We start from the raw sequence: 72,089 nt of genomic DNA, 5'->3' as shown, positions 1-72,089 counted from the left end.
AACACATCCGGACTGGAGTGTTCATTTAATATCTCTTCATCTAATAATGCCTGGCTCAGAAACCAATCAGAACACCAGGCCACAGCCTAGCAACTGCCTAGAACTCAGAAACAGCCTATAGATCCCCTGAGCAACTACCTAGAACACCATAGCAACCAAGCCTAGCAAACTATACAGACTCCTAACAACCACTCAGAAATTTAAATAAAACTATAAATAAAGATCTCCTAGAAACCACTCAGAACATCATAGCACAGCCTAAACTATCTAGAACTCAGAAGCTTCTCACCCAGATCCCCTGAGCAACCACCTAACAGCCACCCAGAACACCATAACTGCCTAGCAACCATACAGATCTCCCTAACAACCTACTCAGAAATAAAATTAAAAAAACTAAATAAAGATCTCCCTTAGTAAACCACCAAGAACATCATAGCAACTGCCTAGCAACCATCTAGAACTCTCAGAGGCCACCCAGATCCCCTGAGCAACCACCTAACAGCTTACCCAGAACACCACAGCAACTGCCTAGCAACCATACAGATCTCCCCTAACAACCACTCCAGAGAAATAAAATAAAAAATAACTATAATAAAAGATGCTCATAGGTAACCACTCAGAACATCATAGCAACTGCCTAGCAACCATCTAGAACTTTCCGAAGCCACCCAGATCCCCTGAGCAAGCCACCTAACAACCACCCAAGAACACCATAGCAACTGCCTGCTGCCCAACCATACAAGATCTCCCCTAACAACCACTCCAGAAATAAAATAAAAAAAACTATAAATGAGAAGTCTCACTTAGTAACCACCGCAGAACATCACTTAGCAACTGCCTAGCAACCATCTAGAACTCAGAAGCCACCCCAGATCCCCACAGGCAACCACCTGCAACCACCCAGAACACCACCGCATAGCAACTTTGCCTGGCAACCATCCAGAACTCCCGAGAGCGGCCCAGATCCCTGAGCAGCAGCTACCTAACAGCCACCCAGAACACCGCTAGCAACTTTGCTGCGCAACTGCGCTAGAGATCTCAGGAAACAGCCGCTCCAGAAATAAAAAATGAGCAACCTATAAATAAAGATCTCATAGTAACCACTCCAGAACACCATAGCAGCAACTGCCTAGCTTAGCCATCTGGGAACTCAAGAGAGCCCACACAGGAATCCCCTGAGGCAGCCACCTAACAACCACCCAAGTTACCGCTAGCAACTGCCCCACCAGCAGCCATACAGAATCTCCTAACAACCCACTCAGAAATAAAATTAAAAAAAACTATAAATGAAAGATCTCACTTGGCCAACCCACTCCAGAACATCATAGCAACTGCCACAGCAATACATCACAGGGCTCCAGAAGCCACCCAGATCCCCTGAGGCAACCACCTAACAGCCACCCAGAACACCATAGCAACTGCCTACAACAACCATACAGATCACCCCTAACAACCACTCAGAAATAAAATAACAAAAACTATCAATGAATGACTTTCCCCTACCTAGTAACCACTTCATCAACAATCATACGCAACTTGCCCTAGCAACCATACTATAACTCAGAAATACACCCAGATCCCCTGAGCAACCACACTAACCACTCCAAATCACCACCCAGACCACCACCTATTCTCCACTGTCCTCCCTTTACTAGCAAACCATTACACATCACAACACATACTCCCTACACCACATTTCATAAAATAAAATAAAACAACAAACACAATAAAAGAAAGCTCATCCTTATAAACCACCGAACAAACCAAAAGCAGCTGCCTAGCAACCATAAACCGATCTCTCCCCCCTAACAAACAACCACATTTAGAAATAAAATAAAAAACACTATAAGAGACTTCTTAGCTTAGAAATCACCTCAGAACAAGCTAGCAAGCTTTGCCCCTAGCAAAAATCCACCATCTGGGAATCTCACTTCAAGCCCACCCAGATCCCCTGAGCAACCCACCTAACCAACAACCAACCCAAAACACCATAGCAGCAACAGCCTAGCAAAACCAGCTACATATCTTCCTAGATCAGCACCACCCAAAATACTAAAAAAAAAACACCCAGATTCCCATAAAAACCACCCAGAACATTGTACCGTCTGCCTAGCGACCACCCATTCCCCCCTAGCAACCGTTATACAAAAAACACCTTAACAACCACCTAACAACTGTATTCCCTCTTTTTATTTCTCTTTTCTGTCCTGTCCTGATGTTATCGTTTCCCTTATCACTCGTTCCACGGTGTTCACTGTGATTTTTTGTATCATGTTCACATTCCTCGAACAGAACAACGAACACTTTGTGCTGCGAAATAGAGAAGGCAAAAGGTGGCTGTTGAAGGTATTTTTAACAGGAGGAGACATCCGGCTTACCCAAGCTTTCAAGCCTCCGGTGCCATTGCTGGCTTCAGTGATAAGCACAAGAGTGGAGGGGACAGTTCTGCAAGCTCCGATGATCCTCATCGAGGTCAGAGGTTAAACACACTGTATGGTGCTGTGAATGACACTCAACAATGAGCTGCTGTTCAGAAGAAGAACTGATGCCGTTCTGAATAAGAAAAAAAGAAGCTTCTTTGTGTTCATTAAGACCTGAATAAAGCAGAAACAGAATTTGGGAGACATGAAATGACTTTCTCAAGTGAGAACACTGTTGATGTGCTTCACTTTTCGCAAGCATGTTGTGTGGGAACCCCAAACGGCTGTTTGTTTGGCTTCAAAACGCTGTGCTGGTTGGCAGTAAACATTTCTGCTTCGTGTGTGAGCAGTTTCAAACTCAAATGAAGAAACAAATTATGAAAGTCATTAAGAATAATCCCAGACCTGCTGATTGAAGATTGTAATAAACAAAGTCTCCTGCAGTAAAGCGGCAGTAAACCCGAAAGAAGAGATCCCCTCTCAGGACCGGCTGACTGAGTGAACTCCACCCTCAGAGACTCCATGCTAACTCTGGCTGTGCTGCCTTAGCAACCGACCGCGCTGTGCTTTTAAAGACTATAGATACAGACATTTTTGGGTTTGGTTTTTTTGTTTTTGGGGAAGTTTAGGAAAGGCTTGTTTTGGGTTTGTTTTAAATTCATAGTGCTGAAAGGTTGTTTGTTGATTTTATTTCCCAAAATTGGGGAAAAATTTTTCTCTCTTCTATTATATCTTCTTTTATCTATTATCTTTTATCTCTATCTCTTCTACTATCTACTATATTCTACTTCTATTATCTTCTATCTATTATCATTTCTACATTATCTATTTCTATCTTCATCTTCTCTATCTATCTATCTATCTATCTATCTATCTTTATATCTATCTATCATCTATCATCTATTATCATCTATCATCATCTATCTTTACTACATTATCTATCATCTATCTATCTATCTATTTCACTATCAAAATCTATTATATCTATCTATCTACATCTATCTATCTATATCTATCATCTTCTTATCTATCATTATCTATTATCTTCACTATTTCTCTATATTTCTATCATTATCTATCATTATCTTCATATCATTTCTTCATCTATCTATCTATCTATCATCTTCATCTATCTATCATCATCACTACTATATCTATCTATCACTATCACAAAATTCTATCTATCTACTATCATCTATCTATCTATCCATCATTATTTTTCATCAAAACCCATCTTTTATCATCTATCTATTTTTATCATCTACCCCCATCTACTACATCATCATTACTATTATCTTCTATTGTCTTCTGTCTATCTATCGGTATGTGTGTGGTTTTGTGTGTGGTGGGGTTTGTGTTTCCATAATGAAAAAAAAAAAATTAATTTAAATAAAAATAAATTATTCTGTTGTGATGTTACTGTATTTTTTAAAAAAAAAAATTTTTTTTAAATTTTCTGTTATTGAAAATCCTTTTTATTAGGGAAAATTTGGAAGATTAAAGAAAGTCTAATTTAAAAATACTAATTAAAGTAATTAAATATTCAGTTTTATTTTTAAAAAATCTCACCCCTTTCCCCTAAAAAAAAATATATTTTAAGGTTTGTCAACTTCACTTTTAGTGAACCGCCCTTTTTTAAATACTTATTATTTTTGTATACAGGGGGTATACCCCAAAAAAAAATTTTTTTTTTGTGATATTTTTTCTTTTCAATAAAAAAATTTTTTTTTATTAAAAATTTAATCCCCATATTTTTAAATTTTTTTTTTATTTTTATGTATTTTTTTAGATTATTTAAACCTTCCCGTTCATCAATATACATTTTAATATTTTAAAATATTTTTCCAAATTTTACATTTTTTTTCAAGTAAGTCCCCAACCCTTTGTAAATGATAAAAAATGTAATGGGTTTATTTTATTAAAAATCAGAAAAAAAATTTTAAATTTTTTTTTTTTTTTTTTCATTTTTTTTTGCCTTTGGATTTAAAAAAAAAAAATATTTTTTTTTACGTTTTCTGAAACAAAAGAAAATGTACATTAGTCGGTTGTTTGTTTTTATTGTGGTATACATTTTCAGACCGATCTCTGATTTTCCTGTTCCTCGGTGCAACAAAAATTAAAGTTTGGGAAGGGGTATCTTCCCCGAAAAAGAGCCCGCTGCAGAGGAAAACCCCATGACCGTTCAGGAAGCAAGAACCTGATTTAGCTCTGCTCCCCCAGTCCCCATCCCCACCTCCTACTTCTTTCATCCCTCTGTTCCCCGTTCGGACGGTACGGGCCGCCGGAAACCCCCACACTGTTGGCCCGGGAAAAAGGGCCCGCCGCTTGGGGGCTCTTGTTTTTTTGGTTTTTTATCAAAAATTTTTTTTGGTTTTTTTATCAAGGAAAAGTGACATTTTTGTTTTTAATTTAAGTGCCATGTTTATTTTTTATCATAAAAACACAGAGCAGCTAACATGCAGCTTTGTGTTTTTTTTTTTTTATTATTAGCATATTTATGTTTACATAAACTGAAATGTAAGGCTTTTTTTTTTTTTTTTAATGGATCGTGTTTATTGAATGTATTATACTTTTTTATATTTTTATATTTATGTTGTTCATATGAAAAAAATTGAATGTGTAATCCTAAACTATCATTTTGACATTCAAATGCCTTGGTGGAAATAAATGTGCTTTCACAAGCATCGTGTAATGTTGAAAAACTAACCAAACTATTAAAGGAAGCTCCATTACTCAGTGGTTTCCTTGCTGTCACTTCCTGTTTACCCTCTTCTTCACCCAACTAACTAACCAATGAGATTCCCTCACTCACCGATTTAACCAATGAGCTGTGGCGGGGGGGGGAGCATGGACAGGCGGTGTGTTGTATTTGTCGGTCCGGCTGCTGGATGGGGGAGGTCGCTGCGGTTCTTGTTCGTCGTGGGTGTAGTGTTGACTGTTGGTTGGGGTCCTACGGGTGCAGGTAAGGCCTTCAGCCTCACGCAGCGCTCGAATTTCTACTAACATCTGCTGCATGTGTGGTCGACTCTCTGATCCATGCTGAAATGATCAGCCTCACGCCTTTCCATGTTACTTCAACTGCTGTGCCCAACCTAATCAGAAACCAAAAAAATCCGGTGTGTGTGTGTTTAGTGTTTTGTGAATGGAAGTGCAGGATGACCGCTTTCGCTCTTCCTGATAAGGAAATGTGTGTCATGTGAGGGGCGGTGGGAGACTCGCCTAGTGACAGTGCCAACTCTCTACGTGCAGGGCAACGACAGAGTCACACCTGCGGTCGTTCAGTGTTATTTCCCTAGTGGATGTGAAATAATGGGCCTCGATAGCATGTGATCTTAAGGGTCTTTAAATAGGGCTCCTAGTCTCTTGTAGTTTTAGTGACATTTTATTAATTTTTTTGTATTTTTTTTGGTGTTTCTGCTTTTATTTAAGGGTGGAGGGGCTGTCTGTTAAATTATAAATTGTAATTCCAATTTAATAATTTTTTTAAATTTAATTTTTTAACAAATAACATTACTACTATTTATATATATATATATATATATATATATATATATATATATAATAATATTAAAAAATTTATATTATTATATTTCTTTATTTTTATTTCCTATTATTTTTTATTTTTTCTAAAATTTATAAAATTTTTATAATTTTATATATTTTCATTCACTATATTAACTAATTTTTCACTTACTATTATTAATACTTTTTAACATTATTATTTAAATTTTCTATTTATTATTTTGAGTACCTGGCTTTATACTGTTTTTTATTATTAAACAAAAAAAAAAAATTCTGTCCTACTATATTATCTTAATTTATTATCCCTACATATCTCTCCACAAATATATTACATTTTTATTTAATTTTCTTTGTTTTTTATAATTTATTTCTTTGTTTAATAGCTTTCTACATCATTGTATTCCCTCAGTGCTGACACAAAAAATCACACCTGGTTAGTACACAGTGTGGGTGACAGCAGTGAATGTAAACTGTCAAAAATTTAATGAAAAAAACATTTAATGAAAGAATAATTCTTTAACATTTTGACATTTTAGTTAGTTTTTTGCTTTTATTTCAGTTAGTTTACACTCTGTCATCTAGACATTTGTTATGCTTACATGTGAGCAAGCTTGGGAAACTTGAGTCTGTAGAAGGCTTGTGCAAAGCTAGCCTTGCAGTCTCTTTCAGTCTCCTCACTGTAAATCTGCACAACGCCCCCACCATAAGGTCATCATATAACTGGAAGTGTCTATGTGTCCCTGCAGAGAGAGTAGAAAAACTGGCGTTGCATGAGGCCAGCATGTGCGCCCGGGAGCAGGAGAATGATGATCTCACTTCATGAACTGGTGGACCAGTAAGAGATAGCACTGAGGGGAGCTTCTACCTGGACCAGGTATTTCTACACTAGTTAACACACTTCGCTTTTGTTTAAATCTTGTGTTAATACGTGTTAGCGTTTTTCAGGTGAGGGACAAAGCCGCTGTTTTTAACAAAGCACACTGTGAAACACTAAACAACGCCTGTAGGGTGACCGAGGAGGAGAAGAGAAGGCAAGGCGGAGGAGACGGCCGGTTAAGAGGGAATGAGGGACTCAAATGTCTCTGACACTTTGGAAGTATTTCAATTTCACCGCTACGGACGGAAGTACGATAAGTTTTTGCTTTTAGCTGAAGGAACGTGTCAGAAGAGAGCTGGAGAAAAGCGGAGATTTAGAGATCAAGAGACCCAGCCATCATAGCAGGCGTATAACAAGTAGTCGCGTGTCCCGTTTAAATCTAGAAATCCCTAATGCTCAACATTCAACCACATATTCACTTCAGGACAAGATTATTTATGCTGTTAAAATTGAAACTTAGGGAGGTGATTACCAAAAGATTATTTGGAATATGTCTTTCAAAAAAAGTTTTTCTAAATTTCACGTTTAATTCAATGTATTACGAATTGTGTATTTTTATTTATTTGTGGAATTTATGAGTGAAAATAGTTAAATCCCATGTTAAGTTTTTGGTAATGTATTACTTATTTAATTTAGATGTTATTTGTGCACCTAAACTCTCATAGTTATGACCTTTTTTTGACATGCAAAGTTTGCTTTAATCTGCATAATGTGGGAATTAAAAGCTCAGTAATTATAAACGAAAATGTTTTTAATAAAAAAACGTAAAATTATTTGATTTTAAATCGTTTCCAAGGAACCATTTCTCATTTTCATTTAGTTTAAATTAAACAAATACTAAAATAACTAAAATAAAAACTGAAAAATGACGAAAGACGAAAGACTATATAAAAAAAATTAAACAAATTTATTAAAACAAACAAAAAATATTAAACTAATTTGCTTGGCAATATATTAATCACATCCGAAATGAAAAGTTTGTGGTTACCATAATATATGGGTGTGCACTGTGTATATATAAATACACACACACACACACACACACACACACACACATATGTATATATATTCAAGAAATATTTGTGTGTGTGTGTGTATAGATAGATAGATAGATAGATGCTTTTTATTTAATATAAATATATATTACATATATTTCTTAAATATATACTGTACATGTATGGGATTTATATATAAAATACACCATACACACCCATATATTATATAAAAACAAACTTTTATTTTGGATGTGATTAATGGTGATTAATCGATGTGGCAGTCCTAATTCAAACTATTATAAAATCTATAAAGAGTATCTAAATTCTACTAAAATAACTGCTTCAGGAATTTACACCAACCCTTATTTACATTCGTTTGAGTAATTTATTGTGAAGGATAGAGTATAATAAGGTCTGAAATGTTTTTTTTCTGTTTGCATTAGATATGTTCCCCGTTTAAGTGACGAGGTGGAGAAACAGCAGGCGTCCACAAAAGAGGGAACTGGATATAGTTTAAAGTAAGTAAAATCATCTATGCATACTCTTATAGGGCACATGGAGCAGTGACAATCAGTAGATGTTGTTCTTCCAGGCTAAAGTGATGGGCATGTGAGCGCTGTAGGGAAGTGTTCAGCAAAGACGGACCCATGCCGATCCAGCATGTGAGTCAGGAGCACACAACGGGACACGGACCTGGACGAGGAGAAGGACTCGCTCTGAAGGCCCAGCTCAGAGAGCTAGAACTAGAGCTGGCACAAACCAAACTCCAGCTGGTGGAGGCAAAGTGCAAGATCCAGGTCAGACGTCACGGCATATAAAACAAACATAGTGCTGGAGTTTTATGGCTGTATAGATTTATAGACGCTATTCAGCTACTAATCAACTCAGCAGCAGCAGGTAGAAATTTGAAATCAGTGTTTTATAGATAGTTTGGTATCTTACTACAATTTAGTGCTACATTGACATTATAAGAATACACATCGTAACATGAAGAGAGTAGTTCTAACTATTTGAAACATTTTGGGAAATAATGTCTGTGTGTTCCAGTATGCTGCTTGATATTGCTTTTCTTTATGACTTCTCATAATATTCAGAATTTTATAATTCTTTGACTTTGTTCGAAATTGTAGATTTTCATTTGCCAAAATATTACTATTGTAATCTTGCAGTGTTACGAGTTTATAAATTTGTACTTTTCTTGTAATGTGCTAAAACTTTGTTAAAATAAATTGATTTAAATCACGTTAGGACTTTGTTTTTTTGTTTTCATACTTTTTGCCATAATCCCATAATGTTTACTTTATTTATGCAATTGAGATATAAATTTCAATGTTATGACTGTTCACGTTATTTTGCTTTATTACCATTTTTTTTTTACTTTATTTAGACTTAAATCTCATGTTTTGACTTTTGAATTTTGCTTTAATCTCATAATTTTTTACTTTATTTGCTTTCATTTTTTTTGTTTTTTGTTAAGATTTCATTCTTGCAATGATTTTAATTTCCTAATGTTATGACTTCATTCTCATAATGTTACGCCTTTGTTGTTGCAATTTTGAGTTTAATCTTGTAATGTCAACTTTGATTCTTGTAGTTTGGGACTTTTTTTCAAGTATAATAATTTAAATCCTTGTACTGTTTTCCTTAAGGGATACTCCACACCTCCAAAATGAAAACTTTTGTCATTAATATTTTGGATGAAAAACCGGGAGGCTTGTTACTGTCCCATAGACTGCCAAGTACATAACAGTGTCACAGGTCCATAAAAGTATGAAAGACGTCGTCAGAATACTCCATCTGCCATCAGTGATTCAACGTAACATTATGAAGCAACGAGAATACTTTACTTAATCCAACAAAACAAATAATCACTCAATTCAAAAAATCCTATCCCCTTTTCACTACAAACCAACCAGTACGCAGGCATGGAGGAATCGAGCAGTCAAATCGCAGGCGCAGGCGGCTGCGCTCTTCTGTGTCAGCCGACTCCACAAGGATACATTTTCAACATATATTTACGCTTTGATTTGAAAGAAAAACAGCGCATCATCAGTGCAGCGCCGCGGCACAGAAAGACAAAGTCGTTATTTTTTTTATTTTATTTGCTTACAAAAAGTATTCTTGTCTTCATCTAACGTTAGGGTTGAACCACTGATGGTAAGATGGAGTATTCTGATGATGCTTTTCATACTTTCTGGAGCTAGACAGTGTAATTTACTTGGCAGTCTATGGGACAGTCACAAGCCTCCCGGTTTTCATCCAAAATATCTTAAATTGTGTTCCGAAGATGAACGAAAAGTTTTTACGGGTTTTGGAAACAACATGGGGGGTAAGTGATTAATGACAAAAAATTTAATTTTGGTGTGGAGTATCCCTTAAAGACTTTATTCTCAAAACCTTTACTTTATTCCTGTAAATGACCCCTACTTCTTTCTTTTGTTTTATGTCACACTAAAATGCTGTTTGTCGTGTCTTACCAACAATCTTGGTAAGCAAATAAGTTATTTAATAAGCAGTTTGCAGCGATGCCACAGTTTACAGTTACTTTAATGTTGTTTATTCATGTACGTAACAGGAGCTGGAGGCATCAGAGAGGTGTTTTAATGATGAGGTCCAAGCTGCCAAAAAACTCCTGGTTCAGTAAACACTGGGCATCCCTCAAGAATTCAGCAGTAACCAGGGCGCCCTTCCTCACCCAAAGAGGGCCAGTTTTTTTTTTTTTTTAGGACTCGCCAAGGGTCTTAAACCAAAGGGTAGAGGAGCGTGACCCTTCCACTTAGCCCATCGGAGTAGAAAACAAGCTCGCTATATGAACACTACTAGCAACACAACATGGCAATGCAGTGTTCCCTCACATGGACTAATGGAACGACTTCCGCATACACGTTTCAGTCTGTTATGATTCCTTAGCTTGTGGTGCCACCGACTGGACAGTAACAGTACTACAGTGATTATTATGTCCATCCAGTTATCCTCTTCTGCAGATGGACTTTTTATTAGCAAATCAGTTCTTAAGTTTCTAACACGCAGTACATAAACTATGACCTTAAGATGACAATTCAAAGGATTTTTTTTTCTCTCTCAGAGGGAATACTGCATTCTGCTAACTATTAAAAGTAAAAAAAATGTTTTCTATTTTTCTATATAGAAATAATAAAATGTACCAGTTGTCATAAATGTGTATACACTAATGTGATTTTTTTTTTAATCTTGTACAGTTCTGAAAAAAAAGTGTTGCATTATTTTTTACGATTTTGAATATAAATGTGCTCTTTTATAAATGTCAAATATGAAACACACAGGTGAATTTGACCATGGGTTCCCATGACATTCCCTCCGTCCTGTAGACTGTTTGAGGATCCGTTTCGCAGGTGAGCAGATCACGTGACTTATCAGACACGACACAATGGCCACACAATTAGTGACCTGCCAAGTCACACACAGTGCTTATTTTATGTTATTTAACAGGTAACATGAGCCATTCGGTGACGGATGCCATGTAAAAATCATGAACGTGTCAAGATGTCTCATTTTTTTAAGGACAGAAGTAAACCAGGTCGCGCAGCGCAAGATGTATCATTTAGGTCCGGGTGACTTCAAAGCCATATGAAGTCAGTCTTTGCTCATTTTCTTCTGCTATTATTGTTAGAATATCCCATATGAATAACTTCACTCTACGTAGGAAAGGGAAATATTCTGCATGGCTCTTATTCACACTAACAAGTCACCATATGTGAAACATGCTTTATTTACACTAATGTAAGAGAAAAAAAAATTATTGTCTCCTATTTGTTGTTTTTTAACTGTAATTTAAAGATGCCAAAAATCATTATACAAATTAAGAAAGAGATGTCAGTTGAATATAAACTAATAGTGCTGTCCTGTGGGTTTCTACAGATGGTTACAGGTGTTTTTATATATACTGTAATCTACAGGACAGAAGACATTGCTTCTGTGCGTCTGGTTTATTGTCGGTTCATCCGTTTCATTGTTCCAGCCTGCTGATGTCTGTCTAATTACTATCTGACAGTAAATATCTGGTTCTTGATCCCATGTTTGACTACGAGTCTGCTTTATTTGATTCACATCTTTAATTCAATAAACAGTAACGTAATTCATTTCTTGGACTGCATATTATCATTTCTTTGTTGTTTTGCTAGTTCCATTATTAACAGCATATATATATTTATATAATATTACATTTTAAACTAATAGACTTCATTTTATAGGACAGTACAAGGGTAGACACTAGACAGAAATAGGACCTCGAATCGGGACTCAAACTCGATGCAGCTATATAGTAGCACTTTACTAAACAGTAGCACTTTATTTGGGTTTGTCCTCCATGGAACAGACATCATCCAGATAGTCGTCTGCAAAGTTGAGCATCTGCTGTAGAGCGGTGAGAAGCAGGACGTCACAGTTGAGCTCCAGCTCCAGCTCCTGACTGTAGTTCTTCACCGGTAACACACAAGACACCGGCACACCCAAACCAAGAGCTCACCTCCTGCACCTGCACACACACAACAACATCTCCCTCACTCTGAGTCCTGTAGGAACAGACCATGTGATCATCTGACGCCTCTCACCTTTGACTTGATGCAGGAACTGAGATAAAGGCTTTGAAGATTTTCCCTCCTACCTTGAGGACATGCTTCGTCTACTTTTGTCATCAAGACAATCTGAGCAATGCCTGAAATTACACATTTTTACGTACGTTTATCAGGTAGATCAATGTATAACCTACTTTGTATTAGTCACAAGGTGCAAATATGTTCTCTTACCCAGTGAGTTCACTTTTCTTCTGCGTACGGAAGCAATTTTTTTTCCTGGAGTTTGTCGGACATGAGGGAGATTTTGGTGGGCGTCTATCCGTACACCACCACAGTGGATCTTCTCCTTTAGAGATGCAGGTCTGGAGGCCTTTTGCTCCTCGGGTTGAAACACTGATGTTGGGTTGAACTGAATCAAGAGGATTTGGCATGAAACAAACATCATTCCCATTCAACCTTCATTCATTTTGGAGATGAGTGCACTTACTTTATAGCGGTCTGGGACGTGACCTTGAAGAATGCTGCTGATGTCCTCAATATCCAGTCCTGCACCTGTTTGCTCCTCGAGTCCCATGGTGTCACACAACACAAACGGCAATGGCTTTCCCTCACGGCCGTCTTTCACTGGATATGTGCGGAACTAAAAGAGATAACTGTTACGAATGAAGACAGGTTTTGTCATCCCAGAGAAAAACTGTTAGTCCTTTTAAATCTGTACCTGTGTGGGTGAGACTAGTGCCTGCAGATCCTGACATGGCTTTGCTGTAATGCGGCCCCATGAAGATGGAGTTGATGGAGTTGAAGAAACTGGATTTCCCAGCACCCTACAGGACCGATCATCAGGATTCTGACCCGACTCACAGACGTCACCAGGGGTTTTATAATGCCTGATCAATCCCATGAGCTGTGCTCTTCGACTACAACATAGAGCGCAACAAATTTGTCAGATCATCCTATGAAATCAGCAACACTATTAAAGTTGCAACATACTTAGCTGTCCACAGAACATTCCTCCATTGCTTATGTATGGCACTGATCTGAGGCACTGGAAATCGAAATTAATATAAATACAACGTATATTAGATCATATAAATCACATGAATAACACACTTTATCTGATGACTGACTTACTCTGCTTCACTTTGTACACCTCACATTCAGTCAGTCGAGAGTCGTTCCCATACATTGTTGTCGTATTAACACTGAATGCATTCCCTCTTTGATTTAACACAAACTGGTTGATTGTTGTAGCAGAAGTACAAAACTGTTGGCCAAAGTTGGGCATTCCAGCATCATCAACACGTGCATAATGTCCACTGTTAACTTTAATGCACACAGGGATCTTGCCTTGAAAGCTGAAACAGGAAAGTGCTCTCATCTGTAATATACTGACCACTTTGAGTATAATCTACACTAGTGTATGCACCAAAGATGTAGCCTGTACGGTTGTAGGCTACAAGTAAGGTGGGACCCTGACTGTTCGCACATCGCTGATGGAAGGCAGAAGCTTGATATCCATGAACTGAAGCTTTGTAGAGAAGAGACAGTTTTCACATTCCCCAGCAGGTCACAGAGCTGCTTTCTTTTCTCTTCTGTTAAACCAGAAGTGAGTGAAGCGTTGAGAGCGCTGGAATTCATCTAAACAAGAAAAAGGATCTTTATGTTTTGAATTCTGCGTAACAGACACACATAGACACGAGCATTCATATGACTTGTTTCCTGAAAGCCCTTCATGACCCGAAGCTGATCAGCCGGAATCGAAACTGAAACTAAAGCAATCTGCTCGAATAAAATACAGTCTTATTTATTATTTATTAACATTGCGTATTTCTGCACTATATTTTTTACTTTTATGCATTTCATATTGACTATATATCTTACCTTTACCTTGCTCTATGAAGAAATACTGAAACGCTGCTTTAGTGTCTTAGGTCCTAAGCAGAATGCGTCACGACAATCAAACAGCCGACGCTCTAGTCCAGGCGATAATATTGTGTTGTCGCTGTATGAAGCTTGTCGTTGAGCTGTAGATGTTACAGTTTTTAAACTGCGAGAAGAAAAATGAATAGCAGGATAAGTTACGGGCTGTACACCTAAAGTGACATAACAGGAAGCGGATGACACCGGAGGCTTCGCACATTTAATTTAAAAATAGCGCACACACTTCTAGGCTATATTAAAATTAAAGCGGGTAGCAGATTTTCAGTCACCCTGGGAAATATTTCGACTCTTTTGTTAATTTGATGTTTAGCAAATTAGATTTTTAACTGCGTTAACTTGTCTATTAAACAGAATCCGTGCTACATTTTTGTCTCGAAACATCTATGTTTGCATACATAATTAACAAAAACATTTTACAAAAGTAGTCGAACATAGCATAAAGTGACAGTAGCCTGAAAATCACAACAAAAGTGAAAAAATCATAATCCTTTAATATACATTAGGATAGAAGCAGGTGTAAGAAGTACAGGGAAATTACACAAACGTGTAGGCTACTCACTTATCTGTATGCTTAATATTTAAAAATAAGAAGTGAACTTCTTCAGAAGTAAACTGAACTCGTTCAGTGAAATTATAGACCAAAATGATAAAAGTACTGAATATTTCTGCATAAATGCAAATGACAGAGAATGACCACTGTGTGATTGAGTTCTATAAATGACTCAAAGAGCTTTTGATTTGGCTTTTTCGGAAGCTGTCCTCAGCCACAAGAACCGAGAAAAAAAAAAGAAAAAAAAAACTTTATTCAGGGTTCCTCAGGATGAATGTCATCAAAACAGTCATCTGCAAAGCTAGGCATCTGCTGTAAGGCAGCAAGAAGCAGGACGTCACAGTTAACAATCATTAAGATTCTGATTTGAGTCACAGACGTCATCAGGGGTTTTTAACTTCCGGTCATTTCCATGAGCTCTGCTCTTCGTCTGCAATATAGATCAGTTTTATTATTTCAGATTAGTACAGGGAATTAGCAAAAGAGAGATAAAGAAGAAACATACTCAGCTGTCCACAGAACATTTCTCCATGGTTTCCTCTCAACGCTGACCTGAGGCTCTAAGAAGTGTATTCAAAAAAGAATAACATTTACTATATTGTTTGATTATTGTGTTTGCCAAGTTACTTTCTCCTTTAACAGCACTGCTCTCATTGAAAGTGACTCACAGCCAGTATATTTCCTTTGACTTGTAATCTGAGATAACATTATAAAAGCGTTCAGCCTTTTTAAAGGGATACTCTACACCAAAATGAAAATTTTGTCATTAATCACTTACCCCCATGTCGTTCCAAACCTGTAAAAGCTTCATTCGTCTTCGGAACACAATTTAAGATATTTTCGATGAAAACCGGGAGGCTTGTGACTGTCCCATAGACTGCCAAAGAAATAACATTGTCAAGGTCCATAAAAGTATGAAAGTCATCGTCAGAATACTCCATCTGCCATCAGACGTGCAATCTGGGTTATATAAAGCGACGGGAACATATCACGTATGCTCTTCTGTATCATCCGCGCCACAAGGATGCACTTTGAAATCAAAGCTAAATACACGTAGAAACAGCGCATCCTTGTGGCGCGGGTGACACAGAAGAGCAAACGCAGCATACGGTGATATGGAGAGACACAGAGGAGACTGTTGACAAAGTAATTATTGAAAAAAAAATCGTTATTTTTGTTTTCTTCGCTTACAAAAAGTGTTCCCGTCGCTTCATATAACCCAGATTGCGATTGCACGTCTGATGGCAGATGGAGTATTCTGATGATGACTTTCATACTTCTTCTGGACCTTGACACTGTTATTTACTTGGCAGTCTATGGGACAGTCTCAAGCCTCCCGATTTTCATTCAAAATATCTTAAATTGTGTTCCGAAGACGAACTGAGCTTTTACAGGTTTGGAACGACATGGGGGTAAGTGATTAATGACAAAATTTTCATTTTGGGGTGGAGTATCCCTTTAAGTCTGGTTTACAACAGCAATGTTGAACCACAATGTATTTAAAGGCACATCCAGTAATTTTTCCTTCAAAAAATGTTCTACACAAAGGAATAGGAGACGTTTTTGCTTTAACATGTGCTCTTTTTAATAACTCATATCTTTCTGTAACATAACAATTATATTTTACAAAATGTCCAAACTTGTTCGCATAGAAGCAAAGAAATATACTACAACAGAGCATCATACATGCAATCATCCATTAGCGTTCAGTTAACAAAAAAAACATTCGTGTTAACAGCCTCAAAAGAAAACTTTCTGCCAGCAGCTATTTATAGGAAGTTGTACTCCACTCGATCAGCATCATCCAGATAGTCGTCTGCAAAGTTGAGCATCTGCTGTAGAGCGGTGAGAAGCAGGACGTCACAGTTGAGCTCCAGCTCCAGCTCCTGACTGTAGTTCTTCACCGGTAACACACAAGACACCGGCACACCCAACCAAGAGCTCACCTCCTGCACCTGCACACACACAACAAACATCTCCCTCACTCTGAGTCCTGTAGGAACAGACCATGTGATCATCTGACGCCTCTCACCTTTGACTTGATGTAGGAACTGAGATAAAGGCTTTGAAGGTCCTTCTCCACTAGAGGACATGCTTCGTCTACTTTTGTCATCAAGACAATCTGTGGAATGCCTACCAGACGCAACATTTTACAATCATTTAGCAGATAGCGTTATTCAAATTTGATCAGATTATAGATCAGTTGTAGTATGACGTTAGTTTACTTTGTGAGTTTACTCTTCGGTGTATGGAAGCAAGTTTTTCCTCTACTTTGCTGGACATGAGGGAGATTTTGGTGGTGTCTATCACGTACACCACACAGTGGATCTTCTCCTGTAGAGATGCTGGTCTGTAGACCCTTTGCTCATTGTGTTGAAACGGTGCCATGGGGTTGAATTAAATTAAGAGAAATGTCAAGAAGAACAGATATACATTAAACCAATCATCATCATACTCAATGCCATTTAAAAAAAAATACATGAACCATCTTTATGCACTTACTTTATAGCGGTCTGGGACGTGACCTTGAAGAATGCTGCTGATGTCCTCAATATCCAGTCCTGCACCTGTTTGCTCCTCGAGTCCCATGGTGTCACACAACACAAACGGCAATGGCTTTCCCTCACGACCGTCTTTCACTGGATATGTGCGAAACTAAAAGAGATAACTGTTACGAATGAAGACAGGTTTTGTCATCCCAGAGAAAAACTGTTAGTCCTTTTAAATCTGTACCTGTGTGGTGAGACTAGTGCCTGCAGATCCTGACATGGCTTTGCTGGTAATGCGGCCCATGAAGATGGAGTTGATGGAGTTGAAGAAACTGGATTTCCCAGCACCTACAGGACCGATCATTAGGATTCTGACCCGACTCACAGACGTCACCAGGGGTTTATAATTCCTGATCAATCCCATGAGCTGTGCTCTTCGACTACAACATAGAGCGCAACAAATTTGTCAGATCATCCTATGAAATCAGCAACACTATTAAAGTTGCAACATACTTAGCTGTCCACAGAACATTCCTCCATTGCTTATGTATGGCACTGATCTGAGGCACTGGAAATCGAAATTAATATAAATACAACGTATATTAGATCATATAAATCACATGAATAACACACTTTATCTGATGACTGACTTACTCTGCTTCACTTTGTACACCTCACATTCAGTCAGTCGAGAGTCGTTCCCATACATTGTTGTCGTATTAACACTGAATGCATTCCCTCTTTGATTTAACACAACTGGTTGATTGTTGTAGCAGAAGTACAACTGTTGGCCAAAGTTGGGCATTCCAGCATCATCAACACGTGCATAATGTCCACTGTTAACTTTAATGCACACAGGGATCTTGCCTTGAAAGCTGAACAGGAAAGTGCTCTCATCTGTAATATACTGACCACTTTGAGTATAATCTACACTAGTGTATCCACCAAAGATGTAGCCTGTACGGTTGTAGGCTACAAGTAAGGTGGGACCCTGACTGTCACATCGCTGATGGAAGGCAGAAGCTTGATATCCATGAACTGAAGCTTTGTAGAGAAGAGACAGTTTCACATTCCCCAGCAAGGCACAAAGCCGCTTACTTTTCCCATCTGTTAATTTACAAGTGAACGGAGCAACCATGGACACTTGCGATCCAAATCCAAAAGACTGATCCATCTGCGAAAGATAAAAATAAAATCATTTATTACATTGTGCTCACATCTTGTGGCGTGAATATGAAAATCATTCACAGGTTTTCACTTACTGATGACATCGGAAAATGCTTGTCTCAGATAACCATGCTAAATGTAACCCCTAAAAAAAAAGAGGAGTCAAATAACGAGTTATAAATAGTAAAGTGTGTAGTATTTGTCTGGCCATGTGATATCAACATGGCGGTTCGAGTGAGGCGACCCGCTTCATGTAAATATAAAAGTAACTTGTAACTAGGAGTAAATTGTTACATGTAACAGAATAACGTAATTTAATTACAAAATAAATGTAACTTATCCGTTACAGTTACTGAGAAAAAAAAATGTGTAGGCTAATGAAATCACAGTTAATTGGGAAAACTTTAACAATTACAAAAGAGGCTACAACTGAATATTTTTAGAAAAAGCTAGGAAACGTTGATTAATATTAATTTGCTGCTTTGCCTGTTTTTGATGTGCACGATGCCTCCTGCCATTTAAAGGCTGTTTAGTTCATGGCGAGTGATAAAATGCGTTAGTGATGGAGGGGGAAAAAATCATCCATAGATATTTTTTTTTTTTTTTACAAAAATGCATGGATTCGCTTCAGCGGGGCTTTATTCAATTGAATCTGTAGCTTACCTTTCACAGTCTGCTTTCTCCGTGAAAGAAATAATGAATGAATTCATCTCGTCATTATTATTCTCATCATCGATCACAGCTGTAACTCAGGAAGGTCGACAGTAGCCACCTAGCGGCCACCCGCTTGTGATTTTGGGAGAACCTGGAGAACGTGCACTCTGACCAGTGTTGCCAAAATATTTTTTTTTAATGTTATTTGTTCATAAAAATATTTTAAACATAAAATATTTTAATTTGTAAAAGTAACATAAGTAGCACGTTTTTATTATCAGATTTTTTACAACATTGAATTATTGAACAGTTACACATTTAATGTATTTTATTATTTTTAACTAGTACAATTGCACATTCTGAACAATTATAGTTTCAAGCAGTGTACTGGTAGTTAGTTAGTGTGCTACACAAATGTCTTTAAAACTAAGGACACAATGTACTGTTAGTATGAAGGAACAATCCGTATTTATTTTTCACAGGTGTTTTACCCTTGTTTTAAATTAGAAAATTGCATTTTGTGTTTTAAGGTTACAACTTAATGGATAACATCCTGGCAGAAAATGACTAGTACCTTTTCAGTTTTCCCCATATTTTTTCTTTACAGTGTACCTAACTGAAAAACAATTATTTATACAAGCTATAACATGCTGTATCATAAATGTGCATTTATTATTGACCAATTGGAACTAGAAACTTAATGCACATTTGATGTTTTGTACTGTTAGGCATCTTTCTCCAGCTCTCTCCAGGTTGATGTGCTGCTTGGCCGGCTAGCTGTTCAATGGTTTCCTCTTTTTGTGTATTTTAGATGAAAATATATATTAGGCTACTGTGTCTTTACGCATTGCGTTGCGTATCTCGTCATGTAAACATAAAACATAAAACCATGTCTGCATTTGTGGGACATTCTACCAGAAACGTACATTTACACTTGTAAAAATGTTGGGTGAAAAAAATCTCTTATTCTTAAATCTGAACATTGAGTCATATGGAGGACGTTAATCTATATGAAACGCATATCATGCCATCTCAGCATGTTTTTATGACATAATAAAATATATTTTTATACACATTTCACCCCTAAAATGTCAGGCCCTGTCACAGACAAATTGGTATATGTTAGAATGGTTTCCTAATGAATTTCTTTGATACAAATAGCATTTTCTTATTGTTCATATGTCCCTGATTGTATCTAACATGGTTTTGTAATTCCTATAAGAAATATAAGCAACTTTTCGGTCAACTGTAGTACAAAAAAAATCACAGTATACCCGCCAGGCACTCATATAGTTGTAAAAAAACTACCTTTACATAGGAGATTTATACAAAAACATAGTAGTGGATATATACTCCCACCTTCATCTACACAGTAAAGAGATTATTCAGCAATATTTCCTTAAATATTATATTTTATAACACAATTTCCTGTGTGACAGGACTGACCGATTCATGACAGGACTGACTTTATGGATTTCACTGATGCAGAAAAAGTTATGTTTTATGTTCTTTATTTACGTTTTGACAAGCTTTCCTATTTTAAATTATTATTATAATTTTAATGTTCATGTAATATTAGACTATGGTAAATTTAAGCCAAGGACATATAATAAGGACCTAATTCATTAGAATATGACTGATAAATTATATAATCCAAATATCTTTTTAATTCAATAAACTAATTTTATTTTATTTCAATATAAAAACATATTTCATTTAACAGTTCGTTTAACAATTCATTAAAATTCAATTTAACAATAACATGGCCAGATACAATAACAATAAACAACTAGAATGTCACAATGGCACAATCACAGACAGGAGTGAAAAGAAAATTGTAATGGTACTACTAATATGGTAAAATTAATTTAACAATAACAATTACCAACTAGAATGGCACAAACGCAGACAGGAGTGAAAACAATAACTCCGTCTTGTGCTATGCATATGCGGGTGTAATAACCAGAACAATAACATGAAATTCAAGATAATTATTTTCTAATCCTTATACTCCACAAGCTTTGCCCAAATGTCTTTTTGGTTACAGGTTGAGGAGGTGGAATGAAACAAATGACATCATCGAACATATACCAGATCATGTCTTCTCTGGTGGGCCAGAAGAATCGGTTCACTCCCACACGGTGCATGCATCTCATTTGAACCTGAACCTCATCAATGGCTGTGATGTTGCCTGGGTAGATGTCTCCATCATATTTTATGACGCACCACTTTTGAATGACTTCTGGACCCCATTCGATCTCTTCTGTCGTTGGGGTGTTTGGTGTGTTGAAGCTGAATGGCTTTGTGTTATAGCATGTGCACTGTAGAATCTTGTCTACGGTGCACATGCAGCTCATGTCCCGGTACAGCATATGCCCAGCAGATGTAGTGACAACCTGGTGTATTCTCATTGTTGATGGGACTTAGGGGATGCTGTCTGGCATGTCCTTCATTGTCCCCTGTCAATGGACTCTTCACTAGAACAGTTTAAGAGTGGTGCCTGTGTGCACCAAGGCCTCAAACAGATCCACTGCATTGTGGATATTGCGGCCGTGGCTCACCAACTGATCCGCACTTCTCTTCATTACACCTCCAACCCCATCTGGCGCCCCTTTACCATGGCTGGCCTCAAAGAAATTCCACGTCCCAGCTTGGAATCCCTTTTTGTGGAGGAGGGAGGTGAAGAGGTAGAAGTTCCCCTTTTGGCGGTACCGCGTGCAAGGTCCATCGCTGAGGAAATGGACCACTGTGACAGCAGGTAAGAGGTTCTTGACATAGGACAGAATGGGGCTTAGAGGTTCCCATATGGCTGGGGGCCCCTTCAGGTGAGATGGCGAGATGGTGCTGAAGCAAACTGGCTCAGCGTCTGGTCCTACATATAAAACTCCAGTGTGCAGCGTTGCTTGCTCGTGGGATGCTCCAAAGTGCACTGCCTGGATCTCAGATGCATATTTACATATATCATTTTCACAGAAGTCCACATGTATGATAAATTCATTCTCAGCCATGATGTTGTTGAAAAGCTTGATGAGGTCATCTAGTGTGGTCTCGACCTTCTTTTTGAAGGTCTTCTTGAAGGTTGTTTCAGTGTTGTCCTTTGTTTGTCATTTTGTGTTCTCTGTGACCCACTGCATGTATGCCACCTGGGTGGAGCCTTCATACTCCCTGAGCAGGGTGAACTCCTTCTCTTTGCATTTCTCACAGTCATTGTACGTACACTCTTTGGAATAGGAAACTGATTTCCTTGGATTCTCTGCTAAGTATTTTTTGTGCAGGTTGTTCAGGATGTCCACAAAGAACCTCTTTTGCAGCCTGACCTTGGCTTGTGTTATGGTCTGCTTTTTCCACGTTGTCACACGGCTCACGTCGTCTCTGGTGTAAAAGGCTTTTACATTGTTTTTTAAAAGCCTCTTCCTTGAGGATACATTTCTTTCTTGAGAAAGAATATGGATTCCCTCCAAAAGACTCCCATAACCTTCGGGTAAAGCCAAGGGTACTTTGGGCATATTTCTGTAACCTAAAAACTGTTAACATGCAATCAAGGAATTTCAGTAACTTTTAGAATTTTTTGGGATGTAATACTTTTTATTCACTGTAACAAGTCAAGGACAGAAAATGTACATTTCTGCTAGAATGTCCCTTGTGATCAGAGAAATGACAAACAACAACGCGATTATGCAAGTAGCCTACACATAGAATGGCCGTCTGAAGTAGCTAAACTGTTCGTCATTTAACATAACTAATGTTGGCCTGTAGAAGTTTAACAGTATTGATGCCGCAAAAAAATATATAATTCTGCCAATTTAAAATAATTATTAATGAAAACATTCAATAAACTTACCTTAAAACAGTTGAAACCAGTGGCTTTGCCCCGTTGTCCTTCCAAAATGACAGTTACCAGAGCGATTTAAACATCTTCAAGGCACAATGTTGCATCCCAGCAGGTTTAACTCAGCACCTGGTAAATTGAAACTACCCAAAAGTGTTTAAAAAGTAATAAAATAACCCAACAGACTCAGCCCAGCATTTTCGGTTAAAAAATAACCCAGGCGTTAGAGTGTAGATGTCACTTTTATTTAGAGTTGGAAAGCATAAAAACAAGACATCAAGTTCATATGTTCCTTTGTGTGTTTCATAGCTTAAGTATTTCAAAGTATTCTAAAGTATTTAGATTACATTACTAACGAAATACATTACTGATTACTTTTTAAAGCTTGTATTTTGTAATCTGTAGTGAAATACATTTTAAAAGTTATAACGGAGATTTGTGAGATTGCGATGAACTGAAATGTCTTTTTAGAGAAAACATCAACAAGAAGGCACTAAATATTTCTGGACAACAGGTCCGCCATTATTGAACTGGTAACTCAATTCGCGGTAAATTCACGTAACGACGGAGTTACAACAGCATAATTTTAATCCTTATTAATCCTTAATGCAAATAACAATGCACAACTGGATATTGAGCGCACACGGATGAAAATTAAAGACTATTTACAATATTTATGACTGTACAACACTGCAGTACAACACTCAGTCCTATGCCACAAACACATCATTCTAGTACTATACTATAAACTGGATCAAGGAACAACAGTAAACAAGAAACTAACAAAAGCAACAATGATTATAACATAACATGAAAGTGATATATCTACCATATTTGCATTTTCTTGAATGGATTTTCTATGACTATAAAAGAACTAAAACAGGCAAACAGAACAGAATAAAATTATTCAGCCTTAAGATATCTTATTGTGCTGATCAAGAAGTAAATATCCTGATCTATAATACACAGCAGTTTATTTGGGATTGTCTTCCATGGGACAGACATCATCCAGATAGTCGTCTGCAAAGTTGAGCATCTGCTGTAGAGCGGTGAGAAGCAGGACGTCACAGTTGAGCTCCAGCTCCAGCTCCTGACTGTAGTTCTTCACCGGTAACACACAAGACACCGGCACACCCAACCAAGAGCTCACCTCCTGCACCTGCACACACAAAATCTGCATTTAGCAGATGCTTTTATCCAAACTACTTGCAACAGAAGAGCATAAGCGATTCATCACAGAGCCAACAATATTTATAGTATACTATGAATTAGGTTTGTTAGAAAGCTAGACTAGGAAACAAGGTAGATCAGGAAAAATGCAGAGCATAAAAAAAGTGCATAAAGTTGTGGAGTGGTTAAGTACAGCTTACGTGATCATGTGACCACATCTCACCTTTGACTTAATATAGGAACTGACATAAAGGCTTTGAAGATCTTTCTCCACCTCAGGACATGCTTCATCTATTTTTGTCATCAAAACCATTTGGGTAATGCCTGAAATGTGTAAATAGCCAGTAGTTAGTCTTGGAATATTTGGGATATACAAGAGTTACGCAAACACACATTAAGTATTGTGTTAGTCACTAGATTATAATGAATCTTTGATATATCTAAAAATGCTGTTACCTTACTTACCCAGTGAGTTCACTTTTCTGCGTATGGTGGTGAGCTTTTCCTGGAGTTTGTCGGACATGAGGGAGATTTTTGTGGTGTCTATCATGTACACCACACAGTGAATCTTCTCCTTTAGAGATGCAGGTCTGGAGGCCTTTTGCTCCTTGGGTTGAGACGGTGTGATGGGGTTGAACTGAATCAAGAGGATTTGGCATGAAACAAACATCATTCCCACTTCAGCCTTCATTAATTTTGGAGATGAGTGCTCTTACTTTATAGCGGTCTGGGATGTGACCTTGAAGAATGCTGCTGATGTCCTCAATATCCAGTCCTGCACCTGTTTGCTCCTCGAGTCCCATGGTGTCACACAACACAAACGGCAATGGCTTTCCCTCACGACCGTCTTTCACTGGATATGTGCGAAACTATCAACCAAGAAGAGAATCACATCCAGACCTGAAGTCATCAAGAGACATTCCTTGAGCTCTAATTGGAAACACGATAATCTTATTGAATCTGTACCTGTGTGGTGAGACTAGTGCCTGCAGATCCTGACATGGCTTTGCTGGTAATGCGGCCCATGAAGATGGAGTTGATGGAGTTGAAGAAACTGGATTTCCCAGCACCTACAGGACCGATCATCAGGATTCTGACCCGACTCACAGACGTCACCAGGGGTTTATAATTCCTGATCATTTCCATGAGCTCTGCTCTTCGTCTACAACAGAGATCACAACTTTATTATTTTACAATACTCTTTGAAATCAGAAGCAAGATAACATTGAGTGAAAACTTACTTAGCTGTCCACAGAACATTCCTCCATGGCGTCATCTTGGCACTGATCTGAGGAACTGGATTTATTTTGTATTATACAACTTTTCACAGTAACGTTAACAGCAGTACATTTTAAAAGAACGGACTCATAAATGTATATAATTTACTGTACATAGCTACAGTTAGTGATAAAAATTGTTTTCGGATAATTGACTCACTCTGTTCCACTTTGTAAACCTCGCATTCCCTCAGATTGGTGTCATTCCCATAGTGTGGCAGGACTAAAATTGAATGCATTAACCCTTGCTCTATAATTGAATACATCTCCTCCTTGATGATGCACAACTGGTCGGTTTCTGTAGCAAAAGAACAACTGTTCGCCAAAGTTGGGCATTCCAGTATCATCATAACGTGCAGAAAATTCACTGTTAATGTTGATGCGAACAGGGACTCCTCCTTGAAAGCTGAACAGGAAAGCCTCTTTATCTACAATGTCCTGGAAGCACTGAGTATAATCTACACTAGTGTATCCACCAAAGATGTAGCCTGAATGGTTGTAGGCTACAAGTAAGGTGGGACCCTGATGGTCACATCGCTGATGGAAGGCAGAATCTTGATATCCATGAACTGAAGCTTTGTAGAGAAGAGACAGTTCCACATCCCCCAGCAAGGCACAGAGCTGCTTTCTTTGTTCTTCTGTTATACTTGAAGTTTGAGGAGCAACGCTGAGATTTTTCAGCCTTTGATGCATCTTTAAGCCAAGATAAAAAAAAACTTACAAATATAAATTAAAGATATTTTATTAATGAAAAAAAAATCACATTTAATTTCCTTTGTTGTTACTTTTTATTGATTCTTATTTAGTCAGTATTATGTTCTTGTTCTGACTAGTTGTGGCTTAATTTTTTTTACACTTGTAATCACTTTTTACTTTTACTCTTTTTTTTATTTTATTTTTTACTTTGACTAACAGTGAACAATACTTTAATCAATGCACAGTTTTAAATAAACTAATGCATTTTTAACATGGTAATATTTTGAAGTTAACATAATTTTCTAACATGGCAGATGGAGCTCAGGGTGGAGCCAAATGAACAAGCCTTGCAGTGTTTGTCCACAGAGCTAAAGTTAGTTTGCATGGGCTAGTCACGCCCTTACAGAAACTAGACCATTTAACTAGAACTGAAACTGAAATGTACGACAAAGAATTAATGACTGAATTAATTTAATAACAGTTTGTTAAAAGTTAAATACTTTTTTTAGATCTGAGAAACGACTTTCGTGTTTGAAAACTATAGCATGTCCATTCAAATCTAGAACTTTATTATTAAATTTATTCTTTTTATATTATTATTTTTAGAATTTAATAAATTATTAAATTTATAACGACAATGAAGCTTACCTTTTTACGCTGCATAAAACGCTGAAATGCTCTTCGTACAAGATCAGAATGAGTACAGCACGATTTCAAGCTGCTCTCTTTTCCTTATTACCACACTCAGAGATGACAATTGAAACGGGGTGTCTATTACACTAGTGCAAATAGCCTATATAGACCAATTTCAGTGTTCGCAAACAGTGATGACGTTTTTTGTGGGTGGGGGGTCTACTGGTGGCAGAAAACAAACAAATAACAATAAATAAATCAATCCAATCAATCCAATAAAAAAAAGAATAAAAAATGTCATTTTGAATTTATATTTCAAAATTCTGCCTTTTTACTTTGCAATTCCAGATTATATCTCATGTATTCCATGCATGTATTTCAACTGTAGGGCTAATAAAATATGTTCCCTAGATGAATATTATATAGACCTATTGTTTAAATCAAATGTATGCTTTAAAAGTAGGGTAATCATAGCAGGTTTCGTCTGTACGTTTAAACTTCTGAGTTTAGCTTCTAATGGTGACAGTATAAAAATTATTTGCATTCCGATTCTGACATCCAAAGGCACAACAACACATTTGTTCTCTTATTCCATGGATTTTACCCGTTTCCCTCCACTTGTTTCCAGTGTTTCAGGGTTGCCAGGTTTTCAGAACAAAATCCGCCCAATTGCTACTCAAAACTAGCCCAATCGCGTTCCGCCAGGTAAAATACACGTTTTTGGTAGTGTTTTCCATATCAAATTTGCATTCCAGTGACTAAATATCATGTTATTGGGGTCACTTCAACCCGCGGACATGAAAAACCGCGGCAACAGGAACCATAGACTGTATAATAGTATCGTAGAAATAATCACACTTTTTTACTTTGAGTAGGCCTACTTTTACTCTTTTTTTTTCTTTTTTTTTCTTTAACTTTGACTAACAGTGCAATACTTTAATAAATGCACATTTCTACATAAACTTATGCATTTCTAACATGGTAATATCTTGACTTTTACAGTAGTTTCTAACATGGTAGATTGAGCTCAGAGTGGAGTCATATGAATAAGCCTTACATAAAGTGTTTGTCCACACAGCTAGTTTGCGTGGGCTATAGTCACGCCCTTTCAGAAACTAGACCATTTAACTAGAAACGAAACTGAAATGCACGACAAAGAACGAATGACTGAATTTAAGAACAGTTTGTTAAAAGTTACTTATTTAGTTCTGAGAAAAGACTTGCGTGTTTGAAAACTATAGAATGTCCATTAAATTGTATTAAAATCTAGAAGATTAACATTGAAGATTTACCTTTGATATTTATATAGACTATGAAGCTTATACCTTTCTACATTGCATTAGAAAAAATGCTGAAATGCTCTTCGTACAAGATCAAAATTACAGAACGATTTCAAGCTGCTCTCCCTTTTCCTTATCACCACACTCAGAGTTGACATTGTGACCACAAACAAGTTAGTCTTTTGCGAGTTTTAATGAAATGTAGATGACCATGACGTCATTCTTAAAACAATTATAGGCTACATATAATTTCATTACATTTATAATCTCTCCACACACACACACACACACACACACACACACACACACACACACATATGAAAGAAACTTTCAAGCATCAAAAACTGAACATAATTTCATCAAAAGAAGCATTTCTTAATACAGATTTTAGCATCTTGAATTCTAACACATCATTCTTATATTATGTACCTGATTATGGCACAACAATATTCCAACTACAAAAGCAACAAACAATTATAATGAAATGTACAGCTTAAATGATATGTGAACTTTGTTGGCATTTCCCATTGTTTTCTTAAGTGGGTATTATGTATGATTATGAAAGATCTGGACGAACAGAATAAAAATCTTCTAATTTAAGATTAGCCTACTCGTATTGCAGATCAAGAGGTATAAACCCCTATCTCTGAAGCATTTTATAGCCTAAAAGTCATCAACATCATCCAGATAGTCGTCTGCTAAGCGAAGCATCTGCTGTAAAGCAGCAAGAAGCAGGATGTCACAGTTGAGCTCCAGCTCCAGCTCCTGACTGTAGTTCTTCACCGGTAACACACAAGACACCGGCACACCCAACCGAGAGCTCACCTCCTGCACCTGCACACACACAACAACATCTCCCTCACTCTGAGTCCTGTAGGAACAGACCATGTGATCATCTGACGCCTCTCACCTTTGACTTGATGTAGGAACTGAGATAAATTTTGTAAAGGTCCTTCTCTACATAAGGGCATGCTTCATCTACTTTTGTCATCAAGACCATCTGGGGTATGTCTGAAATTGTGTCAATAACCAACATTTTGCATAAGAGTTCACTTTTGGCTAATTGAAGATTTGGTATGTGTAAGTAAATTATACATTAGCCTTGAAATAACATTGAGATCACTTACCCAGTGAGCTTATTTCTCTGTGTATTACAGCAAGTTTTTCCTCTAGTTTGTCGGACATGAGGGAGATTTTGCTGCCGTCTATCACATACACCACACAGTGGATCTTCTCCTTTAGAGATGCAGGTCTGTAGACCCTTTGCTCATCAGGTTGAAAAGGTACCATCGGGTTGAACTGAATCAAGAGGATTTGGCATGAAACAAACATCGTTCCTATACTTCACATTTCATTCATTTTGGAGATGAGTGCTCTTACTTTATAGCGGTCTGGGACGTGACCTTGAAGAATGCTTCTGATGTCCTCAATATCCAGTCCTGCACCTGTTTGCTCCTCGAGTCCCATGGTGTCACACAACACAAACGGCAATGGCTTTCCCTCACGACCATCTTTCACTGGATATGTGCGAAACTATCAACCAAGAAGAGAATCACATCCAGACCTGAAGTCATCAACGTTCCTTGAGCTCTAATTGGAAACATGATAATCTTATTGAATCTGTACCTGTGTGGTGAGACTAGTGCCTGCAGATCCTGACACGGCTTTGTTGGTCACGTGACCAGTAAAGATGGAGTTGATGGAGTTGAAGAAACTGGATTTTCCAGCACCTACAGGACCGATCATTAAGATTCGAACACGGCTGACAGACGTCACCAGGGGTTTATAATCCCTCATCATTTGCATGAGCTCTGCTCTTCGTCTAAAAAAAATCACAACTTTTTTATTGACAATTACTGTATTAAATGAGCAGCAATGAATGAACACTGCAAAGAAGAGTGCATACTCACATAGATGTCCACCGAATATTCCTCCATGGCTTCTCCTTGGTCTGAAGGTCTAATATTGAATAAAGATGATTAACTTCTGCTTAAGTAATTTAACAAAAGAAACTAAACAAGCACATTTTTAGAGACTGGACTCATACATTTATACAATTTACTTTAAAACTACATGACACACTTTTTCTGATGACTGACTTACTCTGCTCCACTTTGTAGACCTCACATTCAGTCAGTCGAGAGTCGTTCCCATAGAATCTTTCAGCATTAAAACTGAATGATTTACCTCCTTGAATATACACAACTGGTTGCTTGTTTTTGCAAAAGTACAACTGTTGGCCAAAGTTGGGCATTCCAGCATTGTCATAACGTGCATAATGTCCACTGTTTACTTTAATGTAGACAGGGAACTTGCCTTGAAAGCTGAACAAGAAAGCCTCCTCATCAGTAATATACTGCTCGTTTCGAGTATAATCTACACTAGTGTATCCACCAAAGATGTAGCCTGTACGGTTGTAGGCTACAAGTAAGGTGGGACCCTGACTGTCACATCGCTTGTGGAAGAAAAGAGGTTTATATCCATAAACTGAAGCTTTGTAGAGAAGAGTCAGTTTCACATTCCCCAGCAGGTCACAGAGCTGCTTACTTTGATCTTCTGTTAAACTAGAAGTGAGGGATTCTGGGAAGAAATCTCCATACCCTCTTTGCATCTTTAAGGCAAAACAAAACAGCATGCAAATATAAATTTAAATACAAATATAAAATGTATTTTTAGTTGAAAATCGAAAGGAAAAATGTTATCGTTTTACTAAATACACTGCAATGAAGGTGTGTAGAAACAATTTTCACTTAAAAATTGCTAGAAAATGTTACTAATAATTACAAAAGAAACAGCAAGCATTGAATTAAATGCGAAATTTTGAAGTAGGAAGAATACCGAATCACAATTTTCTTGTAAAATGTCCAATAATCTTTGTTTTATTTACAACTTCGATTTTTTTTAAACAGTATATTAATGGAAGCATTAACAGCTGAATTAAAAATCGAAAAGGGATCTTTGGTTTAAAGGACACAAATGGGCAAACGACAGAAACGAGTCCATTTATCTGGAATTGAACCTGAAATAACAGATGTTCTGTTTCGGGGGTTTTTTTTTTATCACATAATGCAATAATAGTTTGTAAAATACCTGTTTTAGTTATGATAATACTTTCTCATTTGAAATCGATAGAATTAGGCCTACAGTAAAGTTTTTGCATTAAGTCAAGTTTAATTTTTTTTGTCTTTCAAAGTGCACAGAATAATAAATATCTTTATGATTTCTATATCGGCTTACCTTTGTAGCGGTATCTTTGTGCAGTAAACTAAGAAATAGTTTACTCTTCGAGCACCACACGCCTCAGCAGGACGTGGTGAGCTTCCTGTGTCTGCCTAGAAACGTTTAGAGTAGAGTGGAGGAAACCGCCCCCCTTAAAGACTGTGAGTTTTCTGTGAAACAAAACTTAGATCTGTCTAGAATAGTTAGTCTATCCTAGTTTTTCATTTTTAACCTAAATTACATTTGACAAAGAGGACATTTTGCCCCTCAGGTGGGCAAAAGCAGGGTGGGGTAAATGCCCTCCTCTCTTGACAAATCATTTTTCTTTATACGGTATAAATTTACAGCAAAATCAGAGTACAAGCAGTTTTAGCTAAACATTCAAAAGACAAGCTAAAATAGTCTAACAATAGAAAAATGTGAAAATCCATTATTGAGAATTAATCAGCCTATCAAAAAAATAAATAAAATAAAATGTTGATGCTGGATAGGTAACTAGATAGTTGATGCTAACTGTGATGTTCTCCAAAACAACAAGCTTTACAACACCTTTTCTTACTGCTGAAGATTAGATCACTAGCAAGTAACAACAAAAATGTATCTTGAGTTTACCCAATTGTTGTTTTGGGAAAACAGTATGGCGTTTGACCCCAAGGGGGCGTTTTCCCCCCACTCTACCCTATCGTTATTTGCAATAAGTGAATAATCAAAGATGTGACCCACTGCATGTATGCCACCTGGGTGGAGCCTTAAATGTAACGTGCTCGTTCTCAAAAGTTAGCGTAAAGAAAATATGTGATGTTTAAATAGGGTGAAGGTTACTTTTAAGATTTATTCACTGAAATATCACTACAGATTGCAAAATAGGTCTAAAAAAATAATTTAGTAAGGTATTTTGTTAGATTACATAATGTTCGTAACTTATTCTAAATACTATATAATACTTTGGAATACTAATAATGTACAGGTAATAATACTAAAAAACCCAAATAGCCTCTGGAATACACCAGTGAAGATATTTTAATCGGTCGGATCAGATTGTGCACAGGGAAATTTAAAATATTTATTTAAATAATTTAAAAATAGATGAATATGATGCAAAATCTGCATTTAGAACAAACTCTCAGCTTCAAAAGTTTTTGCATGTTTTCATCTATTTGTATTAATACCAGCTCTGTCTGAACAGAGAGTTCTTGGGTCGTGAACGAATCATTCGTTCGTTTCATGAACCGGTTAATCCGATCACTAAAAAGATCCGACTCATAAGAACGATTCGTTCACGAATCGGACATCGCTAATCAGGAGAGATCCGTCGCCCAACAACAACACTTTAGAGCGGTAAACCAACAATGGGGAACCGTGACGACGAATACGATTACTTATTTAAAGGTCAGTGTTTTATACCCTATCAAAAAGAAGAATAAACGTGTTTGGTTTTCCTTTATTATCAACGAAAACAGCAAGTTTCCTGATGACTGTGGCTAGCTGGGTTAGCTGGAATGCTAGTGCACTGACGTTAGCTATCGAAATATTAACCAGTTTCGAAGAATCAAGAGTTGAGAGTAGATTAATACATTTGAATAGTGGTTATAATGATTTGCATCGTCTCTTGACAGTATGAAAAACAATAATGCAAATCGCTTTTTTTTATTCAGCAGTATGTTATCTAAGCAGCTAACGTTAGATAGCTTTCAAAGCTAAAGTGAGCTAAATAACTAGCTATTTTAATGCAATCAATTCGTCCCAAAACAATAAACAAAATATATTCAGTTCGCTTCAGCGGGTTTTGCTGCTAACGTTATACCAGAAACTTTTCTAGTCGTTTATTAATGTGTTGCTTAATATTTTGTGTGGTTGAATTGCTAGGCCTTAGGAAACTTTTGTTGTTGTTGTTGTCGTCGTTTATTACACAAGACTCGCTTCTTGATGTTCAAACAGTCCAAATTTGGCCATTAACCTGAAATTGTACTCGTTTTTGTAGCTTTTACAGCTCGTGATTTAGTTAAATCTTTAAACTGAGACACATGAACTCTGTAACGTGAAATTGACAACTGTAGATGATCATGACGTCACTGTAAAACATATTTGGATGTGTGCATATGTATGTATGTGTGTGTATATATATATATATATATAATATATATATATATATATATTATATATGTGTGTGTATAAGGTTGTATCTTTAATTTAATTATTTATACGTTTATGCATTTAAAAGGTCCTTCCCACATCAGGTTCCTGTTTTTACACCAAGCCTTTGAGAAGTGTTTCAGTGTGTGACAAAACCACAGATTACTGTAGAGGTTTTACAAATGTGTCACATTGGTTATTTTTAAAGATTTCTTGTTGAAAGCTTTGACCGATTTTGAGATGTCCTCCAGTTTACCGACAACCGCTTTGTGAATGACTTCAGGTTTCCTCCTCTAGAGAAAATGAATGGCGACCACGTTGGAACGGACACAGTATGAATCGATTGATATTTTCTATGCATTTCTCATTTGTTTTATGCAATTAGGCTTGGCCTGTATTTGTGGTGTCAAATTGATGGAGCAAAGGGAAAAATGACAGTGGAAGTGTTTGTTTGTAGATTACGGCTTCTCTCTTATCTCTGTGGCCTCGTCGTGTAGACTCAAGGATGGCTGACTAATCTAGTGTGTTTCTGCTTTTCAAATGATGATATCGTATAAGCTTTGGGTGTACACTTTGCTTTGTGGTCTGCTTTGAAGGACTCACATGGTAGATTGTTTCTGTTCTGCGGTCTTGGTGATGGCTATGATATCTTCCCTATGGATATTTTTTTTTATAAGAGGAGCATCATATGATATCAAGTTTGTCGTCTTGTTCAAACAGCCTGATGTTTTCTTCTGTTTTCTAGTTGTGCTCATTGGAGACTCTGGTGTGGGGAAGAGTAACCTGTTGTCCCGTTTCACTCGGAATGAGTTCAACCTGGAGAGCAAGAGCACTATTGGTGTGGAGTTCGCAACTCGCAGCATCCAAGTGGACGGCAAGACCATTAAGGCTCAGATTTGGGATACAGCGGGACAGGAACGCTACAGAGCCATCACATCAGCGTGAGTACATGAAGATGTAATTAAATCTTAACCCAAAGTTCTGTGTGTGGGACAAAAGTTTATACCAGAGTACAGAACTGTTAGGATGTCCCATGTAGGGTCCTCCATACGCACGTCCTTTGTTTGGGACGTCTGGCTCACACCCATCACCTCTATGGGCCGAATGATTCACACCTATCAGTCTGTATGGGCCATTGGGTTCACATATCTTCATGATTTATCATAATAATTCTATAAAGTAATATTAAAGTCATCGATCAAATTATTTTAAGTGAATTATTAATAGTTTATTTAATTTAGCTCTATTTAATAATAAAATAATTTACATTTACATTTATGCATTTAGCAGACGCATTTAGCAGTGAATTCAGGCTACACATTTTTGTTTTTACCAGTATGTAAATTTATTTATTTTATAGAAATATTATGGTAATATTATACTATGACTGAAAATTAAAAAAAAAAAAAAAAATTATAATGAATAGTTTTTTAGAATTATTACTAAAATTAAAAACTCATCATTTTGAATAATAATAATTGATCAATAGTAATAAAGTACATTAATATGGAGTATAATTTAAATCCTGTTTAATAATTGGATAGTTTTCTTTTAAAGTTATATTTTGTACACTATAACTATAGTGTATGTTAGTATAATTGTACTAAAATAAAATCATTTATAATTCTATAAGTGATTTCATAGAATCATTATTGATGATTTATTTGATGTATAGCCCATAATATTATAATAGTTATTAATAAAAATATATTATAGTATAATGAATCATTTAAAATATAAAAATATTTTTTAATCCACTGCATTATTTAGTAAAGACTCATGATTGAATCATTGTCAGAGAAAACATTTACACCTTTTAATCTCATCTTTATGAATATGTTATCGTACAATATACATTTTTAGTATATGTTTTCCGTGGGTCTCCTTTACAGGTACTACAGGGGTGCAGTCGGAGCTCTTTTGGTCTATGACATTGCAAAGCATCTGACTTATGAGAATGTGGAGCGCTGGCTGAAGGAGCTGCGGGATCATGCGGATAACAACATTGTCATCATGCTGGTGGGCAACAAGAGTGATTTGAGGCACCTCAGGGCCGTACCCACCGATGAGGCCAGAGCTTTTGCAGGTGAGCGTCTCCTCCTGCACTTTCATGTTGTTTAATAAGAAAACATCTACCTGAGCTGTTGAAATATCTCTCGTTTTGTGTTTTCCAGAAAAGAACAGTCTCTCCTTCATAGAAACATCGGCTTTGGACTCCACAAATGTGGAGGAGGCATTTAAAAACATACTAACAGGTAGGTCCAATTAGTCACATTAGCCAGTTTTCAGCTAAATTTAGTGGACAAAAATCTGCGCAATTCATATAATGTGGATTCCTATTGAAATTACTGGATTTTGCCTTTGAAAATTCACTTTCAAATCAAGTGAGCAACATGTACCTATTGTGAAATCTATGAGGGGCAGTATTTCTCCCACGTGTGAAATTCCTGATCACGTGGATTCCTATTGAAATGACTGGATTTTGTCCTCAAAAAGTCACTTTCAAACTAAGTCGACAAATGTGGCGAATCCATGTGACCGACTCGAGCCTTTTGCGAAATCTGCATGGGGAAATATTTTCGCCTTTGCATGAAATTCCTGATCACTTGCATTCCTGTTGAAATTATCGGACTTTTCCTGCAAGCCAAAGAATTTGTCTCATTACCAATGTGAACTCAATGCAAAATCTATAAGGGGAAATATGTCGTCCTTTTGCGAAACTTGTGATTATGTTGATTCCTGCAGTAATGATTTTGCCCACTGTACAGCATTAATGTGACTGCAGCTTAATACATTCCCAGTGGGCATCTCAAAATAAATGTCTCTTAACATGTGTCTTTTTCTTACAGAAATCTATCGGATCGTATCACAGAAGCAGATCGCCGATAGGTCCGTGCATGACGAGTCTCCCGGGAACAACGTAGTGGACATCAGCGTGCCGCCCACTACCGATGGTTTAAAGGGCAACAAATTTCAATGCTGTCAGAACCTGTGACCCCACTTCCCCTGGCTCTACCCCCACCCTTGGGCTTCAGTTCCCCTCTATTTATCTCGGCTTTGCTCCTGTGTGTTGTGCTATGGCTACGGCGCTTTCCTCTTTTTACCTCGTTGTGATTTCCACGCTAATTCTAGACGACCTTTAGAAGCGTGAATCTCTAGGTGACATTCCTTTTCCTTGTTTGGGGGGGCTCTTGTTTGTTTGTCCCTGTGTTTTTTTTCTTTACTATTATCCACTGTCTGAATTTACATTTGCTTGGCAAAATGTTTCTCCTCGGAAGTGATTAATTGGGCGCTGATCGTGTGATCCGCTCCTACGGAAAAGGGATGGTGAGGGATCAGTGTGTCTTCGGCTTCCTCTGATGGTTATTCTCTGGGATCCACACTAAACGCCCGCCGTCTGTTGAGCCAGATCCCTGACTTGGGTTAAAAGGGCCGTTTTTTTTTTTTTTTTGGAAAGAAAATCGAATTCGTCTTGGATCGTGCGGATACCAAAGGAGGGCTGCTGTCATCTTTATTTCAATTCATTAAACATTTCACACATCACACCTTTAGTCCTATCCTGCAATATTTTACGCCAGGGCTGACGGGTGTGAAGTTGCGCAATTTGTTCACCGTGTTCAGATTGCCGTATATATAGCAGTTATGTGAATGCATCAATAAAGCATTTCATGTATTGAGAAATAATTCAAATAACAGTTCTATATATATGTAAACTATTCATTGCATTGCTGGGGTATTAAAGCTCTTCAGTGGGAAAATGCAATGGTGCGCAGTGTTTTAGATGGTCAGTTGTTTCACCTGTCTGTGAAAAAGTCACTATATATTCGATTGTTTGACTGAGTCATACGGCTAGTTTGGAAATGCCTTATGTTTTCCCATACTGTGATTAAGATGCCTTTTTCAAGTGTGGTTATGTGACATTTACACATCCATGAAGTCACAACAACTGTTTTGCCTTTTATCAGGTTACATTAAAAAGGAAAATAAACCAAATTACTGTCACAATTGCAGTCGTGATTTTTTTTAAACACTGTATTGCATAATATGATGTATGTGTGAATCTGTACCTAGAATAAGTGTCTTGTGTCACATGGTTGGCATGACTCATGCAGTCTGTTTAGTTTCCATGTCATAAGTTCTTTAAAGGAATATACCAGGTTAAAGATTTAGTAAAGTTGATGTATGTCTGGCTACATGTAAAACTGATGTCTGTAATCAGACAATGATGGCAAAAGGTTTTTTTTCCCTTCTTGTGGTTTAGTCAGAATCAATAAAACAGTTGCGTTACACAATTGATATATATATATTTTTTTAATTCAGGATTTTAATCGAAGACTTGGTTAAAATTAAATAAAAACGGTTTTTAAACTTTCTTAATCTGGAAAATCTGGTAAAAATTACACTAGGAATACATTTGCTAAAAATTAAAAACCGAAAATATTTTTAATATACATTTTTCAGAAACTACTCGTATCAATGAATGAACATTTGAAATATAAATTTTTAGATGACATTTCTTAAATCGTTTGGTAAAAATAAAAAATAGGAATAAAGGTACTTAAGCACAAAAGTGAAAAATGAAATATTAAGTTAGCCATAAACATTTTCACTTTGTTTGATTTTGCTAAAAATAAAGTATATTTTAATAAAATAATAATAATTAAAGAATTAGTGGCATTCTTAGAGTAAAAAAAGGGAAGTAATTTGAACAAAATTAAACAACATGTTTCTTATGACATTCAAGAACAGTAATTTTGTAAAAATGACAAAAGATGGGGAATAAAAGTGCATTTTTTTAATATGTACAAAAAGTGAAATATTATGTTAGGCATGAACATATTTTGCTCTCTTGCTGAAATAAAGACTAAAAGACAAGTTAAAGAATGATTTTCAACATTTTTAAGCGACATTCTTAAACAATCAGGTAAAAAAAATTAAAGAAAATTTTTCACAAAATTAAAAACTTTTTTTTATTAAAGACATTTTTAAAAAGGTTGTAATGAAGCCTCATACTTATATACTTATATAAACTACTTATATAAAGACATTATTTTTTAAAAGTTTGTAATAAAGCCTCGTGTGTGTGTGTGTGTGTGTGTGTGTGTGTGTGTGTGTGTGTGTGTGTGTGTGTGTGTGTGTGTGTGTGTGTATATATATATATAAAAACTACTTAACATTTTTAGATTACATTTCTAAAACAATTTTGTAGGAAGTGAATAAAAGTGTATCTTATACACAAAACTGAAAAAAAAGGAATATTAATATTAAGTTACGCATAAACAAAAGACTTAATACTAAAGTATTTAAGTGAACGAATGATTAAAAAGACAAACCATATTTCCATCCCAACACATAAAGCCTCACATGAGAAGTGACCAGTCCTTAGAAATAACAACAATAGGCACTTCTCGGATGACGGCTATTCACGAAAGCTGTTTAGGAAAATTCCGAAGCTGCGCTGCGCACGGAAGCGCCTCCCTCTACGCTCTTATCGTACACGGCGCTAATCAGAGACGTCGGTAGGAGGCCGAGCCGAGTCGGTTGCTGAAGGGAAGAAACCCAAAACAAGCCTTGTACGTTTACCTTATCGCTTTCAAACAAGCGCACTTTTAAAAGGAATTCACCCTTAAAGCCACCAGTTCAGCATGGAAACCCAGAAGGTAAGATTAGACGACAAGAAATTATGGTTTAATCCCTATTCCCAGGCTTTGGTGGAATATTTTTGCTACATGGCTAATGTAACTAACGTTAGCAGCCTAATGCAGCTGCATTTCCCCACATTCACTCTGCCTCTGTCTTAATACGTATCGAATCGTTTTAATTTCGATTTGAACTAGTAGTCTGGAATGTAAGAAACATTTAGCGCTGTACAGAAGGTAACTGATGTTTAATTGGCAGCTTGTGTTGTGTGCCAAAGGCCCTCCCAGTATAGACCAGTGTCAGACAGCTTGATAGATCAGATCAGATCAGCTTTAAATGTGCAATCATCTTATGGCAGCACATGTAGATGATTTCATGTAAAATAGCAGTGGATTCATGCTGGTTATTCTCTCATCTCTGTTTCTGTCCATACATTCCCATGCAAGTAACGTTAAAGGTTACATGTTGTTGGGTTTGATCAGTGGATCATATCTGGATTTAATAATGGCAACTCAAAAAAAAAAAAAAAAAAAAAAAAAAATGTGTGCCACATTGTGTTTTTTATATCAGAAAGAAATTTAAATATGGGCAACTCTAGATGAATATATATATATATATATATATATATATATATATATATATATATATATATATATATATATTAAATTACAAATTAAGCTCTAATGCATTAATGCATATTGTTTTGACTTAAATATTTTTTGAAAAATAATAATAATAATAATAAAAAAGACAGCAAAAATCAAGTTTACAGTAAGGAACTTACAATGGAAGTAAATGGGGCCAAATTTTGGATGATTTAAAAGCAGAAATGTGAAGCTTATGATTTATTATTAAAGCATTATTTTTTTTAATGGTCATTTTAGGGTTTACAACATTGTCAAGGCAACAGGGTTATAAAATTGGATGTAACTTTACTCAAAAGTTTTTTTTGGTTACGCTTTTTTTGTGTGCTATTAAAACAGAGTCTTATCTTGGTTTAGTTTATCTTTTGGCCACATGCACTTCCGTTTTAAGTGTCTCAGTGGAGGGAAAGTTGACTTGTGGTAATCAACATTATGCCACTAATGCTGTTATTTGAACTTGTATTAAACATACAATATTCCTCTCACAGAAAAAAAAAGTATTTACGCTTTGACACATTTACTCTTATTTGTCAAATTTTTGCATCATTTCAGTAGGAATACACATTGAGTTGGTAATGTGAATTTGCAGTTTGAAAGTGACTTCTGTTTGAGTGGTGCTTTATACATTGCTACATTATTGCTAATAGACAACTGACCATTTTTGCTGTCGAAATTTCCCTCTTGTAACCGTTGTAAATGTTCCTCCTCTCTGCAGTGGTAGAGTCTTTGTGACTTGAGGTGTGGGAGCGAGGCTGCTCCCTGTTTCCCCCGGTGCTCCCCTGCCTCCCGCCCTCCTGGACGGCCCCGAAATGACCACAGTGGAGTGTTGCCACCTCCCAGGCTCCCTGTGTGACTGCACTGGCAACGCTGCCCTGTCAAAAACCGTGGAGGATGCTGAAAACCACCGGGCCCAGTACGTCACCCAGGTCACGGCCAAAGATGGACGTCTGCTGTCTACTGTTATCAAAGCCCTGGGCACCCAGAGGTAGACAAATCTAAACGATATTTTGTGGAATATTAAAAAGGTTTTGACTTGAACACCACATGATGTGCATTTCAGTGGCCTGAAGATAAAGCTGTTAACTCCCTTCTCTGTTAGTGATCGGCCAATTTGTCGGATCTGCCACGAGGGTCAAGACGTGTGCAACAGCGAGGGGCTTCTCTCCCCGTGTGACTGCACCGGCACATTGGGCACGGTCCACAAGAGCTGCCTGGAGAAATGGCTGTCCTCCTCTAACACCAGCTACTGTGAGCTGTGCCACACTGAGTTTACCATTGAGCGCCGGCCCCGCCCCCTCACAGAGGTAACAAAGTCGAATGCCTTTAGCCTCGTCTGCATGGCTCGGCCTCGCTTTGCAATGGTTCATTTACTTGCGTGTGCGCTTACATGACATAAGTGATTATATATGGGTTAAAGACAAGACATCCGTATCAAATTACATTTATATAAGTGATTTCATAGATATAGAAAGCAAAGTAAATGCAAGTGTCCACTTTAATGCTTTAAAAAAAAACTTTTTGTGAAAATAAAATGTCAAATGTGGTTGATATAATGTTTCATTGTCATTCAGCGAAACATATATTTATATAAAAATCAACAAATTAATAGAATATATAATATATTAATTGATTATTCTGTACTTATTCAAATATATAAAAGGAAAAGCAATCTTACAAACTTTTATAATATTTTAAATGCTGAAAACTGGATAAAACCTAGTGGTTTGAAGGATAGTGGCAAAGATTGATAAAGATTTAAAATGACAGTTAATTAGATTTTGGAGTCTTTTAATGTCATCTAATGATTCTGGTTGTAAATATGCCTGACATTATTTTTTGGTATATAAACTATTGTTACACACTGAATTACATTTTTGTGGGTGACTTCTTTAAATCATGTTGAAAATGTATAATAGTAAATATAATTTTTTGAGCAAAAAAAATAAAGTTAAACAGGACACATATTCTATTACATTAAAAAATGTTAAGCTGTATTAAACTTTTATGGTTTTAATGCCTGAAAACCTGTTTTTGTCTTTGACCTATGCTTTTTTATAATAGGTATTGAGCTATAAATACATTGTAATTAGACTGAAACAATTAAACATATTCAATATGAATATTTTATTATTAATAATTACACAGCCCTGCATCTAAATTCCAAAATTATATACTTTTCAAATCATGTATGTGTGTGTGTGTGTGTGTGTGTGTGTGTGTGTGTGTATAAACACACACACACACACATACACATACATGCCTGATTTGAAAAATATTTTGGTATACAAATACTTTTACACTTATTTTAACTTTAGCGCTGTGTTTCTGGAATGCCTTGTCATGCTTGAGACACTGGAAAAGATGCGAGGCGCGACTGCAAAGGTAGTGCAGTGGAATGGAAAAGCGTGTGAAAGACTCTCAACATGACTTAATGTTCTAAAATAACAACCAGGGAAAGTCAATTTTCACTCACATTTCACATGCCATAAACACTATATTTCTAAGACAACAGCACCATAATCGAAGTGGATATTTGTACACTTAACATGGCTTATGTATTAGTGACATTAAAGGATCAAACTCAGAATATGAACGCAACGTGGAAACTTTTATGTTAAGCGTTTACCTCCCACTGCAATTATGTTAAAGAGCTTTTTCAATTTCTACCTCTTCTTACTCTTACATTTAGTTTTGCCTCCACATTCATAGACTAAATATTTATTCCTGCAGGGATTTCAGCAGGGGTGGCTCTAGGGTTTCATCCTCTGGGGGGTTACTAGTTTAAGATTTCCATCACATTGTAAGTTGTGTTTTTCTGCATTTTGTGGTGGAAGTGACATTTTCAACATTTTTGGAACTTTTTTTTTTAGCTAATTTATGACAGGATTTATTTATCTTAAATACATATAATTAAATCTTTTTTTTTTTTAAGTTATGCACAATAGTAATATATTGACATACTTTTTTTTAAAATAATTTTTATAATTGCATTCATTATATGTTCTGTTGTTATTTATTCATTAATATCTGTCGTTAGTTATTCAACCTCATGTTGTTTCAAACCTGTGTGGCTTGCATTGCAGAATGCAAAAGATGATGTTTAGGTGAAATATATGATGACAGAATTTCCATTTTTGGTTTTTTGGCTAAACTGTTCTTTAAGACTCATACAACTATAATACCTAACAAAGAAAGAAATGCTAAAGCCACTCACACTATATGAAACTCACCACATACTTTTTTCCACTTCACTTACAACTCTCAACTCCTCGACTATTCATATTATCTCAGAGACCATTAGATACAAAGATACAAATTAAGACGTAACCGACTGTTTACGTGGATACGTGTCAAGACAGCCATTCTTCCATAATTTTGTGCTCCAGAAGATGCAAAAGAACGGTTTATATTTAGTCCACCTCTCTCCTTCTACTAGTAAAGGCCATCTTAAATGCACATTTTTCACAAAAATACCATGTTTTTATAAAATAAACTCTTGTCTCACAATATGATTTATACATGACAATTGGGAAGAACAGTTAAGTAGATAAATAATACAATTAAAAAAGAGGACAGATAAATCAAAACACATTTGCGCATATATTTCCATAAATTAGCTAAAATCGGTGTTTTCCCTCAGTTTGCACCTCGTCATGCTGCGCCCACTCAGCTAGATCAGGAAATACATATGAGCAACCCACCCCATAAATATACCAAATGAACCAAAACTATGAATAAGAACACAGTGAAAACAGTGATGGAAGACAACTTTTAAGGTCTTCTCCATCACATAATGTCTTCAGAATCATTCGTACATGTGAAAATCAGCTAAGAATTTAACATATAGCTGTAAACCTGCACAGGCAAAGGTAGAAATCATGTGCTTTTAAGGCAGTTTATAATGATTAAGGGATAATACAAGACTTCTACACCTAACAAAATGGTTGCTGAAAGCAAAAATGCTATTAAATACATTTGTATTTCGTGTAATAATAATCATAAGAAAACAAATACTGGATTTCATATTTAGCAAATATTGGTGCAGGGCTGTGTTATCATTACTGCTGACATTATTTATGCTGTATATTTTCTGCAAAGTTTTTTCTTTTTCTTTTTTAATTAATCTATTTTCATCTTAGTTTTGTTATGTCTAATTTATTAGGTTAGAAATGATCAAAACAATACATTTTTGAATAGCACTCTTATCTGTGGACCCAATATTGATAACGAATTAAGTTAAAAAGTGGTGTAAATATTTTTCAAACTGGTCTTTACTAAGAATGTTGACTGTGATATTGGTTATTAGTCATAACATATAGTTATTGGTATTGGGCAAACTGTCTATCTAAACATCATCAGTAAATCTCACATCATCTTTCAATAGTGGCTCAGGGACCCAGGCCCCCGGAATGAGAAGCGCACCCTCTTCTGTGACATGGTGTGCTTCCTGTTTATAACACCCCTGGCAGCCATCTCAGGCTGGCTGTGTCTACGGGGTGCACAGGACCACCTGCACTTCAACAGTCGCCTGGAGGCAGTCGGCCTCATCGCTCTGACCATCGCACTCTTCACCATCTACGTCCTCTGGACACTGGTAGTGTATTACATCCAATTAAATACAGATTACATTTACATTTTTAATTCTGAAGCAGAATCTTGACATTCATTTTGGGGGATCACACAAAGAGTTATCTGAACATGTCTGGGTCATATTTCACCCCAAAAATAGAAAGAAAGCAAAAGAAATAGTGCTTTCTGTTAATTGTGTAAAATATGTTTCAAAATGCAAAGATCGCCAAAGAAATCTTGTTGTACTGCAATGTCAAAAGTATCTAGTTGTCTTTACCAAAATGCAAAAAAACCTTGTCCTCATTACCGTAATGCAAAGAAATCGTTTTTTATTGTGCAATGAAAAATATCTTGTTCTCTCTCCATAATTCAAAAAACATATCTTATTCTCATTTCCATAATGTATTTCCCCCCTGCTTCTAACATGGTAAGCACTACTTTAAAGTGTAAACGTTTCCTCCTTTCTGCAGTGGTAAAAAGATCCGGTTCTCATCACCGTAATGCATGAGAAATCTTTCTCATTACTTGCAATGCCAAAAAAAATCTGGTATTTATTAATGCAATGCAAATAAATTATCATTAATATAAAAAAAACACTCATTATTTTAGTTAAAAGAAATCTAATTTTCATCATCATAATGCAAAAAAAATGCCGTACTCATTACCACAATGTAAAAAAACTCATTCTTAATACCATAATGCAGAAAAAACTTTGCAGTGATTAATTAAAAAATGTAAACTTTTTACTATTTCATGCTGTAATATTTCTTGTAACACCTTTAATTTATGCTGATTTTAATGCAAAAAAATCTTCGCATTATATTCCGGTAATGACAGTTGGAGAGTGGAGAATGTTCCTGTAATATTTGAAATCATACTTTTTTCTTTTCATTTTGGCGTGAAATTTCACCCAGACATATTTTTCATGAATCCATCATTCTTTTTGGTCCTTTAACCAAAAGTGTGAAAAAGTGTCCTTGTTTTGCAGGTCTCATTCCGCGTACCACTGTCAGTTGTACTCAGAGTGGAGACGAACCAATCAGAAAGTCCGCTTGCTCATTCCTGACACCAAGGGTGCACACTCTACCCAGCATTCCTTGCTTTCCACAAAGCTGCTGAAAAAGACAGCAGACGAGACCATAGTATGAGAGACGTGGTGCGGGGGAACGGGGTCCGATGGCGGTGGTATTAGCGTGCTACATGTTCTTGACGCAGCGTCGTCAACTAGAGCCGTGGCATTATGGATGCATTATTTTCTATTTAATCCTTTTTATCTAAATATGTGAGCACTTCATTTATTTTATTTTTAATTTTTTCACCAGTCTCTTTTAATGTTTTTTTTTTTGAGCCTTTATAAGTGTGTTGTTTAAAGACACCTTTTATTTATCTGGGGCTTGAACAGCCAGGCTGAGAGCCCCATACTGTTCAGTATGCATTGTATTTGAAACAATCGAAAACTAACTTATGTGTATAGACGATTCCTTTGAGCACAGTGGCGAGGGATTATGACTCAAGTACATACGGCTGCTGAAGCTTTAAACCAAACCTTTCTTTCATTTTCGGTGTATCATTTTTCTACTCATCTACCTTCAAGTACTTTCCATTTTAACCCGACGGAGTCGCACCTAAACGAACTTAGTTCTTGTGGCTCCTTTACAATTTAGTCAAGATATAAAAAGCGGCGAAATATATACACTAAGTGAACAAGTAAGCTTCGATTGACATTAGTATTACAGGGCCATTTGCCCGGGCAATGAATGTGGAGGCTGATGTATATCTGCTGCGGCGTAGCGCACGCTCAAGTTCATCCGGGAGCGAGAAAGGAAGGCGAGTGGCTGGCGGAAAAAAAACAACTAAAAACGAGAGTGCAATAACACGTCCGCCATTGGCATGATTCTGCCGTGGACACACGCAGGCTGTTTTTCCCGAACCAATGGTCTCCGATCAATGTTAAAACAGCATGCGGTGATTCTAAAGTCGTAGCACTTTCCGACAACGTAGCCTAGATGTGAGCTGAACCAAATGTAGATATGTGTATGATTTTGGGATGCAAATATGTGGCAACTTTATGTTGTTGAGGTTGTGGTAAGTGCAGATGCAAACAGACCTCTACAGTTCAGAGTCATTTTCAAAATCGTTTTTTTTTCTTTGTTTTTGGTGTTTGAAGACGAATGTGTATGTGTGTTTCCAGTATGCACTTTGTAAGCTCTGCCTGTCTGTGCGGTTTAGAAGGTATCAAATGGCTGAGGATGAAAAAGGCATACTTGGGATTTTGTAGCAGTTTACTTTGTGGAAGATACAGGTCAAGCTGCAGAGGAAGAAGTAATCGTAAAGCTAAACATCATTGCCAGACCAGAAATGAAACCGTCGTCCATGAATGACACTACAGTATTTAAGCAAAGGCATCTTTTAGATATGTGTCGTATTGGTGCAAGAAGAATCTGCAGAACGCCATTCATCAGATCTTTTTCATTCCCTACAGTTACGTACCATCTGAAAGTGTGGGAATTGTTCTTTAGGATATGCAGTATCATAATAATTGCACATTTGCCACTCTTTATGTGGACTTTTTGCGCCTTATGCACTGCTGTGGAAGATCTAGGTCTGAAAGTGTGCGATTTGCGCAAACTTTTGGCAGTAAACAGTTTAACTGAGGGAATTGTTCACCTGGACAATGAAAATGTTGTTATTTATTCACCGTAATGTCACTCCAAACTTGACTGCTGTTATTTTAATCATAGAACAGATTTGGTGAACCATTTCTGGAATGTGTACAATGACAGTTTGTAGTGATCTTGTCTGTCAAGCTTCAAGATCGCAATGAAAGAGGTTCCTTTGTGCTCTTTCACAAGTCCATATGATAGTTTTTTGCAAGAAACAGAAGGAAATGAAAGTGGTAATCTTCACCATTAGAATTATATCTCACATTCTATATTTTTTTAAAACAATACCCAGCAAGTAAAATCAATAAACGGTATTACTTTTTTCAGTTCACTTTGACTTCTCCACTTCACAAATGCTGCTGGGATTGTTTCAAAAAAAATATATATATATATTTTAATTTAATGCACCATGTTCATTTTGTGAATCATACAGAACTACCTCACAATTCTGAGAAATTCAGAACTGCGAATATAAATTAGCAATTTTGAGAAAGAAAATTTGTAAGGTGTTAACTCACAATTAGGTGAAAAAAAGACCAGAATTGTGAGAGAAATTTGCGTCACCTTTTTATTTGATATTCTGTGGCAGAAAAAAATAAACAGAGTTGCAAGATTCTAAACTGAGTTTAGAATCTTGTAAACTCAGAATTCCGAAACAAATTCAAAATTGTAAGACATGTGCAAGAATTGCAAGGAAAAATTCATAATTGTGAGATAAAACGTTTTTAATTTTTTTTTTTTTTTTTTTTTTTTTTCCGTAATGGAAAAAAAAAACATTTATTATAAAAAAACAAATACAGCATGTGAATTGGAATAACATGAGGGCTGAATAAATAATGACAGAATTACCATTTTGGCTGAACTGTCTTTAAAGGCTAATAAAATGAGCTACCTAAGATATGAAGGTCCACTATTCTTTTATTGTAAATTCTGATGCGTCCTCTATTGTAAATGGTGAGGATAAACTGATGTCTTCTGTTATTTAAGAAGTGTTGTGTGCTGTAGGTCCAGGGTCAGTCAGTGTGTGTGGAGCAGACAGGCCCATAAAAGTCTGGATTATTTGCCGACCACTTTTCTGAAAGGACACAGCTTAGAAGCTTGTAGTTTGGTTGATGTTCAGTGCCACAAACGAGCGAGTTTGAAATCAAACATGCCAAAAGGTTTCCTCTCAAATTCGATCCCACCCCCCCTACCCATCTCCCGTGCCAGCTAATTCACTTTGGAAGATGGGAGAATTTTATTTTTTCCCTCTTCTAAATGGATTTTTTATTTTAAGGGGGAAAGTTGTGCATAGATACACAAAATATTGATGCCATTATTTGCTAATAAAATTATTATTGATATTTTTGAGATGTTCTAGGAATATCCATCATCAAAATCATCGTCTCTCCCATTGCTCAGTGTTTTTCTGGAAAGCAGTTGCTTCTTTTCTGTTGATTTGATCACCAACGACAGGCAACGTCACCAACCAGCTTAATGCTAACTTGAGGAATGCTATCTCGTTGTTGTGCTTCCACCTGCTTTCTTCATTTTTTGGGTTATTGGTTATTTTGCAGTGTTGGGTAATTCATCTAAAATATTACAATGCAATTCTTACTTATAACCTTAACAATACATGTATGATATATACATAAATGTAGATGTTGTTGCATATGAAGGACATAAGGAGAGGGAACAATGTTGAAACTCATAGTTTTATTGTTATTTTGTGTTTTTTAAACATGCATTGGATGCCAATGAGCTGGCCACACAATATGCAACACTGCAAGAGCAGTTAGCAGCAGCAAAATGATGATGTTAATAAAACCGAACTTATCTGTTCCTTCAGTGCATGCTTTCTTGTTTAAATGCGCAACTGGACTTATTTTCTTTTGCAAATTTCAACACGGAAATGGGGGGGGTGGGGTGGTTTCCAAATCTGAACTTAATTGTACACGTTCGCATAGTTTGTTGTTGATTCAGTTGAAATATCTCTAATTTTTGCCAGTGTTTGTTTTAATGTATTCATACTGTATGTATCATTCTGCTTCCTGTTTTGTTTTCAGTTACTCATCGAGCACTGGGATTTTTATCACTCTGAACTTTTGAAATACACTACAATGTTTATGTTGTGCAGTGGCTGAGAGAAAGATGTCATGTTATGTCTCACCAAAATATGTTGGTGCTTGAATCATCGGCCAAGAAAAAGTGTTGCAAAGCAAATTAAAAACGCTGCTCTGGACCTGGTAACTGTGCTGTGCTTCATCTTTTGAGAGATTTCTGAGAGTTTGCACAGTTTCAGAATAGCTTAACATCACTCTTTTGGGCTAAACTATTTTATGGAAGCTTATTTTCAGCACAGAATAAAGAAAGAAATAAATAGTAAACAATTCCGACTGAGATCTGAGATATACATTAAACAATGCAATTCCTGAGAAGTCGAAAATTGTGGGATGTAAAAAAAACTAACAAACAAAAAAAAGGTCAGAATTCAGTTTTTTTGCCCCTCTCTTTCAGAATTATGAGAAATTATGAGTCTAAATTGTGAGATAAGTCACAATTACCTTTACAATTTGTTTTTTTTTTTATTCCATGGTGTGGGCTTTCATAGCATTTAATATTATGTTCACAGGAAATTAATAGAAGATTGAAAAAAAAGATGATAGTTAAAAACAACACTGTGCAAAAGTGTTTACATGTATTAAATAGTCATGAAATTTCCCACCAAAGTGTAATTTCCCACTACATATTTTATTATACATTGTGTTTAGTAGCATTTCTGTGATTTTTCAAAATATTTTTATGAAAAACATGACAACCCCTTTTAATACCCTTTTTAATTTTCATAATTAGCATAAGCCTTAATTAGGCCTTCATGTAGGGCTATACTAAATTAGATGATTTTCCAAGCACGTTTTGTGATAAAATTATAACTTGAATGGAAAATAAGTGATACATTTCTCCTCAGACTTTTAACTGACACCGTCTCTTTAATACACAAATATAAGAATGAAAATGCATGATTAGGAGTAAAATTGTTCAGTGTGATGGAAATGAGGGGACAGTCGCTTCTTTTTTAAAAACAATAAATGTTTAGTTCTTTTATGATTATTTGGCTCTTTGTTTAGAATGTCTAACTAACGTAATTTTCGTAGTCAATCAGAAAGCAAAGAAGGTTATAATCTGTTAGGCTTGTAATAAAACTCAACATATCAATGTCATAATATGATAGTTATAAAAACAGCTACGGTGAACTGGTCACCTGAGAGTTTTAACTAGACTGCGTCACGCGCTGTGTCCCATCATGCCTCTCTTCAGCTTCGCCTTTATTGTTTATCGCCGCCATTTCACCAGCAAAGGACTCTAGACCGAACACTTACTGCGACAAAACGGAACCAACAACACGACCCTGAAGCAGCGACCCCGTTGTTTTTACGGACTTTAAACCCGTGCTTGTCTGTATCTAGAGCTAGTCTGAGTGATTTAGAGCATTTTACTCGGATACACGAGGAGGACAGCGAACATCTGAAGGCAAAAATGTCGAGCCGAGGTTAAAATCAGAGAAGCCAGAGAAACAAGACAACAAAGGGTAACGCGATCGCTGCATGCCTTTTTACTTCACGTTTTGCTTTTTATATCGTTAAAACAATTGTACGTTAGGCCGCGGGATGTTTTGGGCGCATAGCGCGCTTTTCATAATAATAAGTAACCTTACGTTAGGTTGCAGTACATATCACACGCGTTGAACTCGTTTGTTTGGTTCATATCCGGATCATTGAACCGGAAAACAAGAGTTGTTGGAACAGCTTCATAAACACACAACCCCCTGGGATGAAATTGGAAACCTCGTGGACGAAATGTGCTTAATACACAAAATAAATCATGAAACGTTAGACAAGATATTAACGACTTTTTGTTACGTAACGAACAAAGAACGAGTGTCCTTTGTTTGCTGACGGCCTAACGTTTAGTTTGTTGACGTATAATAGACATGAAGTGCTTAGATTTTACAAACAAAAAAAAAAAACACTTCGCGTAGTAAAATAGTTTTTTTGGTACTTTCGAGATACATAAAACTTAATTTGTTCAATTTAAAATATTTTGTATTTATATAAATTCGAAAAATAAAACAAGGATACGGTTGCAAACCGTTTTACCTACATTTCTGTCGCGGCAAGCTCAACCCTGTTACCAAAGTTATTATATAGAAAGAATATAAAAACACATCTTATCTCTGCATATAACGCGCATATTATTAGGTGGAAAAAAAATTCTAACTATAAAAACATTTGTTCTCAAAATGGCGAGAGTGACTGTCTGTAATTTATGCTGCGTTTCGAACCCTGTTATTGTGTTCTTCTTTAAATAATTTTATTTTAGTTGCTAGAAGGTGTTTTAAAACTATTTGGAAACATCAAAAAAAGTTTGGTAACAGGGGTTGAAGAAAATTCAAGCTCTGTTAAACATAATGGAAACCACACTTAATGTAGTTTTATCTCATGAGGTTGTTGCGTGACTTTGTCTTTTTTTTTTTGTTGAAAACATTTATTGAATTGCGCATTTTTCTTTCTTTCTTTCAGAAAATGCGTGTGAACGGCAAGTCCACCATGAGTCGAGAAAGGAGAGGCCCCCAGAAGCGCCCGGTGGCGGGGGGCGTTTTGAACCTTACGGGAAAACACCCCAACAAGAGGCTCACCGTGTGTTTCGGCACGCGAGGCAACATTCCCTTATGATGTCAAATGGCAAAGAATCAATGAAAGATCAACGATGAAGGGAAAAAGTTAAGTTTTCGTGATGTTTAGTGCACCATCCTAGGGCAGTTAGAGCCATGGAGCTTTATTTTAGTTTAGGGGTTTTGAGGTGGCCACCTACACCGAGTTGCTTTGAGGTCAGAGGAATCAAACATCCCATCATGGGGAAGCCGTGGTGCTTCTGCGAGAAAAAAAGCATGTTCGAAAAGTGTCAGAAAGAGCGGTCGTCTAATCGCTGCTGTGGGCATCGAGAAGGCGACCCACGGTGTGTGGCAGACCGATTAATAATACAAGATTGCTCATAAGTATAGATGGATGCACACTTTCAACAACTGGTGTGAGAGGATTGCACTGGTTCACAACACACGCTAGAACGAGAGTTTTAATTTTAGCCCATTCATATGAACCCTGATGAGCATTAAGTAACGGGGTCTCGTTGGCGTTTGGAGAAAGTGTTTAGTTTTTTACTCTAACCTGCTGGTTAGTAATCTCCATTAAACACACACCGAGATGACAGTCAGGCAAACATTGTTCCCTATCACATGTGTAGTAGCCCGTCCATGCCTAATATGATTCGCACGACTCCATATGTGGAAATTGTTGCTTGTATAATTAATTGCATTTTCTTTTTTAGGTGAACATGCCAGCAGTGAATGTTGCGCGATTGTTGCGAGAATTGCAAGATCTTCATTATTGCGCCCTAAAAAAAGGGAATGGTGTGATATGATGTCTGGGGGTACAGGTCTACAGAGTAAAGCAGCTTCTTGAAGCGGTCCCATTGTTTTAACATCCTTATGGAGGCACAGACAGTTCTTGCTGGGAGAAAATGCCACGGTGGTTCTTCGAGGTAGTTTTTTGACAAACATTAAGTAGACCTGTTTCGGGTTTGCAGTCTCGTCTTCAGCAAGCCAAGCTAATTCGGGATTGTACTTTGGGAATGCTGGTTTGGCTATTATCGATAAAAATTCAGATGTAGCGTCAATGACTCATCTGGTTAGTATGGAAGTACAATAGTTGGTATGGTTGTCTCTGTGGACGAGGGTTCGCGGTTTCTGTAACTTACAAAACCATTTAGTATTTTTTTTTTTGTAATATAAGTTTAGCTATTTTTATTTAGTATACTCTTTTTTTGCACTAACGCCAAGGTTTTTAGGTGTGTCGAATGTTTCGGAGGGTAGCCGAAGACCTGAAAAAGGTTCTTTGAACGACAACAAAGGCCATAGTGGACAATCCTTCCAATTTCGATGGCTCAGGAAGTACAAATCCTTTTGGTCAGTCCTTGGATGTTGAGGTTCCCAGCCAGGGCAGCTTAAGAAGTTTTCTGAAACATTTTCCCTGAACACATTTTACAGCTTGCTAGCTTGTAAGACCTGTTACCAGAATTTGTGCTGCTCGAGGTGCTGGGGGAGGAGGCCTGACCTCTGGAAGTCGCAGGGCACGAGCATCTCACACTCTCAACGTCCCCTAACGTTTGTGTGTCTGCTCTAGCGCAACCCCAATTGTTCTCTCGAAATAAACAAAACGCGCTTCTCTCCCCTTGGTGTGTGTGTCGTCTGGAATCTGAGTCTCGTAGTGGGTGACGGTAAACGTACGTGGAACACCTTAATGGACGGAGAAGGCAAATCAAGGGTAAGTGGCAAGAGACGAACCTCCATTTAGTCCGCGCTGAGTTCTTACATATACTCTTAGATTTTAATGTGGGTGTTCAGACATGGGTGGAAGAGTTTGCAAAATGAATGTGTCGGTTCTTGGGTGGCATTTGAACAACAAAACAGGACGCGACTGCGGCCCGAACTTGAGGCTCTGAGTGAACCGCGAGGGAGCGTTTCCATCCCCAGCTATATAGTAATATCTGGTGCTTGTGTGTTTAAGAGTAGTATTTTTTTGCAATGCGAGTCTCATTCCTGAAACCGATGGAGAAACATGGATTCAATGATTTGTTGAGCGACGCACTCCACTAGTGGGGATAACCACAGAAATGGCGGCATGAACGAGTCATGGAAATTGGAAGGCTGGTTTGTGTATTATGGTGGGCAATTAATCCTGGTCAGCCATTTTGAGTTTGCGTTGTAAGTTTGTAAACGGTTTATTGACACTATGCAAGTGCAAAAACTACCAGAGAAGCCTGGTATATGAATCTTATATCAATTTTGTCATTTCTGAAAGTATTTTTCCTGCGTCAGTGGTCAGTGAGTTATTGTGGATTTTGTCTAATTGTCTCTATTCATTCCTGATTTGTTTGTTCGTTTCATCCTGGATGCGTGTGCTGACTGCACAAAGGGTTGTGAGTAAGTATCATTCAGCCTGTTAATCTTTATTCATGTGTCTGTTTTGTTCAACTCTTGCTAATCTCTAATATACTTTTTTTTTTTTTTTTTTTAAGGGTTGTTATTGAGTTCAAGAAAATGAATAGTTAATGAACAGGGCTGTATGAGAAAGTCAACAAACATTGTTATGAGAAGGTTCGTCCTCTCAAGGTCAAAAGCAGGTGAGTTGAATTTCGCCAGCATGAATAACATGTTTGGGCTCAATATAGAAAAAATTGATTTTTTTTTTTTTTTTTTCAGTTCTATTTGTGCCATTAAATTTGTATGCTTTTGTGCCTATTCCAACCCAAGCAAATTTTAAGTGCACCATACAGAACAAAAAAATCATGGTGTGCTTCCACGCTGTTTTTTGTTTTACATGAATGGTAAGTAAACTTAATATTATATCCCATGTTATTTTTTTTTTTTTACATTTTTCACATTTATGAATATTTATGCTTCAGTCAACAACTATGTGACACGAATATGGACAAAGTGCACTTTGGAGAAATGGTCGTTACACCGGAATGATTAGAAATGTGTTTTATTTTATCCATTTTAAGTTTTTGTTCAAACTCCTTTTACAATCATGTAGTTACTTTTTTCAACTTTTGACGGTTAAAAATATTAGCTTAATAGTTTCTGTTGTAGATTCATATTAAAATGGTTACAGGAAACCAGACTATTAAAGGGTGGAGGAATAAACGTTACTTGTCAATTACGTGTTGGTAATTGGTAAGACCTAAAAATCCAGTTGAAAAAATTATGATATTTTTTAAATATTGAAGATTGCATTATAGACACCTATTTTTAAGTTAGTAAATCTGTAGTATTGAAACTTAGTATTTTACGATTGATGTAAAACTAGTCATTGACGACAAGATTCCAGCAAACTCCTCATGATATATGGTCGGCCGTAATGATGGATGCAATGTATTAAAGTGGCCTGTTTTTAATAAACAGTCATCGTTGTGTTGCTACAAGGATTCCCGAGGCGTGGATTGCACAAGCGTGAAGCTAATCGGCTCAGGGGGGTGGTGGGTGGTTGGCGGTCCCCAGGCATGGGTGGGGAAATGGGAGGAGGCATGGCTGGAGGGATGGGGCATGGGCTGGGCCCGGGGCCTGAGCGGTCTTTCAAATGGTCAACTATCCCTCACCAGTCTCATGAGACAACCCTAACCATTCCCAACGAGATCATCCACGGACGCACAGGCTGGAAAAATCGGAGCACCATTTTTGTGGCCCAATGTAAGACTTTGAATCCACTCTGTGTACCATGATTGTGGCCATTTCCAAACTTGATCCCCTGACTTTTCACATAGGGGTCATTGTGCCCAGCTGGACTTCACAACGTTGGATCGGACAGAAGCTCAAGGGAGGGGTTTGGAATGGCTGGAGCTGGTCTGTGCGTGCAAGATCTTCCGGGAGGCTAAAGATAGGGAAAAGGCGGAGGGAATGGAACACGGTCACATGTGAAGATGCCCATTGATGGGCCGTTTCACGCAAGTCCTGTATCCTTCACAGTAGCTTTTGATACGTGACGTTGGTGTAATTGTTGTTTTAAGATATTTAAAATGTGAAATGCTTTACGTTTTTCCTTTATGGATGGTAGCCCATGTTCACCGGACCGCTTTCTTCAACAAGGGTCATGCACGTGAAAATGGTAGTTATCACATGGGTTTAGCATGGGAAGCTTGTTTCTGGCTGCCGGATTTAAAAAAAATAAAAGGTATTTGTCGACTTAGATCTTGCAGTTGTTTTTTTCTTTGAAATTGTCTTTAATCTTAATCAGGATTCTCAGAATATACCTTCAGATTAAATTTGCAATTTTTGTTCTGCAGATCTTTTTTTTTTTTCTTTTGGATTTTCTTTGAGTCAGTGTTGGAGGGAAGAAGTCAAGAATCTCGTGAGAAAGTCACAATAGCCACTTCATTTTTATACTTTGGCGGAAACAAGCTTCTATAGTTGAGCGGTACATTGGCAAAATGATTTTTTAAACTGCTCAAAATCCACCCCTTCACACCTGTCATGTCTTTCAGGATGAGAAATCTCTTCCCAAAGGTGACTTCGCACCCCTCCTGCTGGACCGTCCTCCAGCGCTTCCTCGTAAAAGGAGATGAGATCTTCATATTCCTATTCGCTTTTGCTGTATGGGGGACATCAACCTTAAAACATCTTGTTAGTTGGCTAGTTTCCTCTCTAAACCAGTTTCCACCGTCTCACGCAGGTGGTCTGAGTGGTATTGGTCCGGTCTGGGGAACCCCGGGCGGTCAACCCTATCGACGCTACCCAGCTCAACCGGGGTGTGGGATGGGCAACGTGGGACCAGGAGGTAACAGCATGTCGCATTGTTGATCTTTTTGGATGTTTGCTCTTATACACACTCACTTGACATCATCAACTCTCCCCCTCCCCTATCCATGAAATCATTTTCTCCATAGGAAGGATGGAATGGGATTTGGTGGGCATGGGGTAGAATGTGAGGTATGTGCTTCATCTCATCAGCCATTCTTGCAGGGGGTTACTGCTGTGAATTTGCATGCCATAGTTCAAGGATGCTGTATCCAAAATGCACTGGTCTCCCAATTAATTGTCTTGTATTATATATTGTTGTTTTTAAATTGCTGATTATTTGCTTATCAACTATGAGATTATCTGCAAGGTTTGTCGTGTAAATGCGCTCTTATTGGTCGGCATATAAAATGGCGGTTATCAGTGAGTTTTAATTTAAATGTATTGAAGATAATTAATAGTAGACAAAATAAGTACAATTTTGTCAAAAAAAAAAAAATTTAATAAAAAAAAATAAACCTAACAAATAAAGGCAGCATGCAAAGGTGTTTAAACTGTTTGATTCTATTTAAATGTGAAAGAAAAAAAAATTCCAGCTTTTTTTTTTTTGTCCATGAAAAATAAAACAGGCATTTATAAAGTGTTTATCGACTATGATTTATGAAAATTTCCTTTTCTGTGTGTGCGTTAATTCACTATGAATTGGAAAGTAATGTTACGTAATCAGGAGGTAATTTGGATGGTGGCATGAACACATGGATCGTTTGGACCCTTGGGAATGGGTAGATCTGAATGGTAAGCATTTTACGTCGTTTATTTTTTTTCCATTTGCTTGCAGCTGAGATGGAGTTATTTTATTTTTTTAATTGCAGAGATATGGATCGTTGAATCGCGGTGGCTTGATAGAAGATGATTTGGTGCCGTAAGGAATGGGGAATGTCCAGGAGCAACTTCGGAGGGAGGGGGTGCTTTTGACGAGGAATGGGTTAGTAATGTTCTTTAACCTTTGCTCCTATACATTCTATATAGTTACATATGTTAAACTTTGAAATAATTTATTTACAATGTGAGTACTAGGGAACGTCCATGGGAAGGATCGCATGAATGTATGGCATGGACCGGCTTGGTGGTGCATTCGACCGAACATGGAGGACTGACCGGCAGGGGAAGGATCGCAGACCGCATGCTGATCTGGACCGGTTGGGATCTGGTTTTGACCGAATAGGTTCCAGAAGGAAAAACGACCGTCTGGGGCCCAGTATGGATCGGCTGGGATCAGGAACTCAGGAACCGCAATGATCCCGCTGGCGTGGACGCATATGCTCGACCCTGATGGGTCGGATTCGACACAACCAGGCCCGATCCGGCCATGGATACGCGCCAGAGTGGGCAGGATTGGAATTTGCCTCCCCTATAGGCGCCGGACAGGATGCGACTTCGGCTCTGAAGCCAGATAGAGTTTCAAAGCAGCCGCCTCATGGGCTCCGGTACGGCATGGGACACGCTTCCCCTCCTCAGGTGCTGACGGCATGGGTTGATTTGACGGGCCTGAGGATGGGTTCGGGGGTTGGGAGGGTATTAGGTGGGCGACGGGCCTTGCCATTATGGATCGTGGCCAACTTCGGGACTCCTTTCAGTGGTTCTGGACAAGGAGGGCCAGGGGCTGGCGGGACAGTGCCAGGAAGGATGCCAGATTTTTGTCAGAAATGTAAGCATTTGATCTTAACTTTTTTTTTTTTTACGATTTTTTTTTAACTTTATACATCTTTATTATCTTTTTTTTTTTTTTTTTTTTGAACCCTCTCATTGCAGCTGCCCTTGATTCAAACTGGAAGTGTTGAAGGACACTTTTCAATTTCTGTGTAAGACTGTTTTCCCATCAGACTTTTTCTTGTAGCAATTTCTTGCCTCAGTTTCCTAATTGATATGGCTTGGGTCGTGTCACCAACAGGATCGTGCAGATGCAGATATAAAGATGGAGAACGGCAAGTCCAAGGGCCTGGTGTGGTGCGCTGGCCCGTACCTGAGAACTTGCCGAGCTGAGCCGTCGTACCCTGAACGCGCTACCGGTCAACGGACGAGAGCTTGACGTCAGGATTGACGAGAAATGCATAATCATCCTTTTTGCCTTTTCGATTCCTCTCCTACACACCACCCTCCCCCCCCATGGCTTCCAAATTATTTGTCCATTACATATTTGTATTTGTGCCTAATGGTACACTTTTAGTTATGCTTATGACTTTTAGAGACCAAATGTTTTTTTTTTTTTCCCATAATTTTTATTGTGATGCTTTTTCCAAGTAATTGCCTTTGTTAAGGTTTGCTAATAAATCTCAACATTGAGAACTTAGCAGTGGTGTTGTGTGTGGTCCTTTCAGTTCATGTTTCCAGTTTGGTCATCATCTCTGCAGTTTGGTGCTACTAGTATAAAACTATTTTGCTGGGTGTGTGTGTATATATATATATTATTTTTTGTAATATTTCTTAACGCATGTAGTGGCTGAAACCATTCCTGCAAGGATTTGGACGGTTTAGAGTAATGTACATACACATTTTTTTTTTTTTTTTTTTTTTTTTTTCTTTAAGCAACTATTTACCTTGAACAGCCTGCAGACCAAGCATAAAAATGGTTTTTGCACTATTTAAAAAAAGTCCTTGTGCCTGCAGCAATTTTTGGGAGATGATTATCAAAGAACGGTTAAAAGCTGTCTATTTAAAATAAATTTTTTGTATCAGATGAAAGTGACACACTGCATGGACTCCTTATTTAAAAAATAAAAAATCTTTATTTACCTAAGTCATCGAAAAAAAAAACTAGAAATAGCGTAAAAGTCTCCGAAGAATTAATGTCACATACACACTACAAAAATATAAGTGGCGTTTTTAAAACAGCTATTATTTTTTGGCCCATGAAATGTACTTACCATATGTCAATTACGATTGCATGAAAATTTGCACTTGACACTTATGTCTACATGTTTGATGCCAAGCCTAGTAATAGTTACTGTGTTCATATAAAAATAAAGTCCCAGAGGTTTCACAGGTTCCAAAGATCATGGTTACCTTTTTATTTATATTAATTTAATTTGTGATGTATATCTTTTGAAATTGTTTTACCTTTTTATTTATATTAATTTAATTTGTGATGTATATCTTTTGAACTTGTGAGATTGTTTTTTGAAAAAATTGGAATGGCACAAGAAAAAAAAAAAAAAAAAAAAAATCAAATACATTAGAATCAAATCCATTAAAAGTATTTATTTAAAGATCTGATCAAATGTACACACATCAGTCGATTGGTCGTGGTCTTTTCATAGAGATAAATGTCTATGCTGTACATCAACGTCAATACACTCACATTTCATCATGCTCTTTTGCTATTTATGGGGGCACACAGCTTTTAGACCACACACACGTACACACACACACGCAAACACAGCTCAACTGTTGGAAGAAGTGGCCCGGTGTTATTGATACCACAGTTGTATGTGGATTTGCCCCCCGAAAGACTGTAAAATCCCAACTGTAAAGTGTTACACACAGAAACCATACAAAGACTCAAACGAAACAAAATGTCATCGGCGGCTGGAAGGAGAATGGGTGGCAGGTTAGGTGTCGGACCTATAGGACACCTTTCACAGGCCACTTGCGCAAAAATAAATCAAAAAACAACAAAAAAAAAGGGAACAAAAAAACAAATAACCATTTAAAATTTAGATATATTTATATGTATTTAGAGATCTATATACCAATTATCACATCATGGTGAACCAGAACGAAAGATGTATCAGGGAATATTTGATAACTACACTAGGATAGGTTGGCCCAAAAAAAGAATAAGGCAACCAAAATGATGTCTACACAAGTACAAATGTATTGCGGCGAGTTAGTGACCAAAGCAATATCAATAGCAACTGGCCAATGCACATTATAGAATCAGTGTCGCACACTTCCATCGTAAAACGAGACACTCGCTTACTCAAAACCACAAAAACACAATCAATGCATAGACACACACAAATCTATAATTGGGATTTTACCATTAAACGCTTTACAAATATTTCTGGATATGAATGATTGCGGACTAAGTGTTTAAAGATTTGGCCTCCCACACAATATGTTTGGTCCCATCTTCAGTTCTTTAATAACCAGGCCTGATGACATCGTACTGATTTGGTGGCGAAAATCTGAGGATCTGTGAAAAATCTGTGAAAAACAAATGTCAATTAAACTATCGAATATATAAAACTAAGCCAAAAACAAGAACTTAACATCAGGGGCTGTATAAAACGTCACGCTCTACAATCGAGTTTGTATGAATCAGGCTAATCGTTACATTAAAATGAAAAAAATAAATAAGATTATTTGAACTATCTGAAACATTGTGGTTAATGTTCTTCTGATGAACCAATAAACAGGTACGGAACCATGCTACCTGATAACAAAGGGTATTAACACTTAAAACAATCACCTACAAAGTCCCCTAAAAAAAAACTAAAAAAAAAAACGATATAATAAAAATAATAACCCACAGCCCACTCTTGAATCCCAGATATAAAAAAATAAATAAAAAAAAGTTCACAAATTTAAATTAGACAATGAATGTAAAACAAAATAAAAAAAGTAATGAAATATTATCAGTATGTACTCCTAAATAAGTCTGGTCATTGGTATTTACTACTTGCTTGATGTTTTATGGAATGAGTGAATGGGACAATAAAAATTGATATACTTATGTTCTTGAATAAATCCGACCAGTAGAGCTTTCAAGGACATTATGAGGATTCCTGAAGCGTTCAAACCTTGTAGCTGCCCCTCTTTCATGAGGTTTGATTACTGTTGGGACACATTAAAATGGAATTTTTATGCAATTAATATGCAAGGAGCCGATAGACAAAGGACCATCAACATCAAAATTACGAACCCCAAGACGACCACGACACAGCGGCGCAATTACTGTTTCACTCTCCTCTTCATCCTCTGCCAGGGGTTTTGACGGCCCTGAGCTGAAGTGTGCAAGAGGAGAATATACCCAACTTTTTGTCTTCTGGAGGCTGCTTTGACTGAAGCGGGCCAGGCAGAGGGCCGCAGAAAGGGTGGTGGAGACACACAGAGGCAGCCAGCAGAAACACAAGAGGGAAGGAAAAGACAAGAACAAGAGGAGGAAATCTGACAATGCAGCGGTAAGACAGAGAGAGACATTAGTTAAAAGATCTGCTGTGCCTGGTGAAGGTTAATCCACGCTGGAGGAGTAGTGTTTGGACATACAATGTGACTTTATCGGAAGGTATTTTTTAGCAGCTGCTCAAAGATTAAAATCACAATTTTATGAATTAATAAAAGCTGTAATCTTGGGGAGTAAAAAAGGAGAAACTTTGAAAATAAAGGAAGTGAAGGGAAAGAAAACCATCACAAACTACAGATTTCGTAAAGACGAGAAAAAAAAAAACAGCACTCGCGACACATTTTAAATTACCATATAAGGTATTTTTCCGGTGAAACAGAAATAAACGATGAAAAATATTGCAGGTGGGACTTGATTTTATCCATCGGATTTGATCGTAAGCAAAACCAAGCATCGATATAAATTTGGCTACTATTATTTGTCCCCGCCCACACGGCCTTCGTTACATCAGCAGAGAAGAAAAGTTTTTTTCAGTTGTAGAGAGAGTTGTTATATTTTGATAAGACTATAAAAAATTCTTTGAAAATAAAATACGCTATCAAATCCTGCACAATAAGACAAGGAACAGTGATTAAAAATATTTAGAAGCTTGTTCATATAATGCTAATGTTTCCTGTGTATTAGAAATATTAGCTGTTGTGTATGACTCTACAAAAACTAGTTGTGTGAAGGCGGACAATGGAAAATTACATTAAAAAACTAGTTTTCACAAAAAAAAACTTTTTACAGTGTTACTTTAGAATAACTGAGTTTTTTAATAATTAATTCATGTTTTATCATTTTAATTGAGCATTTTTGTCATTTTATTCATTAGGTTTAATATCAATTATAATATATATATATATAGTTTTTTTTATAAAATGTGTTTTTTGATTTAGTTTAATGAAATTAAATGAAAATGATATAAATATGCCTTGGAACAGCTGAAAATTTAAATGTTTCAATTATTTTATTTTAAAGTAATTTTTTTTATGATTTTTAGTGTAAAAAACCCTGTCATTTTCACAAGGTTTGAAACAGCGTACTATAATCCTGAAGCTGTGGAACTTCTAGGGCTGTAATACTGAGCAGCTGCAATTATTTACCTCAAGTTTTCAAAACAATGTCATGCGGCTCATTTTGCCATACACGATGCTAAAGAGGTCCAGTAACAAACAACAGCATGTGTTAATTCTAACAGTCAAGGGTTACAAAAAACAGCTACCAATGATCTAGATATACAGCAAACTTCCAGCAGAGGTTAACTTGATTCTGGTTAAATACCTGCTAAAATTAGTCACATATGCTGCTCGCTCTCTTATTAAACTGGTTTAAGTGTTTCAGCTATAAAAACTTACAGTGTTGCCTTCTTCGGTGTGCACGGGGCGAAACCAAACACAGGCGCTGACGATCCACGAGAAACTTACAAGAGACATGGACAATGAGAGAGGGAAGACAAACAATGAAAAGATGGGGCGAGACAGAGAGTGGCGAAAGAAGTCAAGAAGATGAAAGGGCTGTTTGGCAGTCGATAAATGAAAAAAATGGACAGCTACATTAATAAAGAGGAAAAAGCGACAGAGCAGCGCTGGTGTTGGGTGTGTGTGGTATGAATAATGAAAGAACATATAATGGAATAATAAAGTGACACTTGTGAATCTACAGAGCCCTTTTCAGCACAAACGACCGAGTTTAAGGAGCCTCAATGTTGTCTACGAAATAATAATGATAGTAAAACTCAGTTTTTCCTCGAGGAGACAGCTTCCTGTGGATCCGCATTGTGCGTCCATGTGTTTAGATCATTCATGGGTCGACTGTGGTGTATTGATTGTACTGGGGTTATTAAAAATGAGCACACTTACAAGATATTCCTAAGCATGTGAGAAATAAACAAAAAGGACTGGATCTTAATTTCAATGGGTCTTATTCTGTCATGCAGAAAGATAAAACTAAGATCGGCACACAAAAAACACCCCCCCACGTGCCCACAGAGACCCTCAGTGAGATTTGTCTATCTAGTGTTGGAGACGTTTCCTTTAGTTACTAGTAATGCAACAATGGGCACCTTAGCACTGTATACTGGATGCATCTCACAAGTCTTATCAAGAATACGTTGTGGTCTATATTCATCCAAAATGTTTTATTAGATTCTACAAAATTAAAATCTAAAAGTCTTATTTTTATTAAAGCTTTGTCACATTATGTTTCATGAGATTTTTAAAAGCTTGTAAATGTAATTAAGTTAAAAAAAAAAAAGAAAAGAAAAACGAACAGTTACAAATAAAAAAATAATAAATAGCAAAACTAACATGATGTATACATACTTACCAATTTAAATAATAATATATTCTTGTTGCTTTTTGCATGACAGTAATGAGCATGTTAATGCGAATTTGGTGGAAAATATTCTGTAATTATTGCATAAAAATAATGACAAATAATAGTGCTGATTCTAAAATAGGCTTCATTTTTCTTTATGCAATATACGTTCTATTTTTTCATTAGATTTTTTTTTTTTTGGAGAAACATGACCCCGGGCATTTTTTTTAGAAGTATTAAAAATGTATAAGCATCCTTTTAATCCATCAAGATAAATTTTAATTCAGGAATAGATCATATATAACATACCATTGAATTTTAAAAAGTTAAAGCATTTAGCGAATTTTTTTTTTAAAAATGATATTTTATATATATTTTGTACTATATAAACATCACTAAATGTTGTTGTTAGATGTTTGTTTAAGTAGAAAATGTATTTGACAATAGGTTAAGAAAAAATAGCTTAATCCAAAGATTTATTCTCTTATTTAATAAGTCTTACTTACTAAGTCTTGAGTTTTTATCATGTTTAAAGAATGATTTTAAGAAAAAATGAATGATATATATATATACTACATCTATATATATATATTATTAATATCAGTATTTTTTCTTAAACATCTTAAACATGATAAACTATTAATTTTATTTATTTTAAAAAAAAAAAAAAAAAAAAAAAAAAAAAAAATATATATATATTATAGATATATATATATAATATATATATATATCTATATATATATATAATATTATTTTTTTTTATTATGATTTATTTATTTATGATTTATTTATTCAGTGAGACACATCGATTAGGTTATTTTTGGTTTTGACCTTGGGTGGTTCTTACTCTTCTATGATGGATTTTCTATAGAAAAGCCTCACAACATTATTGAAAACAACACATATTTAGTTCAGAGGAGTTGACGGCTTACAAAATAAATGTCGTAATTGGCAAATCATCATTCCTCATCACAGAGGCACGGCTTGTAAGCCAAGGCCTGATTCCACCGTCAGATTCTACCACTATCCTGGGCTCGCCGGGACGGAGGAGGATGAGGCTTCTAGAAACGTCTCTGCAGCGTCACTAAACATGTGGAAGAGAAAAATAAAAAAATAATTTAGAGATTTTCAGAGATTAAACCATCAAAATTCGCTCTGTTCTTCTAAAAAAAAACTATTGAATGGCTTCAGAAATGTTGGAATATAGAGTCTAGATTTTATGGATCACTTGTTTTTTTTTACAGCCCATGGTCACTATATACTTTTATTTCATGCAGTGCTATTTTAGCATTACTTATAGACATTTATATTATTCATGAATATTTTTGAATTAACATTTATTTATTTTTATATTTTTTTAGTTGTCATTTTAATTTTTGTTTATATTTAAGTAAATTTGTAATTTGCCTTTGTCTTTTTTATTATTATTTTTTTGATCAGTTTTAATTTTTTTTAATTTTTTTTTTATTTTTATTTTTAATTTCCTTCCTTTTTTTTTTTTTAAGTAAGTTTTTTAACTATATATCATTTTTTTTTTTAAACTCAATAAAATGAAAAATAATAAATTTCAAAATTTACTAAAAATAAATTTTATTAAATAAAGAAGTAATAAAAAAATGTAACTATACTTCATTTATATTACTTTTTTGGGAAAAAAAATTTATTTTTGGGGGTACCCCACTGGTCCGACAAACACAAAACATTTGGGTACTTTTGCCAGTGGATTAAGATTTTCTTTTGGTTATGTTCCATGTGGCTTTTCCATAGTGTTGTTTTCCATCACTACAAGGAGCTTCAGCGAAGGGAGCTTTAATTCCTCATTCCCAGTATTGATCAGCAACAATGCACTTGCTTTAAAACTATTTTTTTGATCGCCCTTAATTTCTTTACACTTCGAGCCTTTTTTTCAAATGTCCAACAATTCGGGCTTTCAAAAATAAATTTATAATTATGTACAGGCAGATTCTCATTTTTTGGGTGCGTACCTGATCCCCGGGCATACCTGGGAGCCGCAAGGTGGTTTCGTGTCAACCGCCCCTCCATTCACCCCACTGTGATGGTCTCTGGTCCTTCCGCATTCTACAAAAACACCAGAAAGGGGGCTCAACCAAAACCAGAACACATCACAAAGGAACAAACCATTCTTCTTCCTTTTAACCCCCAGAGAGGAAAAAACTTGAAAGTTGCTAAGGAAAAAACGTCCAAAACTACCATCGCTTCAGAAGAGGAAAACCAGACAAAGGATAAAAATGGAAGTAGACTAGTCTTTTTTGGTTACGTTTTTTCAGGGCGGGAGGGGTTGTCCTGACAAAAAACGAGATTTTTATTAAAACCTTTTTATGGCCGGACGGAAATATTACGAGGGGACAAGGGGGTGTTACCTGTACGGGGGGTTTGGGAGGTGCCCGAGGGGGGAGGTTCGGGAGGGACGGGAGGTGGTGGGGGAAAAGGTGGTGGAAAAGGGGGCTGTAGTGGCCTCCTCAAAAGAGGGAGGGTGCGGGGAACCTCCTCCTCCTAAAAAACCGGCCGATTTAAAATACCTGGAATTAACTCCACGGGTTTTGGAAAAAAATGTATTTTTCTTTTTGTTTACCACATCTTCCGTGTGGGGAAGTACGGGCCCTCTCAGGGTTAGATTTTTTTCTTTCTTACAAATGGGCGCTGGTCCGACCGGGGCTGCCCCGGGGGAGCGTATTTGGCCCGAGCCAGACCCCCAACCCCTCTTCGCGGAGAGGATTTCAGTGCTAAAAGAAAAAAATATTCATTGAATAAACCATTTTCCATACAATTAAATGTGTGATCCCTAAATTCATTTGAATTTAAAAAATTAATTTTAGTGTTAAGGTTTTATTCTTTTTTATTTGGACCAAATATGTAAAATTTAAAGACCCATTTTGGGTTATCTTTTTTTAAAAGAATATTTGGGGGAATACAACTGAACTTTAATTTTAAAAGGTAAAATTCATAAGCACAAATTAAGATTTCAATTTTTTTCATTAGCGGGGAAAGGTTAAATTTTCCTAAAAACTTGTAAAAGTGGGGCCCTTTAAAATTTTCTCTAAAAATAAATACAACTGTAGTATGAATTTTAAATAGATATAATTTTAACGTCTGTTTTATTTTTTGGGAATAAATGGGATTAAATTTTAGATGTTATTTTAAAAAAAACTTTTTCTTTGAAGGGTTGCAAAATAATCAATATTTATCGTTTTGGCCGATTTAAGTTTATAAAAAAGGTCAATACCAAATTTCTTTTACGCTATTTCATTTTTTTTTAAATTTGGACTACCTTTTCCCTTTTTAAGTACACTTAATCTTTAAAACCTAATGATTTGTTGGGCAACTCATGTTTACTTTTATTTTTTTGTTTCGGTACTTTTTAATTTTTTTAATGTTTTTTAGGGTTTTTAACATGTCAGTTTCCAGTTTAACATTCATTATTCCTGGAGTCAACCAGTCCGCCTTTAGGTAATATATACTGTCACCTCCAGCTGACGCAATCAAAGATATACCAACTCTAGGTCTATAAATAACCTAATTAGCATGCAAATGACCCGTCAGCCATTGGCAGTATGGCATAGACTGTTGCGTCAAAGGCAGGGTTGGAGAAATCTCCTTTATTCACAGCTGAGCCGAGAGAAAAATGAGTGTGTGCTTGTGTGTGGTATATGCATATGCAGCAATAGCACAATTAGCACATCCTCTGAGAAAACAGCCCCAAATTAGTGCACATTTCACAAGCATTTCCTCCAAAAATCCCTGTAATTCTCACTAAACCCCATTCATGCTAATATACTGCAGTTGTTCATGCTTATTAAATACGAAAATGAAGGAAGTATGAGGAAATATATTGAAGGTCGGAGACCACAGAGTCTGAAAACACAGCTGGATGTTAACTTGGCCAAAGCTTTTCATCCAAAGTGATGAAATGGAGCGTCTGGCAAGGGACAAGTGATGTATTCAGAAGACTTTTCTAGATAATAGTCAATGAAATCCAATGTATTCATTACCCCATCATGGACTAGAGCCTTCCACGTATGCTCCAATTTCTTTATTAACCTAAACAGAAAAAACAGAAAATGAACAAAGTTAATTCATAGTGCTTCCAAATCATACTGGCAGAAATGGAATCACACACTTCTTGATGTAAATAGTAAGTGGCATGAGTCGGAGAGATTGACGCAAGCACCTGTAAGACTGCAAGATGTCGATTATTCCAATGTAGAGTAACAGACGCTCTCCTTTTCCATGACTGCAGGAATACCGCCCATCCTGACAAGAAAAAAAAAACCCACACACACACAAAAAAAAACATGAAACATAAATATGAAAGCTTAAAAAAAAAAAAAGTCTAAACCTTGCTAAATACTGAAATTAAAATGTGTAACCATACATTTGGGGAAAAAAAATTGCAACAGTGCTGAAAAGTCTTTCCAAAAGTTGGCTAAATTAAATAAATAAATACTTTAAGAAGAAAAAATAGCTAATAAACATAAAATGAAAAAAAGAATTAAGGTAAGATTAAAACACAAAAGAAAAAAAAACAAACACACAAAAAATAATCTGTTTGTTCAATTCTTTATATGAATAATAAAAAAAACAAATAAAAAAAAACAAAATTAAATGAAAATAAGATCAAAACAAAACAGAAAACACAAACGGAAACACAAAACAAAACTGTCTTTGTTCACCTTTTGGTTAGTAAACAAGAATTTGTTTTGTTTGCAGGTTATTTATATCTATAATGTGACATATTTCAAGATGAAACAAGATCTCTAACTGAAAACTTAATTTTATCAAAATTTTATAAAGATTGCAAACACGTTTTTTAAAGAAAAAAAAAAACACATTTTACTTATTTAGGCAAAATAAAAACAGAAACATGCTGAAAAGTGTTTCCCAAAGTTAGCTAAATCTAAAAAAAATCTGAGTAAAAAAAGACTTATAAAGTCTAAATAGAAAAAAATACATAAATAGAAAAAAGAAAGTAAAATAATGTGTTACACTCATGCAACTTTTTAGTCTGGGAAAGCAAAATCCCCAATATTCACTTTTTATTCACTAACAAAAATTGTATTTTTTTGGTTAGTCAATATGAATATGTTTGTTTGCATGTTTATTTACTTCCATTACGTGATATTTCCAGATGAAAACAGGATCTCTAACAGGACAATTTATTTTATCCAAATTTTTATAAAGATTTAGAAACACAAATTCTTCTTTTTTTTTTTTGAAGGAAAAACATTTTAAATGTATTTAGGCAAAATAAAAATAGAAATATTCTGAAAAGCATGTTCCCAAATGAAAAAAAAAAAAAAAAAAAAACTTACTGACAAAGTATAAATATATATATATATATATATAGATAGATACATATATATTATATTATATAGATATATATATATATATATATATATATAAATATTTTGACTTCTAAAAAAAAAGTCAGCATGAATTTTTTGGTTTGCAATCCTTTAGCTTCCATAAATGCACTTGCAGATGAAACAGCATATCTAACATGATGGGACTTCGATTTTTCGATAGCCAGATTTTCTAAAGATTACAAACACAAATTCAGAGTTTTTAAAAGAAAATAAATAAAGTATTACAATTTTGTAATTGCATCCCTGTTACTTCATCATATTTTTTGATACATCTGAAAATGCATCACATACCTTTTTAAATATCCTTTATAGGTGTCAAAACATGGACTAATTTCAGCAACTCACGTGTCGTCGGTGTCGATGTCCTCTCCACAGGCCGACGCTCCCTGTATGGACTCCATGGCAGTGGTGTAGAGCGCTTTCTGTGCCAGCGGCCTCTTTTCATCACTGCTGCCCTGAGATCCCTCCATCTGCTGCTCTTTCTCCGCCTGATCGATGTTGTGAACTCCCAGCAGCAAACCTATAATCCATAATCTTAAAGCTTTCCAAGACCTATACACCAAAAACACATCAATTAATCCTGAATGGCTTGTCTGCTCTAGACAGCCGCACACTATGAAGAACTTACCAAACAGTCTCTCTGTAACGTCTTGACCAGGGCGCTGTACGTGTCTGTATCCAGCATGAGACCCTCTGGTACGTCCTGCATGAAATCAAGGTCTTTGAAAGTGGGCTTTGCCTTTTCCCGCTCTTTTTTAGAGGCCCGTCGCTTGTACGTGGACCCCTTCAGGTCGTATTTGAGGTGCATGCGCACCACCCTGGGCAGAACGTTGTTCATGACCACCAATCCGAATGTTCTTCCCGCCCGATTGTACGCAGTACAGCCCGAAGAACTTGGGCAATAAGGTGCGAGGATTCTGATTCAAGTTCTGAAGGAAAACAAACATTTGAAAAATCAAACACGATTTAGTCAGAGCGAACAAAGATTCAAACGTAAGTGCTAAAACAATCTGTCGAAGAATGGGTACATTTTTTTTTGTTGGTTACATGCTTTGTATAATGCTTTTATTTATTCCTTAAAGGAACAGTTCACTCCAAAATTACAATTCTGTCACCATTTTATTTTGTGCGCCAAAATGTATTGCGAAAAGTTTGCAATTTAAGTATAAATGTGTGAAAATACAAATGACAGGGTTTCTGAAGGTAAATTTAAGACATTTTAAGATGTTTTAAGGTGAAGAAAATGTATTAAATTAAATTGAATGTCAACATGTCTAAAAGTAAATGTCTTGTATTAGCAACGCTTCAAAATTTTTTAAAATAGTTTGAACTGTTGTTGTTTTTTTTGCAGTGTATACAAAATTAAATGCCGTGACTATGAATTTAAGACTTTCAACTCTGATTTAAGACCTTTTTTAGGGCTTAATTTGTAGAAGGTTGAATTAATACTTTTTAAGACCACTTTAAGACCCACAGAAAGATATTCAGCAAGGGAACAACTTTTCGGCCCTTTCCAATCAATTTATGAATTCTTTAAATAAATATTTCACACCAAAATTACAGTTTTGTCATTATTTCTACATTTTTATTCCAATTTTGCATGCCAAAATGTACTGAGACAAGTTTTACAAACTTGCAACTCGAGTTTGAATATGGTAAAATAAAAATTAGATATTCATCAAATAATTTTTTTTCCTCACACAAAAAAAGAACATTTATGATACTTTTATTTAGCTTTTTTGACATTTCTTGATGGCACCACAATTTGGAAAAGAGCATCGCGAATATTCATCAAAGCATCTTTTGTGTTCTACAGGGGAAAAAAGTCACAGATTTGGTATGTATAAATGATACATACTACAATGATACATAATAATAATTTTTTTTTTCGATTAACTGTTTTTAAAAATCATGTGAATATTGCAAGGCACATCTGATTATCGTAACAAAAAAAAAACAAAAAAAATATATTTTTTATATGGCATGCAAAATAACACTTTTGTTAATCCAAGTTTATTAAAAGCATTTATGCATTAAATTAAGGTAAAGGTTATTAGTTTTTTTTTCCGCATTCCAGACACAAAAAAACTCCTCCAGACACAAAACACATTTCAACCCCAAAAACACCTTTCACAAGTCAATGACATTCATTTTGCCAGTTAATGTTCCAGAGCATAGTAAAACCACCTGATTCCAATTAGTTTGGAGTTTAAATCCTCTTAAAAATCACCACACAAAAGCAAAGCAATGAAGCGGATATCCAACCTAGAAAAGCTTTGTGACACCCAATCACCTTCGCATAGGTTACATGTCCTACAAGATATGATCAAAGAAGAGAAACAGAATGAGGAAAAGAAGCCAGACAGTAATAAGACAGGTTTTCTGTAGACCACGAACTGGCCAAAGTCGGCATTGTTGCTAAACAAACAACTGATCCGTCACCATTCATGGGCTCATTAGCTCCAGATGAATGGATGGAACAAGCCAAGCCAGTCGCTGGTTAGACTCTGCTGACACTGGGAACCCATTTAGGCATCATTACTCAAAAAAAACCTCATGTTCTCTCGGAAACCAAACCCTTTTGTACTTATATTGTGGAATGAAATGGTCCACTGGAGACAGAAAACTGGAAAACGTGCATGGCTTACATGCTAATTGTGTCATTTGTTTTGTCATTCAGGTAAAGAGTAGGCACATAGCCTCGGGGGAGAAAAATGAGTTCAAAATAAATTGTTGGGTAATCAGCAGTGTTGTTGTTTAACCAGGCGGCTGATTTGTGACAGCAGTGTGTGATAATGGGCTAAAAAGCTAGAGAGCATGTTTCTCAAAAAATACAGAACATTTAACAATGCAACACAAACAGTATTTTTTCCTAGCTTAAACTGCAGCTGAAAAATGTATAAAAGGTTCTGCATCAGATGCTGACAAGCCGATAATTTATTTTCAGGTTAATTTTTGGCCATAAATATTAGC

General features: G+C 36.4%; 4 protein-coding genes and 3 pseudogenes across 6 annotated transcripts; 2 read left to right on the top strand and 5 right to left on the bottom strand.

Moving 5' to 3' along the window:
• Positions 1–11,864: 11,864 nt before the first annotated feature.
• Positions 11,865–14,422, bottom strand: LOC109053692 (annotated as a pseudogene).
• A 670-nt stretch (positions 14,423–15,092) lies between these two features.
• Positions 15,093–19,286, bottom strand: LOC122134612 (interferon-induced protein 44-like). Of its 2 annotated transcripts, none has more exons than XM_042756122.1 (11): positions 19,178–19,286; positions 18,610–18,659; positions 18,002–18,521; positions 17,861–17,915; positions 17,592–17,787; positions 17,361–17,513; positions 17,084–17,255; positions 16,891–16,991; positions 16,649–16,813; positions 15,364–15,418; positions 15,093–15,288 (listed from the first exon to the last, which is right to left on the bottom strand). In XM_042756122.1, exons 2-11 carry the CDS (start codon positions 18,616–18,618, stop codon positions 15,263–15,265), a joined length of 1,452 nt encoding a protein of 483 aa, XP_042612056.1. In that variant the 5' UTR covers positions 18,619–18,659; positions 19,178–19,286; the 3' UTR covers positions 15,093–15,262. The 2 variants fall into 2 exon arrangements, with proteins under 2 accessions (XP_042612056.1, XP_042612057.1); XM_042756123.1 differs by lacking the exon at positions 19,178–19,286 and adding an exon at positions 19,001–19,155.
• A 3,934-nt stretch (positions 19,287–23,220) lies between these two features.
• Positions 23,221–26,941, bottom strand: LOC109053691 (annotated as a pseudogene).
• Positions 26,942–28,227: 1,286 nt separating this feature from the next.
• Positions 28,228–31,420, bottom strand: LOC109053689 (interferon-induced protein 44-like). Of its 2 annotated transcripts, none has more exons than XM_042756125.1 (7): positions 31,291–31,420; positions 29,964–30,012; positions 29,680–29,875; positions 29,434–29,586; positions 29,181–29,352; positions 28,964–29,064; positions 28,228–28,887 (listed from the first exon to the last, which is right to left on the bottom strand). In XM_042756125.1, exons 3-7 carry the CDS (start codon positions 29,857–29,859, stop codon positions 28,717–28,719), a joined length of 777 nt encoding a protein of 258 aa, XP_042612059.1. In that variant the 5' UTR covers positions 29,860–29,875; positions 29,964–30,012; positions 31,291–31,420; the 3' UTR covers positions 28,228–28,716. The 2 variants fall into 2 exon arrangements, with proteins under 2 accessions (XP_042612059.1, XP_042612058.1); XM_042756124.1 differs by lacking the exon at positions 31,291–31,420 and adding an exon at positions 30,157–31,263.
• Positions 31,421–32,507: 1,087 nt separating this feature from the next.
• LOC109053688 (ras-related protein Rab-11B-like) lies at positions 32,508–37,410 on the top strand. The gene is made up of 5 exons (XM_042756116.1): positions 32,508–32,661; positions 34,151–34,346; positions 35,298–35,491; positions 35,580–35,660; positions 36,255–37,410. The coding sequence occupies exons 1-5, from the start codon at positions 32,622–32,624 to the stop codon at positions 36,398–36,400; spliced, it is 657 nt and encodes a 218-aa protein (XP_042612050.1). The 5' UTR covers positions 32,508–32,621; the 3' UTR covers positions 36,401–37,410.
• A 1,401-nt stretch (positions 37,411–38,811) lies between these two features.
• On the top strand, positions 38,812–45,944 carry LOC109053687 (E3 ubiquitin-protein ligase MARCHF2). The gene is given in 6 exon segments (XM_019071006.2): positions 38,812–39,065; positions 40,405–40,674; positions 40,789–40,993; positions 44,074–44,283; positions 45,247–45,258; positions 45,260–45,944. Coding segments are annotated over 5 exon segments (750 nt in total). The 5' UTR covers positions 38,812–39,065; positions 40,405–40,498; the 3' UTR covers positions 45,407–45,944.
• A 20,165-nt stretch (positions 45,945–66,109) lies between these two features.
• LOC122134621 overlaps positions 66,110–72,089 on the bottom strand; it is a 10,833-nt pseudogene continuing 4,853 nt past the window's right edge.

This window comes from Cyprinus carpio, unplaced genomic scaffold, assembly GCF_018340385.1.
Source record: "Cyprinus carpio isolate SPL01 unplaced genomic scaffold, ASM1834038v1 S000006796, whole genome shotgun sequence".
Lineage (NCBI taxonomy): Eukaryota > Metazoa > Chordata > Actinopteri > Cypriniformes > Cyprinidae > Cyprinus > Cyprinus carpio.
This window is presented reverse-complemented; position numbering and strand designations above follow the sequence as displayed.

Bases quoted from the DNA above. Each gene is read 5' to 3' on its own strand.
- LOC109053689 (XM_042756124.1), bottom strand. From the start codon at position 30,688: ATGCTGTTTTGTTTTGCCTTAAAGATGCAAAGAGGGTATGGAGATTTC. The intron at 29,587-29,679 runs GTACAGATTCAA...CTTGGTTGATAG, and splicing joins GCACTAGTCTCACCACACAG to TTTCGCACATATCCAGTGAA. The intron at 29,065-29,180 runs GTAAGTGATCTC...ACACAATTTCAG, and splicing joins CAGAGAAATAAGCTCACTGG to ACATACCCCAGATGGTCTTG.
- LOC109053688 (XM_042756116.1), top strand. From the start codon at position 32,622: ATGGGGAACCGTGACGACGAATACGATTACTTATTTAAAG. The intron at 32,662-34,150 runs GTCAGTGTTTTA...TCTGTTTTCTAG, and splicing joins ATACGATTACTTATTTAAAG to TTGTGCTCATTGGAGACTCT. The intron at 35,492-35,579 runs GTGAGCGTCTCC...TGTGTTTTCCAG, and splicing joins TGAGGCCAGAGCTTTTGCAG to AAAAGAACAGTCTCTCCTTC.
- LOC122134612 (XM_042756122.1), bottom strand. The intron at 17,916-18,001 runs GTAAGTCAGTCA...TTCGATTTCCAG, and splicing joins GGTGTACAAAGTGAAGCAGA to TGCCTCAGATCAGTGCCATA. The intron at 15,289-15,363 runs GTATGTTTCTTC...TCTATATTGCAG, and splicing joins AATGTTCTGTGGACAGCTGA to ACGAAGAGCAGAGCTCATGG.